Raw genomic sequence first — 72,089 nt, 5'->3', positions numbered from 1 at the left:
TTGTAGTGTGTTGAGACTGGGTAGCCTGAAGCAAGAGCATCTTTGACAGAATTGTGCTATCATTTGTATCGATTGGATGTTTGTTCTATCCTCATGATTATTATCTGTGATTGATTTTGGTGATCTTTCTTGTTCCACGAGTTTATGAATAACCCAGTACATGTTATTGGTTATTGCAAGTATTATAGTTAAGACTGAATTAAATCTGGGTTGTGCGAGGCAAAGGCATCTAGATTAGTATGATTGTTCTATCATTTCTTTCTGGCTTGCTCCAAGGGTAATACCTGACATCTGATGGAGACATCATGCCTTTCCTTTCTGGCTTGCTCTGAGTGTCTTTGTGGTTAACCCCTTCATGTTGGGACCTAATAAAGCTGTTTTTCTGCATTGCAGGAGCAAATTGTTGATATGGCAAGGCTTACTACATCTAAAGTAGATTAGAGGGAAGGCCTTCAGAGACCTGCAAATTGCAGTTGTAAATTCTTAGGAGCTTCATTTCAGTATGGACTGTTCTGAGTTCCAGTTCAAGTTTACTATAGTGGGTGAGAGTGGTTTCTTTTGTGGTGTTTTCCAGTTTCGATCGGTTTGCTACATTGATAAGTCCCGTACCCTCTCCTTTTTTTCTTGTTACTTATGTCTTCTTGCTGTGGAGAGCTCTTGGATGTTTGATAGGTTCAGTTTTCACTAGAACTGGGTGATCCGTATTTTGTTGAATACCAGCAGGATTGTCCGCAGAAATGATCAGTCTGAGTGATTTTAAGTTCTCCCCAAAAGAGTGCAATGTGGTGTTTGAATAGTTTGGCCGACCAGGAAGTTGACTCTTGAAAGTGTTTCGAGAGTTTTTCCTTTTTCTTTTGTAGAAAAGATGCAGCAAGCATCAGTAATGATATTTCTTAAGTTCGGCTGGTTCTGTCCTCATCCAGGCCTAATGATTTCTACAGATCAGCGGTCTCTGAGGCACACCATCCATGAAACCCCGATTTTGATTTTCGATTTGAGTCTCATCTCCGGTCATAACAAACATACATCTATTATGTTTCTCGGTTAGGTGAAGTAATATGGAAACCAAACCCAACCAAATCCAACCTGAAGCATCAACGTAGGGCCGGTTGAGAACCAGATTAAAACGTGGGCATCTTACCCTTGCAAACTGGAGATTCGTGAATTCAAGGATTTGATTTCGCTAGATAAATCTAAATATTTTTTCAATATCTTTTTTCTTTTATGAAAATGACTCGCATGTCATCTGTTGAATTCCACTCCTAAGTCCTCTAGACATGTAAAATAGATATGCATGAGTGCTCGAGCATTTAAAAATTAAATCAAGCACTAATAAAGATCAAACAACTAAAGTAAATATATAATGAGGAAGATAAAAGACCCGAGTTGTTTCGAGTAATAATTAAACAAGGCCTCATTATTAAGTCTTGAGACACGACTCCCCATGAACTATAAATCAAAAGTAATCGTGCGCTAATCTTAAAAGAAGATTGTTTATGAATTATCTAGCCATATATGCAAACTAGATGTAATCCTAATATGTTTTTTCTTTTGGTCTTTTCTTTTATTCACTCTTACAAAACTGAAATAAAGCCTGGAAATCTTTCTAAATGTACTAACCCTAGGCGGCTGAAATTAACTAATCAATCTAAATCAACACTATCAATAAATGACCTCATAATCTAAGATACAAAATTAACTATCGTGCCTTTAAGATATTCCATACACTACATGCTTATTAACCTGTATGAATTACCAAACTATAGCCTATGTGAATGCATGAAAAGCGGTAAAGGTTTGATCTTTTTGACATGAGCGCAAGCAAGGATCAATGACAGAGACTTCGGCCTATTTTCCATGAATATCTGCAAAAGAGATTATCAAAATTCTTCCAAACCAAGCAAATCCTAATCGACATGCATAGAAATCAAAGCAAGGGTAATCTAACACTAAGGAACACGTAAGATAACAACAAATTCAATGCAAGTTGACAAAGGGGCCGTGACTAAGGACACCTGGAGGAACCGGACATGAAAAGCATGCAGGGGGAATCATCAGTCCAATCCGTTTCAACGCTAACGTGTAAAGAGATCATCAATATATTTCAACCAACGCAAATCCGCGCAACATAGGACAAACCCAAGCAGTAAAGTCGGTGAGATCTTTCTCCGATTAAGCTCATGCAGAGGAGAATCAAAACATGGCAATCTCTAAGTCCTAGTAACTTGAGGAATCTAGAGATGGACATGAAATCATTAATTCATACGCGTAAATCTCAACCCATACATGCTTTTGGCCCTAGGGTTGCAGTTAAATCAAGGAAACAAATCGATGGGCATGCACTCGAGACTAGATGGGATTCGATCTCTGGGTATAAGGATAAATTCTTTTTTACCTTCAAAGGACACGAAACAGCAAGGACACCAAGGCCTTGGAGGCGTGGCCGCGAGGGAAGACACGGCTGCTCTCCAGACGGCGGGCTTGTCCCTTTAAGGCCTCACCTCTATCAAACTCTTCAAGAAACAAGAGTAATTGTGAGATTAATCCCTGTGAAGAGAGATTGACGAGTGATCCCTTCTCTTTATTTCTCTTTTCTTTAACTTCACCGCTTCCTCATCTCGTCTTTTACTCCAAGTTGACCGTACTCCTCTCTTCTTTTAGAACCCAAACTTCAAAGCTCTTTCCATGTGAATGAGTGGTCGTGAACTCTATTCCCCTTTTAGATGGATGGCCGTGTGAGATAAAGATCCTAAGGTAGATTAGATGGCTTTTAAGAGATAAGAGCCCCGGAGATAACTCCCATGAGTCCTTGTCCTGCGAGAGTGGGAGATTAGATTAAGAATGGAGAGATAATCCTTATCCAACTAGATCTACGCGTTTGATCCTTATCTTGATCCTACTCCTCCTATTCAATTCAATTTCCCTACCTAATTAAAAATTGCAGCCCCCCCCACCCCCACCCCAACCTCGCCCCCACAAAAAAATAAAAAATAAAAAATAAAAAAAGCCAAAACAAAAAGGGATGATCTCCTATCTTAGTCGGCCACATCTTTATCTCTAATCCTGGTCAACCTCGGTCAACCTCGGTCAGCCTCGTTGTCGGAGTTGGTTTCTGAAAGGGATGGTTTGCATTTGGGACATATCTATATTTAATAGTGTTGTGCATGCGCTAAACATGTGCAAAGTTGAATAAATCCGTAAGAAAAAGAAAAATACTAGAGTGAAAGTTACCTCAAAAAGGAAAAAAAAAATTATTTTTATTGGATAAAAAGGATGATGACAATATTGGAGTGACGCAAGGGGGTGCTTGGGTCGTTTGATGGAATTTAATTGTCAAGTTTTTTTTTTTAAAGTATTTTATCGAGGTTAGCTTTGCAAGGGAAAAAAGAGCAAAAAAGAAAAAAATAGTATTCTGGACTTACATATATACTATATTTCGAGCACACGCTATGCACATTCGTGGTTGCTTTCATGCTCTTTAAGGCGTGCAATAAATATCGATATCCGAAAAACTATGTATGTGAATTTAAATAATCAAATTAAGCACTATGAAATCATGAAAGCTTTTCACACAATAAACTGAATTTAAATTTCAAGTAAGGATATCATGAAATAAGAAGTTGGCGACAAAATGTCCTCGCCTGAAATAGCATCGTCTTTGGATAGAAATGGCATTAATTAGTGGATAATTGAAATAAAGGATTGAGAGTGGTCATCGTGTTATGATTTAGTGGCATTGATTTCTCTAACTGCTTCGATATTTTTCACGAATGATTAGAGTTTGAGATTAAGAGATAGGAAAATTAGAAAAATTATTGTTATTTTTTTAAATATGGACGTGACCATTAAACTCAAAAAGTTTCCTTTATTATTAGTACTAGACCTCGAGCCATGCAACGCGCGTGGGTGGTTGCTGTCATGGTTTTTTAACTTGCAATCAGCATAGACGTCTGAAAAGATGTGGCTGTGAATACGAATAATCGAGTTGAGCAACCCACAAATCACGAAACTTTTTCACTGTAATTAAAGTTTATAAAAAGATAATATAAAGTTGGCAGCAATGTGTGCTTGCCGGAAATTTCGGATAGCTCTCATGTTGTGGATAAGTGGTGCGAATATTGGATAAGTGAAGAAAAAAAAATAATGGATTGTGATTATATTTTGAATTAAAGAATTAGTGGAATGCATTTCTCTATCATTTAATTTTTTTTTTTTTTGCCGGGTGATAAGAGTTTGATTATAATAATATTTTTCAAAAAACTAATAAAGCATAGGAAAACCAACGAATTTTTCTAAATATGGGGATGGATACCCAAATCAAAAGCTTCCTTTTTTTTTTAATAATGGGGGTGTGGATATATAATTTCAATTCCAAACCTATTATGCTTGTGTCACTTTAATCCAACCTTTCAATTTGGTTAATTGAGTCCTAAACTTTTTATGACAGTTGATTATCTTATGTGACATAGTTAATATTGACATGGATAATTTTTTATAATTTTTCTATATTTTCTTCTTTGTTATTCCTTTTTTTCTTTTTGCCAATGGCTGATTGATGGCCATTGGCCATAGGCGATGACCAACAAGAGTTGATCTTACCCGCCACAAGTAAGGGTGGCCTTGTCGGGTGTCGCGTAGGTGAGGGTGACCCTTGTCAACCCTTGCTCTTGCCTAGGTGAGGCCAATGAGAACCCTCGCTAGGCCAAGGTGGCCTCGGTGGGTCTCACCCTTGACAAATCTAGTGAGGGGGCTCTCACCGGCATTTGCCCTTGCCTATGGCTTGTGGCTAGCGAGGACACAAGAAAAAGAAAGTGAAAAAAAAAAAAAAAGGAAAAAGAAAAATCTGAATTTTTTAAATTTACAAAAATTATCCATTGTTGGCCCTCTCACATCGACGCGATTTCTAATGAAAATTGACCAAATGCGTTACATTTGCAAATTGTCAAAATACCTAAAATTAAATTGGCCAAATTAAAAAAAAAAAAAAAATTATGAGTGAATTGGAACAAATACAACATTCATAGGACCTTTTTTCGGTAATTCTCCCTATGAAAGTTAGAAACCTTAACCAAGTGAGCCCTTGGATGGTTCTTTCTTCTCTTTTCATTTCGATAGAGAAGAGAATCACATAACAAGTTAAAACAGATATAACAAAGGAAGTCCCGGGTGCGATGACCCCTATGGTCCACTGCTACAGAAACTGGTGGTTAGAAAATTATGCCTGGGAAACAACACTGAAATTTTAGATAGTCACAATTAAAGGTGGCAAAAGGGATTTTAAACCTAATTTTTAACTCATATTGTTATAGGCTATGTTTAGTTGGACTTTGGGTAGTTAGACAATCTCCAAAGTATCCTCTTCCAATCTACCCATTGAACAAATCTGTATCAAGAAAATTTAATGACCGTTCAATGATAAAAGCTGAATCTCCACTTAATTATAATTGTCCATGCAACGAGAGTCTTTGTTTCCATAAGAAGAGTTTCTCCGTTTAAAAAGAACTTTTATCGAGATTGATTTGCCAATCGAATAAAATTGGGTCAATCAAATCTTTCTAGGTGTGAAATCTAAGACCAAGTCACTAGCTGTTATACATTCTTAACAAGTCACATTTTGAGCTTGCTTCGTTATAAACTTGCCACGTTTTGAACTTTTTCGTTATGAACTTGCTTCAGGATAGAAATAAGAGTCTAGAGGAAGAAGGGGTCGCTATTGAGAATATCTCCAAACTGTTCGAAGATAATTTTGTTGGCGTTATCCTAACGCTTGATAAAGTTGAATCTTCAGGAAGCCAATACCATCCTTTATTTTTTTATGACTTGCCAACTCTTTTCTTGATTTAGCAGCATGATAATAAAAGTTGGTAAGGTCGGAAAAAATAAACAATGATAACTAATTCAACGGGAGTTGATAAATTAGAATTAATTGATAACTTAATTGGAGAAAAGTATTAATTGGAGAAAAGTTGATAAGTCACTTCAATTAGAGTTTGTAGGTTCATGTAATAATTGATTACTCTAACACATACCTTAAGAAAGATAGCAAAGTTTGATAAAATATAAGAAAAGTCAATCATTAAAAGAAAAATAAAATTGCTAAATAACTTCAATGAGTATTGGCAACCCAAATCTTAGTAATTTAACCAGAGAAAAATTGGCAAGTCACTCTAATTAATTTTGGTAATTTGTAAATAGAGTTGGTAAATTTTAGGTGTTGCTAAGAAAGACATATAAAAGTTTGTACACAGCAAGAAAAATTTAGCATTGAAAACTAAATAAACTAGTGATAGTGAATAGCCCAATTTTAGGGGAGAAAACTAAAAAATCCCAAACTTATTACATTGTTACCAATTTAATCCTAAACATTTTAATTCGACTGATTTAATCCTAAACTTTTTCATACTAATATCAATTTAGTCCATCAAATCAATTTAAGTCGGAAATTACTAACGTTGATGCTGGCATTGATATAAACATTTTAAAATAACTTTTTAATAAATTTTCAATTTTTTTAACTATTTTTTTTAACTATTTTTCTTCTTTTCCCTTTTCTTTTTCTTTGAACTGATTGACTATGGCCAGCAACCCGCCACAAACAAGGGCCGACGAGGGTAAAAACCTATGGCCTGGCAAGGATCAAGCGAGGGTCGTGAGGGTCATGCCCTCACCAGATTCGGTGAGGGCCGCAACACCGTCGTTGGCCATGGTCAATATGGGCCATAATCCAAAGGGTTATGGCCTTGCCTCGATGAGACAAGGGTCACGATGCCCTCACCAGCCATGGCCGATACCGCAATCCAAGGGAAAAGAAAAGGAAGAAAAAGGAAAAAAATTAAAAAAATAAAAAAGTAAAAAAATGAAATTATTTTGAAATGTTCACATCAGCATTCGCCATGTCACTTGGATAGCCAGCATCCATCTCAGCAATTTCCGGCCTATATTAGCTAGATAGATTGAATTTCTACCAATGTAAAAAGGTTTAAAATTGAATTAGTGTAATTGAAAGTATGATTAAATTAGTACCAATATAATAGATTCAATACTTTTTTTGTACTTTTCCCAATAATTGGAGGTAGTGGAATGCCAAAAATGGTGAATTACACTAATTAATGTTGGTAATATCTAAAAGAATGAATGAATTTAAGATGTTGATCTATCCAAAGCAAACAAAAGTTGATAATTTACTCGAAAAGATAGTGTATTTAAAACAAATTAGTTGTTAGTAAGTAATTCATACATCAATTAAGAATTCAATTTGACAAAAGTTGGTAAGTCAATTTAATTTAGGTTGGTAATTGCATATAGGAATTAGTAAATGTGAAGCTTTAGTTTATGAAAATAAGATGTGCAAAGTTAGTATGAAAATTGATGATTTATAAATTGTGAAATTTTTTTAGTGATTTCATAAAAGTAATGATGCCAACGAGGTACTTGGAAAAATGTCATCGGTTATGTTTTCACCAACAATTTACCATGAACGTTCCACATTCTCCATGAAATCTTCAATTCGAGACATAACTACTCTACATAACCTATAACTTGAAGGTGTGAGATTCGGGTTGAGATATATGTGAAAATTGAAATTAACTTGTGAAACTCCTTTTAACATAACATCAATGCTTAGCTTTGGAATTCCAATATTAGGCATGCTCAAGTGGAGCACTACCAGAATGGGTGACCTCTTAGGAAAGTGGTCATATGTGACATCCTGAAATTCAAGTCCTCTAAGGAATGAATGAATTTGAATTTCGCCAATACATTGTTAGTTGATCTCACTTGAAATTGATCACTCCTAAGATACTAACCTAAAGAGGAAATGTTAATAAGGACAGAATTCGTACGATTAAAGAAGTTGACCTGGAAAAACGACTTGATTGTGAGACTTGTGTGAGGACGATCCTGTAAATAGGCAGACCAATTTCAAGGACGACTAGAAGTTGATTCACAGACAAAAAAACATAATGGAACGACAGGTGATTCCGTTTATTGTTATCAAGCTCACGAACGACCCTAGGTCAATCCTTAGTAATCGTGTACTTTGAAAGAATAATCTATCTTCCGAATCATGTAGTTAAGGACGTCCATGAGTTGAGATGTCTTGAACGTGATTTGGCACGAGTCGGTTACGCGTGAATCCTCAAAGTCACCTATCAGTTTGAGTTATAGCATTAAGGCGAGATTGACATAGCATGAGAACTAAGGATTAGACTTTGAAGTAACGGGAACGTCTGGTAGGGATATCCTCTTTGGTAGAGGAATTTATTTATTTATTTATTTATTTGGTGATGCTTGAATTTTTGGTCGAGAAGATTCACCAACTAGTGCAGCGGCAATGCCCATGTTTGAGTTTCAGTAGTCCCAGACTCAAGACCCTGGAGCATTGCTTGTGACATCCATAAATTCCCCTATTCAAAAATATTATTTAGGATTAATTTTCACAATTGGATTGCTTGAAGTTTGAGGTGATAGAATTTAGGGAATACATTTTGATAGGTAAGTTAGTGGTGTAGAACGGTGATATTTGGTGTAGAACGGTGATATTTAATTTGCCTCTAAATTATTGGTAGAACTTGGTTGGTATGTTCTAAATTCCATATTTGAGGATATTCAAGTTTTAAATTTATTATTTTGAGATTTTCCAAATTTTTGATACCTTTCATTAATTATTTTAACGAATTAAAAATGTCTTTGGATTTACAAATGTTCAAAATCAAATGTTTAGAACTAAAATATTTTTGGACGCACAAACATTCAAAACGAGATGTCTAAACAAGGCATTGGTAAGGCACAACCATACATGAACGAGGCATCAAGGTGCCATTCAAATTTTCCTATCAAAGAACTAGATAAAACACCTAAAGAAATATCATGATAAGCCATATATTCCCGAGATCTAACAATATAGTTTGCAATCCAATCAGCACAAGTATTCCCCTCTCTCTAGGTAACTTGCAACTCGACTTCCCATTGACTCTATGAAATTAAGCGAATTTGGTTAACCAAAGAAACCATGGATGACCCCAGACGAGTCGGTTGTCAGTCATATTAAGGATATGATCGAAGTGGAATCCTTCTTGAAAAAGACTATGGTGGTTTGGGTTGCAAGCTAACTGAAACCCTTGAACAACAGCTAAGAATTAAGATTTGTTCAGAAAAATGCTGAGGCAATTAGCAAAGCCTTCAAAGTACTTGCCCTCCTCCATTAGTAATCTTTATTAAAAGATTGAATGGAGAGTAAAATAATTACATATATTTGTGTGAAGGACTTCAGATGTAGCAAATTTCTACCTACTGATTTCAACAATATCAGGATTGAGGCAAGCATCAAGTAAATTATAATTTTGTATATAGACACAAGAAGGTGTACTTGAATTGATGTATCAAGCTGAGCAAAGTGAAAATTGATTTCTATTCCGTTATCTGCCCAATGTGCTAACATATATTTACTATGGATTTGATTTCATTTGAATAAAACCAATATGTCTTATGTATTCATTATCGAGTTAATATTTTTATTTTCATCTATTTAATGCCATCATCACTGCTATGATTCGACAACATTCAAAGTATTGATGATAATTCTTGACATGATATGAGAACATGGCTCACTTTTTGTTTCATTGGGATGCTTGCAATCCCTAGTTGCACGGTGTGCAATCAAAATCGGGAAATTGTAAACTTCCTAACAGTCCACACTCCACATGCTCTTGAGGAGCTCATCAAGCGTGAGGCTGTAGAGAGAGCCTTGCCCTGACAATGGGGTGCGACCCCATTTCGCCAACAACGCCGCCAATACCACCCCTCGAGATCTCGTCTTTATGGAACCAGATTGTGGGACCTAATTCGTATGATTTGTGAACACCTTTTTGAGAATCTGGAGCGGTGTCGATGTTAGGGTCCGAACAGAAAAGGAGCAATCTTGAGATCCAGTTCGGCTCTGGCAAACACAAAGCTAAAAATTTGGGGCGGCATCCCTAGATGGTGGCGATATAAATTCGAGAAATTATCGCTGTACAACATGAGTCTTCCATATCAAACCATCGTTTCATTCACAAATAAGCCTCAGATCTCTCATACAAAACGCTTGCAAGCCCTCCCCATGTCCCCATGTCGCGCAGCCACCAATGTGTGATGCAGACAAGGGCCTGCAAGGCCTTGCTTTCGAGCAACAAACGTCGGCAGCGCTCACCAACCCTTGCGGACACCCAACAGGGGTTTCCGGCTCTCACTGACAACCCAAGGAGGCCGGGTCTTCTATTCTCTCCCTCTCTTTTTTTTTTTTTTTTTTCTTTTTAAATAAAGCTAGTTTTTATGCTTTTTAATTGCTACACTTTTTTCTCTCATACTCTTTTTCTTTTTCTTTTTTATAATTTTTTTCTTTTATGTTTTGAATATATCAAAAATAATTTCTAATTTGGCACCATGTGTCTTCACAAATAAAAATAACACGTCAACATTTTATGTTAGCAAATTTGAATGGAGTTAATGGAGGGACTTGATTGTACCAATTTAACAAATTTTGAAACTTGATTGCACTTTTTAAAAGTTTTATGATTAATTGCATTTTTATAACAAGTTTTAAGGCCTCTGATATGCTTAAGACTTTTCTTAAGACTATGTCATTTTGGGTGGTATCGTACGTGTCTAATCGTAGGATGTGTTACATAGGATGACTAGGGCTGGTTAAACTACTATGTTAGTGATTTCCGACCTAAGTCAGCCAAACATATTATATTGGAAAATCAAAAGGTTAGAACTACATTTAGGATTAAATCAATATTCGTATAATAAATTTAAGACTTTTTGAGTTATTCCCCATCATTACTATCAAATTAGCAAAATATTGAAATGAGAAAAATGTTATATTAAGTTAAAAAGAGTGTGCGATTTTTTATTTAACAATCAAGATTCAATAAAATATATCTTAAAGCGTGATGCTAACAATATTTGGAACTTGTTACCATTGTAAAAGTATATTTTGGTTTATTAATATCAACTAAACAAAAATATTGAAAATATGTAAAGATCACCTGAATGTCAATAAATAATCAAAATGATGTGGTGTGTTAATGCATTTTGTTGGATTCACCGACTGTGTTGAGTGGTATTATCTCAAACAAAATTCATTGAAATTGCTTTATATTTCTCTCCATGAGTCCAAACGCAACCATTTAGCTGATTTTTGGGTAAGCAAACTTGTGACCAAAATTAACAATGTGAAGTCTTAACTTTGATTGCGGAATGTAGCTAGGTTGATTTCATGTAGCTAATTTCATGTAGCTAGGTTGATCAGATGCTAATTCCACATGTATTTTGGCTCACTTTTCTTGGTGAATTAACACACGTGTAGATATTTTTCATTTAAAAAGTTTTTGATATCATAGGTATATTTTCTTTACCTCACTCTACATATAAGGAACAAGTGCTTATGACTATTTAAGTTGTCCCCATCCATAACACAACATAAATGCAACCAGTGAGTTTACTTAAAATGCGAGTCATGTCATAAGTTAGGGTCTTCCACATGGAGACGACGAAATGGTTAATCATTGACAAAAGAACAATGCAAGTATCAAAACTTAACACAAGAGGACACTTAAGTGTCAAAAGTTACGAAAGATATACCTAAGTACCACTTTTCTTTTCTCTTTTTAAATTGGGACATATGAATGCCAAGTCCAACAACCATAACAAAAAATCCTACGTGGCAATGTTTTATTAATATAATTTGCCTACATGGCTAACCAAAAAGCTAAATTAACAAAGAAAAGTCAAAATGATGTCGTTTTGTCCCCAATTTGAATTTTAACTTGAATACTAATTAAATTAAATTTAAAATTAAAGTATTTAAAGAGAAAAAGAAAAAGTTGCAGGTGTGCAAGTCCTCACCGCCCCCTCACCAGTGTCGCCAGGAAAGGCCGACAACGATGGGAGGAGGGTCGATCGGCAATGCCGAGCCCTAGCCAAAAGCCAACAAACCTTCTTCTCCTCCTTCTCCTTCTCCTTCTCCTTCTTCTCCTTCTCCTCCTGCTCCTCCTGCTCCCGCTCCTCCTTCTCCTCCTGCTCCTCCTCCTCCTTTTGCTGCTTCTTCTTCTTCTCCTCCTCCTCCTTCTCCTCCTTCTTCTTCTCCTCCTCCTTCTCCTTCTTCTTCTACTTCTTCTTCTTCTTCTTCTTCTTCTTCTCATTCTCCTCCTCCTCCTTCTTCTTCTTCTTCTTCTTCACTGTATATTTCCAAACTTTTGCACTCAAGTATCCCCCTTCTCCTCCTCCTTCTCCTTCTTCTTCTACTTCTTCTTCTTCTTCTTCTTCTTCTTCTTCTCATTCTCCTCCTCCTCCTTCTTCTTCTCCTTCTTCTTCACTGTATATTTCCAAACTTTTTGCACTCAAGTATCCCCGTGTCAAGTTTTGACACTCTAAGTGTCCAGCTTTTGTTAATCCTCTCACCAAGCGTTGAGAAAACCATTGGCTCGACCTCCCAGAATGCTGTTTGGTTTTATCAAGTGCAAGAAGATTATGGAGTGTGCACAACCAGTAAAACTCTAATTAGTTCATGATAAGAGGATGACCTAATCAACTCTTGTTTGGATGTCTGTTATTGTCATTGTTGAAGGGACGGCAAAAAGAATTGTCCACCTAGCTGACAAACACAAATACCTATCTTACTCAATAGTAAACATGTCGAATCTACATAAACTCCATCATTTGAAGGCCAGTTGTCCTGGAAAATCCGCACTTAGGGTATCTTAGATTAGATAGCCTCTCAACTTCTTCATTTACAAAATTGTAGAGTGACCGAGCATCAAATTTTCGACAGAGAGCTTGAATTTTTTTTGTTCCCTGAGACAGTAAAACAAAAAAGCTTAAGTATATTATATTGAACAAATATAATTGTTTTTCAGAACACGAAGATAAATCTAAACACTAGTATAAACAAAAAACGAGTTACAACAATATGATGAGAAAAAAAAAAAACTTCCCTTACATAGAATTGAGCAAACACTAAAGGCCCGAAATTCATCTGCTTGATGATGATAAAGTAATTGAAATGCAAATTTACCTTCGTTTCCATCAACACGTCCAAACCTTCCAGATGGTTCCCCAACTGAGTCTTTTTTTTCCGTTCCTTATCACATTCTCGACGAACAATGTCTGTACCAAGGCCTCTTAACTGATCATGCATCCATAACTTATTGTCTTCACTGATTTTTATCAAAGAAATTTGCTGGAGGACTTCAAGACCTTCCTCTGGGAAAAGATAGGAATCTTTCCACGAGTGGAGCACAATCCTGTAATCAAATCCAGTGAAAAGACAAGCTATTTCAAGGAAGATATGCTTTTGACAATCATCCAAGGTATCATAACTTATTTTTAACTTTCGTTTTACTTCACTGAGAGGAACTTGTTTCAATTTCTTCAATATCACATCCCAAACATCTTTGCTTCTGCGCCAAAGTAGTTTACCTATAGCCTCAAGAGCAAGTGGAAGACCTCCTGTACTTTTGACCACTTCAGTGGAGAAAGCAACATACTCATCCAAAGGATAGTCTCTCCCAAAAGCATGTTTGCAAAAAAGTTGAAGAGATTGATTGAAGTCCAAACTCAAAGCTCATATGGATAACAAACCTCGGGAACATCAATAATATCCTTGTTCCTACTAGTTATGATAATTCTACTTCCTAAACTGAACCAAGCAGGTTTTCCAATCAGTGCATCCCAATGAGTCATTTGATCAACATCATCAAGTAGCAACAAAACCTTTTTACCACATAACCTTTCTTTTATTATCTTGATTCCTTCCTCAACATTGCTAATGTTTGCCCATTTCTTCTTGAGAACGTCAGAGATTAGTTGATTCTGCAAACCTTCGATGCCCTTTAGCTCTGAAGTCTCCCTGATGTTGGAAAGGAAGCAACAAGCTTCAAAATGATGTAATAGCCGGTTGTAGATAATTTTGGCAAGAGTAGTCTTTCCTACACCCCCCATACCATGGATTCCAAGAATTCTTATATCCTCCGACTCACCACACATCATTGTATCGATTTCCTTCACATGATTTTCAACTCCGACTAAGCAGTCTGTCACCAGTAGATAAGCCGTTTTCAACTCATCGATAACCTTCTCAACAATCTCCTCTACTAGTTCTCCTTCACCTCTAATATTATGGAAGGAAAATGGAAAACATAATTAGAAGAACAAGGTAATATTTTGGAAAAACTGCGCCAAAATGATAACCCAGAAAATGACATACCTATTCTCCTTCGAATTGACCCATCCATTTAGATTGGCAACATGGTTGAGAGCAGCTTTCCACTTACTGACGTTCGCACCAAATTTCTCCTTATGCGAAAGAAAGGCTTCTTCATAAGACCCAATTTGATGTCGGACCTCTGCCGGAGTAACATCATAAAAAATGGGCATAATCTTCTGTCTCCTTGTTTTACTACACTCCACCATTTGGACCAACTCATTTAGACACCATTTACTAGAGGTGTAGCCCTTGGAAAAGATGGGAATTGCAATTTTTGATTGGCTGATAGCTGTGAGCAACTCAGGACCAAACTCCTCTCCAACTCGGAGTTCTTCATCATCCTTAAATGTGTGGATTCTAGCACCTAGCAATCTGGTATAGAGGAAATTTGTAATGCCTGAGTGAGTATCTGGCCCCCTAAAACTCAGGAAGACATCATAGTCATATCCGGATGACATGGAGGTTGATGATCGTGAGCTGTCCTGCTGGTATATTTTTTCCTGTTTTGGCAGTGTCAAATCAGGGATTTGCACCAAGTTGGAGACAACTGCAGCAGTTGCTTCTACACTGCCATTGTTGATAGCCGATGAGGATGCTGAGTCACTGACAGAAGTGACCGCTTTCCCTTCAGCTGGCAGTTTCTCAGGTTCAATCTTCCTCATGCTTTTCTCTTTCCGGTTTTCCTTTTCCTCACTGGACAAATCAACCATTACAAGCGAAGTAGCAGCATCCACTTGCGAGAAAACAATCTGCTCGTACGCAGATGAGAAACATGAATTGCTTTCCAGAATTAAAAAATGAAGTCAAATAACAGATGATTAGTTTGACATCTAACCAGTACCTCTGCCATAAATTCCTTTGGATATTGATCCTTGCGATCCCATGGGACATCCATACCATCAAACTCAAGCTTCAGAACATTATCCGATTAAACATTGCACGAAACATTGATTTTCCATGTTCAAGATTAGCATCCAAACTCATACACTCGAGCACAACATCGCCTTGAACATTACAATGGATGTCCAATTTATCTGTTTCACCATCTGCCTGCACTTAAATATACAAACAATTAAAATAGAGAACTAGCTTGATATCTATAATATTGGTTAAGCATTCATGGTGTATGGATGAACTCACACATCAAAATAGATTGATGGATGAGGCATGTAGCATACAATCGGTGCTTGAGAGGGGATTTTTTTCTCTTATATACTTGTATTTCTCAGAGAGTTGTAGTCATTTTATATATAAAGCAAAACACTGTTACCAGGAAAGCAAAATAAAAGAACGATAGCCTATGAAAGGAAAAAATTAAAGAACGATAGCTCATCTTTCTGACTAGACTGGACATAAGCATACTGATGTTTATAGGCTCAAAATGAGACACTCAAGAAATCACACTAGTCATACACTAGAGTTACATTATACGTACCAGGGATTACGACAAATGCATCATTTTTGCCAAGAGGAAATTAGGCAAGTTCTCAATATGCAGCATACTTGCCTTACAACATAATGTGATATACAGTGATCTTTTGCAGCTTAATTTCACAGTTTAACACTCTCTTACTAAGACATTCAAAACACTAAGATAACCATCACTGCTTGCAGCTCTTATCTACAAATCCATCAAGGTTTTACAAACATCTAAGGTGAAAAATTTTGGTACTAGAAGCCAACCAGTACATGGGAGAGAAAGTGGAATCATACCTGACAAACACATACAATCAAATCCCATGAATAATTTCAGGTTATATGGATTGCCAACAAAATCAAAGTTACCTGTTTGTAATGCCTAACGTGTTCACTCCTTCTGGGTGTTGAGAACAGAACTTTGGCAGTTTGATCAGCAACCATAAATGGGTCCCGTCCCAGTATCTTAACAATAGGACGACATCCCCCTTCAGCATCCAAATGAGGAATGGACCTCAGCACAACACTTTTTATCACAAGCACCTTATCCTGTGGAGGCCAATCTAAACCAGCATTCTGTGTGGAAACATAGTGAAGGTATCTCAGCTGGGAAGGCAACGGATTCAGTGTTGATGTCAGCTGCAACAGTTCATGGGGCGCTTTCTTGTAAATCATGTCAAGTGTTTTCTGCTCCCCATCCTGCTTCTTCCTATATAACAAGAGAGAAGCCAACATGAATGCCAAAACTGGCCATGCACCTCTTTCACAATGCATCAACAGCACGTTCTGTTGCGTATCAGATGACAACCATTCATCGGCAGACCTCAAGAAGTTGTGGATAATCTCCACTCTCGGTATAGGGCAACCTCCATAATTTTGAGGGAGTTCCATGACAGTTATATCATATTCAGACAACACTTCAGCCATTGGGCTTTGGTTATATTGCTCTCCGAAATTGAGCACCATGAAAGAGGCCGCAGAAAATTGGTGTTGGAGTTTTGCAACTATGTCTCTCATGTAAAACTTATATCTGTCATCCTTCAACCAGTCCGTGGTAATTTGGCCAGAAAAAGACCAATCGCAAGTAAGACAGTAATCAAACACTGCATCCACATCCACATACGTATATCATTATGTGCATAAGATTGGTGTACAAAAATAGATAAAGCTAACAGAAGACATCTATCATCAAGCGTGTAATTTGGCTCAGTATAAACTTGATAGACCATGAAATGATTGAGGTCAAATGAAGTACTCGTGCAAGGAAGCTTCCAAATTATGGATGATGACTTGCTATGCTGTCAAGAGTTGTTTAGAAACTAAACCACAAAAATGCATTCATAAACTTCCGGGAAATAGTGACTAGAAAAGGTTAGGAAACCCATCTACTGCACATCATTTCCACAGAGGTGTAGGGTGAATGATATATCAAGAGACCTGCCAATTAAACTAATGAAATGATCCCCTGAACTCGAAGGATAAGCACCTCATGCGGATCTTCTGCAGATGAACATCTTGAATGCTTATGAACTTTTCACCAGCAAGTACAATTGGGAATTGCGAAATATGCATTTATGACTAGTCAGTAGCACCCACAGGAGCCTCTGGGATTAATAAGGAAGCAATTACAGAAAGTGCTTGTAGCTGATTAGCTCCATGGAAGGATACTTCTTTCGACTTCTAGGCTTTCCAGCCTTTCAAACAAAATAGCATTTTTTGTGTTTTCTTAAGTCTTTCAATGCTATGGACTTGCGGATTGGGCACTGGAATGACCTACTCTGGTTTTGGGTTAGTCTTAATATTCTGATAGCCTAGCAATCATTGATAATTTACGGGTCTTCTTCTCTTCAATCCGGCCTGGCTGGTCAATACAACATTGATGCACCCTCAAAAGCTACTGAGGCTACACAGTTGCTGGAAGTTGGTTAACATGAGCATAAAGATGCTCCCAGGTTGAAGCAGGGCTGTGGGTTGTGCCAATGGTAGCATTTAAATGTGGATTTGAACAAGCATTTCCTTTTAGCTGAGACAAGAAATGAACTTGCAATTGCAGTGATATGAAATGTGACGACATTCTCCTGTGGAAAGATAATGCTTGTGCCGAGCAGCTATCTAATCATAGTTGGTGGACTAGCAACTAACTCCTCTACAGAAACTTTATGCCTCTTCTGCAAAGTAACAAAGTCATTGATCCTGGAATTTTTAGTCTGTATTCGTTTCATGTGCCTAGAGCCCGTGTTACAACCAAAATGGGAAAAGAACCATAAACTACAGTACACAAGCTTGTACGTTCTTTTGACATATTATAACCTTCATTCATTCCTTGTTGATACATAGGTTTTCCACTATTTCCCCCAGAGGAGGAAAATCTTAGAAAATAAGTCTACAGGCTGTTATTGCATCCGACCGCTAAAATAAAGAAGCATACATAGAATCCTGGAATCTGACAATACTGCGCATATAAACTATCGTAGTATATTGATACTGAATATGTGAAAGCTCACCATAGACTCTGTGGGAGACTTCCAACACCCCTCCATCGGGCAGATTCCTGTAAGAGAATATCCAGAGTAAGGCCATAGTGCAACAGCATTAATCCATATGCTTCACATTAAGCATCTTGAGACACTAGCATTACACTCATGTAAAACCAAAAGTCCATGTTACTTCATCATAATGCAGGACATAACAGGCAATTTCCGATCGAGAAACATTATCTATGCAGACTAGGAGACAGTGTAATAATTTATGTCGGGGGAACAGGAGCTACTTAATAGGTGCAATGGATTGTATGTCGGTAATGTTGTCATAAAGAACCTAGCCCATGCAGTTGTAAACTTTGACAGTTTCTGAAAAATCACCGTGTCCTTTCAGATAAATCATCATTCGCTTTGATGATCTGGTCAGGCGGCGGCTGGGACTGCCAGTCTTCGATTGTCGTCCGTGCTCCAGACAGCGAAGGAAGGATTTGCAGAATAGTCTCAACCCCGAGTTCATTCACAATCGCCTGTACTCGCCCCTGATCATTGGCCAAGTAGCGGAGCGCAGTCAGGGCGGCATTTCGAGCATCGGGAGCCGAACTCTCCTTCAGGAGCTTGAGCAGCGGAGGTAGGCCGCCTTCCTCCACGATAATCATCTTGTTCCTGTCATTGTCACGCGCGAGCGAAGCCAACTCATTTACAGCCTCAATTCGATCAGGCAGGGGCCCCATGTGAAGCGAGGCGATGAAGGACCAAACCCAAGCCAGAATCGGCTCATCACTCGCAACCGGGGGCAGCGAGAGCGCAATACCAACACCCTCACCTTCGGTATCGAAGACACTGAGCAGCCACTTCAGGTCCCCGAGAGAAGCGTCGAGGAGGGCCGGGATCTTCTTAAATTCGGCGGCACTGATAACGGTGAGGACGCGGCTGAGGATGTTGTGGGGCTTGCACTTGCGAGCTAGGGCTAGGGCTTGCTCCAGGTTCCTGGAGGCCTCAGGGGCCACGCGGCGGATGGGGCGCTCGTAGAGGGATGGAGCGGAGGCAGTGAAGCGGGCGAGGGAGCGGAGCACGTCGGAGAGGCGGTCGGCCTGCGTGCCCAGCACGGAGCACTCGGACCTGAACGCCTCGGCCTCGTCCACGGCCGAGCGGACTTGCTCCGACAGCACGATCAGGTGCGACAGCACCTCGTCTATTCGCTTCTCCTCCGGCGCAGCAGCTCCGATGGCGATTCGGTGACTGCCATTGGGACCGATGAGGAGTCGAAGGCCTTGGTCAGCAAAAAGGCTCCATTCGTGTCGAAAATATCACGAGCGCGGTAAACAGCATGGATATCATGGTACAAAAAGTTCACCACCGGAGCACGACAGCTTTCTTCAGTCTTCGTCCCCTCGTTTTTAGGTTCAGTTCTTCTTGTCGTCTGCTCATCCCATTTTCTTCGTTTATCACGAGGAGGTCAACGGCAAGGTGCTACAAGTCCACGTCCATTATTTAGGCACGAGGATAGAAGAGGAATGTGAAAACAAAATTTAGGATGTTTCGGTGCAAACTACACAATAAATAAAAATGTTTACAATGGAAATCCGTTTTTAGAAAGATAATTAGTTTTCATTTATTTCGCTGTTTAAGAAAAATGATTTCATCCTTAGCAAATGGGGAAGTCATTTCCCCTTTATTTAAGTTTGTTGTTTTGTGTAGATTGATTAATTTTCATTATCTAAACACCGAAAAATTGAAAAAAAATTCTCGAAAATAATTTTCCTTCAAATAAATGGACTCTTAGAATTCTTTGCACATTTATATGATCCAATGCCACTTAGAATTCTTATTTGAATGATCAGAAAAATTACTTCATTCACAATAAATCTATTGACATAGATATATATACCAAGTTACTTAAATATACACAAGATTTATTAATCACTTATGAATGTTATTTGTAATTATAACATTACTAATCAAATTAATCTCTTTTTTTCTGTATTAAAATTTATTAAGCATGCCATAGTAAGGAAATTGTACAGAACATCCATTCTACTATATTTTGGCATTCCAGTAATATTGTATATAAGCCAATTGATATAAATCTAATGACCTATTCAATTGCTAGAAACATATGAAAATTCAACCCAGCCTGGAAGCCTAGGGAATTTGCGCATTGGATTCTCCTTGGAACTAAAATCATACCCAATAAGGGATTGAATCAACTTGTAATAGCTCTCTCTCCAGCTCTGTCTTCATATTTTTGGCCAAATGTCGTGATACTTCAATTGGTATGGATACACACAAATGTAGGATGCATTTATTTTATTTAAAAAAATTGGAAAAATTTAATGATAGAAAAAAAATTGGAAAAAATTATTTCAATATCTTTTATAGGCCAAAAAAATACAATTAATCTTTTTTTTTTTTATTAGAAAATTAATTAAAATTAATTATATATATATATATATATATATATATAGTCTTTTATATTTGGGTCTTATTAACAAATTATTTCAATCTCATGCACTTGGAATCATGTGACTAGCCAATAACATCGTATTGGATAGATTCACATCGCACTATTAATTATTTGTGAATAAAAATAGCTTTCATCATATTATTGTTATTGTTATTGTTATTGTTATTGTAGTTGTTATTGTTACTTTCCCCAAAATAAACACACCCCTAGCTTAGAATGCAGCTAGTATCTTATGTCATATATAATGCAATAGCAGCAGAGTCAATCGGAATAATAGGAAAAAAAATGATTGTTTCATAATTGATTTTGCATGGAATATCAAAGAATCAGTATCAATGATATGCCAACCAAAGTTCTCAAACATGTCTTAACTTGAAATTTTATAAAATCGTCAAAAAGGAGAATCTAGTTCGCTACTCGTTATCTTCTTTCTAATTGTTTCTTTAATTAATTCAAGTTAATATGAAGATTGGCAGTGGGTGGTCATCATTGCAAAGAGAGGGCTCTCATGTGCAAATGCTACGTAAACTTGTAAGCTTTTCCCATAACGATCGACGCCAATGTTGTCGGTTGTTATCTATAGTATCATCTTACAGTTATAAAATGGAATATCTTTGAGCTGGGTTTTTTACTTCATAGTTTAGTTAGGTTTGTATGACTATATGAGTATTTATACTTCGATAGAATTGACATTGACGGAAAAAAGTGATTTAGCACATGCTATTATAGGAAATTTAGTCTAATAATTTGTGAAGAGAGGTGCTAGAGCAAGAGTTTACCTATAGAAATTTAGTGATTCTTGTTATTAATTTAATCTGTCATTAGATTGGTGATTAATGCATCACTCTAATTGATAACACAACTTCTAATGAGTCTAACAAGTTTGGATTTATGACTAATCAAAATTCCTGATGCTAAAAATAATAAGTTTCCTCTTTTCTCCTCTACCTTAAATATGACTTGCCATATATGACATTCAAAGCAATTGACCGTTCGAGCAGTGTTCTAGAAGTCCTAATGTGGTCATCCCAATTTTCCCATCCTGAAGACTACGTTAATGTTGGGAGTCATTTTCCTATTGTGAACATGTTATGCCTATCGTAGCCTCTATGCTAATATGTATGTTTTTGATGCTTTTACTCTTTATCATGTATTTTCTCGCTATTTTTATTAATGTTGGGAGTCATAATTTTGGCTAGTCACATGATTCCAAGTGCAAGTAAAAATAGAGAGTTTCATTCAAACATTAACGGTTGCACTGCACCATACAACTTCCTTGTATTCTTCTCGAATTTTATCCTTCTTGACCCCCCTTAGCGCCCTTTGTTCGCGACCTAATCTCGATAAGGCGGAAAGTAGGTTTAGAGGTATCATATAAAAGAGGGGCTTACAGCCAATGTTTTAGACGCGAGCTCTTCTCAACTTATACCTCACCACTAGCCTATTGAGGTTGGCTAGTAATCAAGTAAAGTATGGAAACGTACTTTACTTTCTACGCAACCAGAAAATTTACGATTGAAGACTTGATTACATTAATTAAACAATTAGCACCCTTTCAGTACTTAATCTTATTTATTTAAAAGATTTTTGTTAGGCAATTTGAATTGATTTTAGGCATATTTATTGACGTGTGAAGTGATCATGTGAATACATAATCATTAAAATAACAATCTACAACCAAATGGGGTATGAATTACATTGCAAGGGAAAACAAGCATCTAACACTAAGAAATAAATAAATGCCAATCCTAATTAGGCTAAAGGGAAGCCATAATCATCGTGTCAAAGTATACAAGTAAGGATATTTGTCTTTCAAACAATTGAAATCCTAAGGTAAGGCTCTGGGGGGCTTGTCCAAATTTTGAGCACAATTTCTAATCAAAGGTTTTCCCACGGTTTAAGAGAAAATTACCCAAAAAAAAATATTTTTTAAGCCATTTTCCTAATTCTTGAGAAATAATTCTTTTTCAGAATTTTTAAAATTTATCAAATGTAAATTATTTTTTTAATTTTATAATTTTTTTTTAAAATTGAAAAAGGGACCCGGGCCCAGCCCGTGTGTAAGGTCAGATGCGGGCTCATGGGTTTGGACTAGTGATATCAACTGGACTAATAAAAGAAGCGAGCCCAATGGTTCAAGGCCTATCGGTCCATGGCCTGAATCGAGTCCAAATTCAATTATCTTAAGCCCAACCAAGATTTATCAACACTAAGTTCAAGCCCACTTTCTATTTTTCTTTCTACGCCCCCCTATCCGAAACGTGAGGACCTCCCTTCTTCCTCGATTCTCTTCATCCACCCCAGAACGTGAACCCACCCACCTTCAACATTAAAACTCAAGACCAACAAAAGAAGACATCACTCATGGACCGTCATCTCAAACATTTAATGAAATTTCACCGTATCGCCAACCATAATTTATTCTCGCTCATGACTTAGTCCACATTCATCAGGCACACACCATAGATGCACCAAACAAGACTCGAAAAGAAAAAAAGCATGTCGAACCATGGTGATTAAAGCATATCGAACCATTACACATTCGAAGCAACTAAAGATCGAAAAAAAAAAAACAATGGGCACAACTTGGTTTAAACATTTTGTCACAGGGTGTGCAGTGGGCTAAGGTGAATCAAATGACCGAACTAAGGCTCGGACCCGGATCTAGACCTACGACACTAAAGAAATCAGTTCAGTTGGACACGGAACGCTCAAGAACCAGAACCGGATAAACCGAGTCCGGCTTGTCTTTTAAACGGAAGAAGGCGGAGCCGGAGGGGGGCTTTGCGTGATTGAGCGTTTAACGAGGAGCTCGGGGGCAGTCATGGGGCGAGCTCGAGATGAGCCGACCTATGGCCGACCGCTTCCCCCGATGTCCCCGAGCCGGAAAAAGGGCTGAAACCAAAAGAAACTCACCAGAAATTTGGTGCTGCGGGGGTAAACGGGAGCTGTGGGCTCGATGACGTCGGCCGGAGTTGTCAAACGGGGCTTGGGCCTGGACCGAGCTGCCGGAAAGCTCCCTCTCGCTCTCAGGTTTCACACCCTCAGTCGCTCTCTCTCCTTCCATCTCTGTCCCCGCTCCGAACGAACCCCCCCCCTCACTCAGCTTTTTCTGTCGCTCCTTTTTTCTCTGTTCCTCTCGCCCACGCCTTCAGTCGAGCTCCCCACGAAGCCTGCAGAACAGTATCCGTAACTTTGACACCTCGCCCACGCTGGGATCGTCAGAGATTGGAAGGAGACGACAGATCTGCGCTCAACGTTGTAATAATCTTTTCCGACTTCTGGGAAAAAGATGGGATTTTTACTGTGGATTGCTCGACGGAGTGAGTTGGGTGGGAACCAGGAATTGAGAGGATGGAATGAGGGGAAGGAGAAGCCTTTGCTTCACTGGCCAAAACCCAAGATGGTGGTCTCCGCCTCTGTGTGGAATTCCCCCCTCCTTTTGAACGTGAGAAGCCTTGAGGGCCTTTTCTTTTTTTCCTCCTTTTGAACCGGAAATTGAGAGAAGGAACGAGGGAAGGATAACAGTCGTTTCAAGTTTACACGAACCGGATTCATACTGATGAAACAGTTTCCAGTCAGGTGTTCAAGAGCAAAGAGAACAAGTTTGGGGCTTGGCTTGCACACTTGATCAATGATGTTTGAATTTTGAAGTTGTAAAAAATTATTCCTAAGATCACATGTTGGTCACAAGGGAATAATAAGTGAAATGTTCCGTTTTGGTTAATAAAGTTACCGGTAAACAACTTTTTTTTTTTTTGGACGAAACCGGTAAACAACTTTGGTGGAAGCTACTTAAGCCGAGTCTCAACGAAGTTCTAGAAACAAACTCAAGAGGGGATAGTTAATTGTTTGTCATGTATCAAGCTATGGGGGGATAGTGCACTAGATCTAAAGATTAAGTGAAATTAATATTAGAACTTGAGTAAGAATAACTACCGTGAGAAATGCGCATAAAAATATGAAGCAATTATTTATTTGATGAGCAAGTTGCACAAGTATCATTGATGAGTAAAAAAATAGTTGCTTACAAGTATCGTCGATGAGTAAAAAAACAATTGCTTATGAACAAGGATATTAAGAAAACTTGAAAAACCTAGAGAATATCAAGAGTGGCGAAACGGTACCATTTATAACTTTGAAACGCATTTGATAAGTTTACCCTTTATCTTATAAAGAACAAATAATGGTAAGTTGTTGCCTCCTGCTCCCTTGCTCTTGGACGGGGCTGACACATGGGGAAATGGTACCATTTATAGCTATTAATTTGAATTTGATAGGTGCACTTTCGTGTTCTGTCAGCATTGTTTCTTTATAGAGCTTGAACATCAATTGCATGACCGTGGACATGAGGTTATGATAAATTAAATGAAAATCCTCTACCACAAATCTTCTTCCGAAAAAAAAAAAAAAAGGCTACATCCACAATCAATGTTTTCTTGTTGTGTATATACATAAGATTGGCTATGTGAATTTATTTATTTATTATTTTTTTGTGTAACTCTCCAATAGTTAGAAATAGATGGGTGGTTTTTTGTGATTGAGCGGAATCACAAAGACCGCTTTTTAAAAACAATATGTTTCATATTTTCACGTCAATTAAGTTTTAAGTCACATAGTAGGCAAAATGGGTTCGTAACCCATTTTTTAACTCAAATTCAATAATTAATATCAATTATAAGTAACTTGAGATTTAAAAACAGATTAATGTGGGTTCACGATATTAAATCCAACTAGACGTGGGTCTAAAAACAAACTCATATAAGCCTAAAAAGATTATTAGCCAAAGAAAACAGGAAAAAAAAAAAGGGTAAAAGAGAATTCAATGTGGAAAAAAAGAAGGGAAAGTGCGAAGAGCACCGGCGCGGTCGACGATGTGGCCTACCGTGACTTGTCTCGCCGTTGGCATTGCCAGTGATAGCGATGGTTTCGCCGGCGATAGCCCTGCAAGCTTCCAATAAGTTTGCCTCCGATTTTCTCACATCCGCCAGGAGGCTTCGATTTGGAACCCTCTCCATGACTGTGTCCATCCCCTCTGCCTCGGCATCGCGGTTTTGGATGTCGTCAAGGAGAAAAAGCTCAAGCGTTTTCCCTCGTCTTCGGATTTGGAGCCCTTCCCTCATCGCCTTCTGCACGAAGCACATGTGGTGGCTTCTTCTTCCTCGTTCCAGTCTCGGTTTTGTGTTTGCGTCTTGCTCTTTCTGTTTACCTTGTTTCCGCTCTCTGTTCTCTGATTTCTCCTAATCCTCCTCTTCTTCATTCTACTTTTCGCTTGTCTTTTACTTTTGTCAAATCTTTTTCCCAGTAAATTGTCCAACGTAGATTCGAACACCTCAGGCGACCTCTCATTTTTCTGGTCACCTCCTACAGAACTGCGCGCGTTGTCGTTCTCCACGGTTTTGTCCCACTCGAATCCTTGAAAAATACCACTCATCGAATCTCACAGTTCGTTTCAATGTCACAATTCGGGATAAATTCGTCTCCCTGGTATTTTTCTTCAGGTTCGTGATTCTGCTATTTTTAGGATCAGGACGTGAAATACGACAATAGAGCAATCGGCACAATCAACCGTGATGAAGGAATACCGACGAAATCTCGTCTCATGAGGCGTGCCATTTATTACATGTTCTTGTGTAGGTCAATTTAGGGACAAGAAAAGATTTTCATTTAACTTTGCATATTTCTTTTATTTTTCGTTTGTCTATTATTGCCTTTTTTCTAAATTTATTTATTTATCTACTATTAGTCTAAATTTATTTTTGAGTTCTGTTGTGCCTTTTTTTTTTTCTTTTTCTTTGAATGGGCAGGTTTGGATTAGATATGGATTGGGTTGGATTGGATACGACTATTTAAATAGTTTAGCAAATAAAATGGTCAACGTGAGTCAAATGAGTGGATTAGTCAAACTCCATTATAACCCAACCCAACCTAACGATTTGCCACCCCTACCATTTTGTTTTCTCCTCAACGTTTCATTCAAAGAATTATGGAATACATACATACAAATATACTGTGATTATCTATGGAAAGACTTCACAAAAGTACCATAGGCGTGATAACAGAAATAGCATAAAACTTACAGATAAGATCGACAGGATATGTCAAATTCCTACATACAATATGAAGGCAATAAACATGAGACCTGTCACATGCATATTAGGTAACACACAATATGCTGAGATGGGTATATTAGTTAAAAAAAGGATGCGGCCTTAAGAGTGAAGACATTTTGTGGTTGGTTGGCGAAGGTACCATGAGAGCTAACAAGCTCTAGAGACGCTTATGGCCCTGACTTCCATGAGATGGAGATGACATATCACAACATGGAAAATTATGTGAATCTAGGCACGCATTGCAGCTATAAATTAAAAAGCTAGATCTACATGACAGTAGTGAGCGATCCACTCCTTGTCATGGAAGGAACTTACGAATTATTATCTAGCGAACATGGTTGTCTTATTTGTTAATCCGTGATGGCCTTCTCAAAGCATTTTCCTATATCTTTCGTGAGTCTAACTGGAATGAAATCTAGAAACCGGGATAGCAAGACAAAAGAAAATTCGGACATTACACATACACTAGCACAAGTGGGGCATAGAAGCAGTCGTTTCCTCTCTACTATCCAAACAGATCAAATAAGTTGCAACAGAGACGAAATTTTAGTACAAGAGGAAAAGGTTTATGCATTTGCTCAATTCTCGTTTTCTCGTGCAACCTCAGATCTAGAGGATGGAGTTCGCCAGAAATTACACCTCTAATAACTTAACCTTTCGAAATGGTTTGCACGCTCCATTCAATATATTATAGGACCAAAAGTCTTCAACATCGATTTCTCACTCTTTTCATTCATGGCTTTTCTTGCTTGTTATGCAGTAATTCAACTAACCTTTCATCATCTATGGTGTTCTACAGCTCCCGTCATCTCGTAAACCTTCGTCTGGGGGAGTTGTTGAGAAAAAAAAATACATATTACATCGTTCTCCAGCAGTTAAAGTAGTTGGAGCAATTGCCACTCAATTTAATAAATCCAAAGAACCGCTATTTGATTTTCACTTTTTGTAAGATTTGTGTCCGTACACTACAAAAGTATAACAAAACTGTCCAAAAAAGATGGATCCATCCCCTTGTTCGTATGAACAAGTTTGAATTAAAATGCGCATGCTCCCAAGGTTCCTCCCCACATACCAGAATTGGGCCAAAACAAGTTGAGAAAGGCTAAACATAGGCTGGGAAGCAGAAAAATTGGGCCGGGATGGACCAGATTGGCGTGTTCCAGCAAAATCGGGCCGCTTACTTGGTCTGGAAGTTATAATCAATTTAATAGAAAAACTGCTATAAAAATCTGGATACATATTTAAAGTCATATCTATTTTACTTTGTTTCTTATTTTTAAATTTGCTTGATATGAATACTCAGAAATTGTAAACATTAGATAAGATGGAACTCCTTAAAACATAAATGATTATATATTTTCTCTTAGGGATCACAGGCTTTCAGTTTTATGTAAACTTATGTATAGATAATCTATTGTTTTTCAATCTACCTACTAAGAGCTAGCACTCAACCTGCGATGTGCACCTGTCAAAATACTCCTATGGTCATGATATGCAAGTTTAAGGTGAAAACATTGTGTTACTTTTCTTGGGAAAAAAGAAGATAAAAAGATTAAAATAGATATCGATGGGGCCATCCACAGGCATATACAACAGTAGCTCTTTCAATTGGTCTGACACAAAAGATTCGGCATAGTCCGAAAACATCAATTGCCAGATAAATAAGGTTCACTGGTAGTTTCGCAAGATGGATTTTGGTCCTGCTAGTCATAAAACTTGATCTATAAAAACACATGCACAAAAAATAAAAAAAGAAAGACAACTCCGTCGATGAAAATACAGCTTCATTGAATTAGAGTTTCCCATCGAAAGCATCAATGACATTATCAATGACAACACGTGCCGTTGATGCTTATGTACCTGATATATATGTGACTGTGGATGCTACGTGGTTGTCCCTCTCACCTCCGTGGCGTCGTCTCATTTCATTACTATAATAGCAAAGAATGTCCTGTCCGAATTCTCTTTTCCAAACAAAAGTAGCAACGAAAAATTTAAATTAACAACAATTGCAATTCCCACTGAAGAAGATTCTAAGGATTCAAACCTGCGGAACATAATAAAATCTTCATTCTATTGTACCTTCGAATTTGCAGATAATTGTGTTGGAGAAATCCTCGTGAAGAGTTTTGAAGTTGACAAAACGTTTCCGTCAGTCTAGTCTGAAGGTCTGCAGACTCTGTTAGTTAAAGTCTGAAGACTTCCGGACAGCCGAGACTCAAGACTCAAAGTCTATCCTCATTGACCACGATCCGTTGAAGAAAGGTTATCCCGAACTGAATGTTTTGTTCGGGATTTAACCTTATCATCCTGGAGAAGATCTCATGGCTGGAGAAGACGTATCAGTAATCCTTTGATTGATCAAATTTGATTCAATGACTGAAGATTCGATGATTGTCTAAATATTATTGGAAGGTTCTACTTATGGAAACCGAGATCCCGATTGTATGGGCGAACATGATTGATGGGCTATCAACACGTTCCTTTAATAGCTCGAATGATCTTCCTAATTGATTCCGTCCAACGGGTAGATTGGAGGAATTCCTTTGGTAAGTGCCAACGGATATGATGGCATAAAGGAGTATATAAGGAAGACGTCCTTAGTTGTTCGAGGAAGTGCGCGATAGAAAAATTCCAAAGTCTCAAGCTCCTATTTGTTTAGATAAATCCTTTGAGCGAATACTTGTATACAAAAGAGAGTCTATATTTGTGAGAGACCTTGAGGAGGTGTGGCAAAGTACATCTACACCTTTGTGGAATCAAGGCAAAGTGTCTGTAACTACTCTTTTGATCATAGTGAAATCCAGCCGGTGGGCCGTCGGTGCGGAAGAGTGGACGTAGGCTTGGAAAAGCTGAACCACTATAAATCCGTGTTCCAATTTCTCTTTTCCTACCTTGATCGTATTTCAATTTGTTAAGAATTGCTTCCGTATATCGACAAATTGTTTGTGCGCCTATTCACCCCCTCTAGGTGTTTATACTAGCAATATCAATTGGTATCGAGCCCGTGTACTTACTTTATTTGAAGTGTTTTACTTCATAGTAAAAGATCCATGGCTAGTATGTTAGCACCGGGCTGATGGAAGGGCAAAGCAATACCGACCACCCTACTTTGATGGAAAGGATTACAACATCCGGAAGAACAAAATGAAAGCTTTCCTACGATCAAAGGATCCCTCGGAATGGGACGTTGTAGAAAAAGGAATTACTCCTACCACTGCATCAGTCTCTAAAAGAGGAAAAAAAACTGAAGAATCCAGCGGAATGTCTCAGGAAGAAATAACCAAGAGACAGACACTCGATGCAAAAGCAATTTACTCCTTATATTGTGCTTTATCACCAACTGAATATAATAGAATATCTTCTTGTGGTACAGCAAAAGAAGTTTGGGACAGATTGCATATCACCTATGAAGGAACAGATCGAGTGAAGGAAACAAGAATCAACATTCTTCTTGGTCAATACGAAGCCTTCAGAATGAAACCAGGAGAATCAATATCTGACATGTTTAGTCGTTTTACGAGATATTGTGAATGGTCTTGAAAATCAAGGTCAACCAACTTCGATCCCATGAAGGTAAACAAGCTACTGCGTGGACTCTCAAGGGATTGGAATCACATAAAGACTTCAATAAGAGAGACGCAGAGAATTATGCCACTATCGTCGACGAGCGATTGGAACTCTTCAGTCCTATGAAGTGGAAAGGATCAATGAAGATGAAGATCCAAAAGGTAAGAAATCCATTGCATTAAAATCAAATGATGATTCGATGATACAGATTTTGAAGATGATATGGACGATGAGGAGCTTGCTCTCATGATAAGAAGATTGAGAAAACTAAACAGAAAAGGAAGAAGGTTCAACTCAAAGAAACAAGGCTTTCAAAGACAGCAGACCAAGTACGTGATGATGAGGAACCAAATAAAGATGTAGTCTGCTTTGAATGCAAGAAAAGGGACACATCGACCCAACTGTCCTCTTTTGAAGAAGAAGAAAGGAAAAGCTGAAAAATTTTGAAAAGCTCTCAAAGCTGAAACACGGGAGTGATGCGAGTGTGAAGAAAGTGATAATGAATATGCCAATCTATGTCGATGGCACAATCAGGACTCGGACTGGATCGGACTCGGGATCGACTCGAGTGAATTTGAGGCAAGTAATTTTAAAATTCTGTCAAAGTTTCTAAATATATTGATGAACTATGCTTTAGTCTTAAGATTTCTCTCAAAAGAATTTCCAAACTGAAAAAAAGAAAACTCAGCTCTAAAATAAAAAGAAAATGTTTTAGAAGAAAGAGTTAAAAGTCTAGACATGTCTGTTTCCAATCTTTTAAAAGAAAATGCTTTTTAAAAACAGACTTATCTAATATATCAAAGAAATTTTCTATGGGGTCTGAAAAACTTGAGAAAATTCTTTCAGCGCAAAGACCTTACTTCAATAAGTCTGGTCTAGGTATGTGAAGAAACAATTCCCTTGATTGATTTTCCTAAAGTAAAAGAAAGAATCAAGAAAAGGTTTTCGAGTGAAGTTTACAAAAATCACTTCAAAAGAGTTTTTGTTAAACCCGTAGGAAGAAATGCTCTCAAATGTTCAAAGTGTAATAGTCCGGATCACTTTGAAAAAGAGTGTCCTATGGTATGGAAACCTGTTAAGAAAGTATGGGCTAATCGTTTATATTACTAACACCAAAGGACCCAAGAAAGTTTGGGTACCAAAGAAAGCTTGAGACTTTATTTTAAATGCGGGTCTGTCAAGAAACAGTAAAGTGGTATCTTGACGGCGGATGCTCAAGACACATGACGGGGAGACTCAAATTGTTTTATAAAGCTTGCTCAAGTAAATGGTGGAAAAGTTTCATTTGGAGGAAATAGCAAAGGAAGTATTGTGGGATTTGGAACCGTGAAAATTGGTACTCTCACAATAAGTAATGTCTCCCTAGTGGAAGGACTCAATTACAATCTTCTCAAAGCATTAGTCAATTGTGTGATATTTGGTTTCAAGATCTTCTTTCAAGAAGGAACATGTTCGGAATCGGTAAAGACACTACTCGTCTTTCATGGGTCGAAGACATGGAAATATCTATCTTCTGGATGTGAAACCAAATGAATCGCAGTGTCTTATCTCAATTCAAGACGAAGCATGCTTATGGCACAAAAAGCTTGGTCATGTCAACATGAAGCAATTAGCCAAAATCTCATCAAAGCAGCTTGTTCGAGGTCTACCAAAATTACCATACCAAAAGAATGATTCATGCACTCCATGTATTGGGAAAGCGAGGTAAGAAATTCTTTTAAGCCAATAAATTATGTCTCTACTAATTATATTCTACAGTTGCTGCATATGGATCTCTTCGGACCAACCAGAACTCAGAGTATTGGGGGTAAGAAGTATTGCCTAGTAATTGTTGATGATTACTCTCATTTTACTTGGGTATATTTCCTTTCAAGTAAGTTCGAAACCTTTTCGTATTTTGAAAAATTTGCTAAAAAGGTTCAAAATGAAAAAGGTTGTGTTATCTCTAGTATAAGAACAGATCATGGAGGTGAATTTGAAAATCAAGATTTTACAAAATCCTGTGATGAATCTGGGCCGTAAGCATATGTTTTCTCTCCGTATACTCCTCAGCAAAATGGAGTTGTGGAAAGAAAGAACAGAACTCTTCAAGAAATGGCTAGAACTCTTTTAATTGAAAGTAAAATTTCTTCTCGATTTTGGGCGAAAGTGTTTCAACAGCTTGCTATATCATCAATAGAGTCTTCTTAAGATCTATTCTTGAGAAAACCCCTTATGAGTTATTCAAAGAAAAGAAGCCTATTGTTTCATACTTTCATGTATTTGGTTGTAAATGTTTTATATTGAAAAATGCAAAAGATCGAGTTGGTAAGTTTGAAGAAAGATCGGATGAAGGTATCTTTCTTGGATATTCTACTTCAAGCAAAGCTTACGAGTCTATAACAAGAAGAGCCGGTCGTAGAGGAGTCAATGAATGTCAAATTTCAAGACTCAACGCAAGATGAGTCAAGTCGACTCATCAAGAAGAGTCGAACTCGCTCCGAGACCCTCCAAAGTCTACAACTCAAGAAGCATCTCGGACTACGGAAAACCAGCATCAAGTTGTTAGTGAAGATCCAAATAAAGAAAGAGATCATCTACCAGACAAATCAACGAGTAGCTGGAAGCATAAGTCCAGTCATCCCAAAGATCTTATAATTGGCGAAATTAATGAAGGAATTCGCACAAGATCCAAAAGGCGAGAAGAGTCTAGTCTTTGTGGCACTCGTTTACGAAATTGAACCAAAAGCATAGAAGAAGCTTTATCGATGAAAGCTGGATTGAAGCTATGCAAGAAGAGCTCGCTGATTCAGCATAAATGATGTTTGGGAATTGACATCCCAACCAAAAGGTAAAACTGTTATTGGAGCTAAATGGGTATTCGAAACAAAATGAACGAGAAAGGAAAAGTCGTACGAAATAAAGCAAGACTCGTGGCCAAGGGATATACGCAAGAAGAGGGAATAGACTATGATGAGACTTACGCTCCAGTGGCAAGGTTAGAAGCTATTCGACTTTTACTTGCGTTTGCCTGTTATAAGAATTTCAAGTTATTCCAAATGGACGTCAAAAGCGCCTTCCTAAATGGATTTATCCATGAGGAAGTATATGTGGAACAACCACCAGGGTTTGAAGACCCAAAGAAGCCAGACTCAGTCTTCAGACTGAAAAAGGCTTTGTATGGTTTAAAGCAAGCACCTCGGGCTTGGTACGACAGATTAAGTAAGTTCCTAATACAAAATGGTTTTGTCAAAGGTAAAGTGGATACGACTTTATTTATCAAGAAGGAAAACAAAAGTTTCTTACTTGTTCAAATATATGTGGATGATATTATTTTTGGATCCTCTAATGAAAGTCTCGTGCAAGAAATTTTCAAGGTCTATGCGGGATGAGTTTGAAATGAGTATGATGGGAGAATTAACATTCTTTCTTGGTCTTCAAATAAAACAATTGAAGGAAGGAACTTTTATTTATCAAGAAAAATATGTTAATGATCTTGTCAAAAGGTTTGACGGAGAATTGCAAAAAGACCGACATACCGATGTCAAGTTCTTTAAAGATAGATAAAGATGAAGAAGGGAAGAAAATTGATCAAAAGCTGTACATGAGCATTATTGGATCACTTCTTTATCTTACCGCCTCTAGACCGATATTTTGTTGAGTGTTTGCATCGTGCTAGGTTTCAATCAGATCCTAGAGAATCCCATCTCAGTGCTGCCAAACGCATCATAAAATACGTTGCTTCATCATCAAGCATCGGTCTTTGGTATCCTAAGAAGGGAGACTTTAAACTTCTGGGATATTCAGACGCAGATCTAGCCGGTTGCAGAGTTGATAGAAAGAGCACTTCAGGAACTTGCCAGTTGCTTGGAAGCAGAACAGTGTCTTGGTTTTCAAGGAAACAAAAACTTGTGTCTCTTTCAACAATAGAAGCGAGTATATAGCTCTTGGAAGCTGCTGTTCGCAAATTCTATGGATAAAACAACAGCTAAGAGATTTTGAAATCGAAGACTCATGCACTGAGAGATTAATTGCGACAACACCAGCGCTATCAACCTCACCAAAAATCCAATTCTCCACTCAAGAACGAAGCATATAGAGATTCGACATCACTTTATTAGAGATCATGTTCAAAATGAAGACGTTTCAATTCAATTTGTTGACTCAAAGAATCAACGGCGGATATACTCACAAAGCATTTGGAGAAAATCAATTTGAGTCTATACGGTCTAGACTCAACATTTTGAGGTATGAGGATATCAAAGTCTAAAGACTTTCGGACTCGAGCTTACAAGACTTTATCTCTTGTCTTGGCTCGACCTTGGTTGTAAGTCTTTCTCTCCAATCTTATCTTGAAAAGGTACGATCATCGACCTGTGTTTAAATTGTTGCTATATTTAATATTGCATCGATTCATTTTCAAAAGGGAAGTTATTTTTGAAATAACTATTTTTGCGGATAAAGACAGTTATTTTGAAAAGGCATATTTTTATTTCCTTTGTGACGGTTTGTTTACTCTTCTTTTTAACCAAACGAGCACTTTGTCGATTTCTCTTCACTTTTCTACTCTCTTTCCTCTCAAAAACCCTAGAAAGCATCGATCCTCCATTCCCGTTTGTCTTCTTCGCTAAATCTTCAAAAAGTTGTCATCTTTTCTGGGAAAGTCAAGCAAGGAAACTTCCAAACACTGTTAAAGATGTCTTCTTCACGAAAGTCATCAAGAATCGCAAGCAGGGGACCACAGAGAATGAGTGAGGGGCCTACGCACTTCGATCTTGCGAAGATGAAGTTACTCCGGATCAGCAACCGAGCCCACAACATTCTCAGGCGTCATTCTCCACCATCTAGTCCTCAAGGCGTTGTTGATCGCATCGGGAAGAAATCATCGAGGATGCACCCGTAAGAGTTCAAAAGCCCGCTTTTATTTACAAGCTATATCGTGCCTTAAAAGGAATTCGTACTCCTTTGAACTATGTTGATGAGTTTCTTAGAGACAAAGGATATAGGAACGAATATATCTTTCGCGAAAAATGGAAAGTTTGGGAATTGCTCGTAAAGGGGTGGTGAGGAAACCCTTGCGAATATCCCAAGTGATCCTCGTGGATCGGGGGCCGAATCGTAGATGGGAATGATGATGACAATCTGTTCAGTCTATTTCAACCGAAAATGGGTATTGCGGCTGAAATTCAAGGAAAAATGGGAGATTTGTTCAGATCAAAGGAATAAAAGGATCTGTACGCGAAATTGCTGAAGCGTGGGGTAATAAGCCCTAGAAGTGTGGACTTTGATTTTCGGATCTTTGTAAAAGTGAACTTGAGGGAAAAGTTCGAGTTATCTTCAACTTGAAAAGTTTTGCTCGACTCAACCGAGGCTTATCTTTTGAATTGACTGCATATTTCTATTCAAATCTTAGCTTTTTGGATGCGAATAGATTCTCCTTCGTGTTAAAGAACAAGACTATGTTGTGGATATGAATATCTTTGCCGAGATGTGTTAGAAGTTGAGAGAGGTAGATATCAACCAATCAAAGTTTCCATTCTTTGGGGCTACACTTGAACCGGTGAAGGACGGGGAGAACAGATGAGAAGATCACCTACTCACGGATGAATGCATTCAACATCTTGCTTCACAAAATTGTGATGCCTTCGGCCGAAATCAACTTCCAAAACTGATGTGTCAAGTTCTGAGGCAAAGTTGATGTATGCCATCCTCTCGTGGTAAGAAGTTTCTCTCCCTCATACCGTTATGTTTCACATGTATAGAGCGGTAATGAAGGACAGAGGTCAACTCCCTTACCCAAGCCTTGTTACGAAGTTATTCGGACATCGAATATTCAGCCTCCGCAAATCTTTTGTGTTCGATCATGCGATCATATGGTGGTAGGACTGAAAATGGTAACCAAAATGCGTCTGAAGGAACTGAGCAAGGAATTGGAGAAATTCAAGGAGAAGACTCCTACCAAATCTCATCAATTCTCTTCGCTGTTAAGAGAAAAGGGAAGGAGCCCATGGCTGCTTCATCAAAGAAAATAAGAGCTCTCCTCGTTGAGGATGAAGATGATGACGAAGACATCACAATCTCTCGCAATGGCTTTGAGGAATTTAGGTTGTCTGTTCCACGAAAGAATCGGAACAAAAGATGAAAGAAGCGAGAGGAGAATGAAGAAGGAGAAAGAGAAGCGAGCAAGAAGCGAGAGAAAGAAAGATCTGAAGAAGAAAGAAGAGAAGAAGGAGAACCTGAGGAAATCTCTTCTCCACCTGTAGGCATGGAAACAGGGGGAGATCAGGAGAAAGGAGTGACGTCTTCACATCCAAATGCAAGTGAAGGAGTCAGTCGCTCGCCTGTAGACCCAGAAGATGTTTATGCATCTCAATTTCCAGAGGAAGGTCATGAAGCTTCATCGCCAAACCTGCGAGATTATGCTGATCCACCATCGTCTGCTTATACTCCAGATCGAGTCGAAGCAAGTACTCAGACTGATAATGGAGCAGATTTTCGCAGAATCATGGATATTCTCTTGGAGATGAAAGGTCAGATTTATGCTTTGGGATGCGAAGTTCAAAGCTTGAAGAATGAAGGTCAAGCTTCTTCCTGTTCATTAAATGAAAAGATGCAAGCCCTCTCTATTCAGAATCAGGCCAATGCTAAGAGTGAGGAGGTTGTACAGCTGAAGGAAGACTTTAAAAGGCTGGAAGGCATTGTTCAGTCTATGGAAGATTTCCAGCTTGTCCGCGTTCCCAAGCAATCTTGATTTCATCTCATCCTTTTTAAATGATGACAAAAAGGGGGAGAGATGCATGATTTGATTTGAAAACTTTCAATCTTTTTTAACTGTTTGTTGGATTGTGTTTAACTGTCTGTTTGTTTTTGACAGACTTTGACTTTGTTTTGTGTCTGGATAAGAACTGCCTAGACTTGGACTTGACTTTACTGCTTTTATTAATCAATATTGATATCTTATGAATGGCTTAATCATATCTTGGACTAACCTATTTTCTGTGGTTTGCAGATTCTAGTGTTATTCTATTAGCCATTTATTTCTATAAGATATGCATATGTGGTTGAGAAATGTTTTGCAGGTCAAAGTTATCCAAATCTGCAGGAAGGTTTTGTCACCATCAAAAAGGGGGAGATTGTTGGAGAAATCCTCGTGAAGAGTTTTGAAGTTGACAAAATGTTTCCGTCGAGTCTAGTCGAAGGTCTGCAGACTCGTTAGTTAAAGTCGAAGACTTCCGGACAGCCGACTCAAGACTCAAAGTCTATCCTCATTGAGTCACGATCCGTTGAAAAAGGTTATTCCGAACTGAATGTTTTGTTCGGGATTTAACCTTATCATCCGGAGAAGATCTCATGGCTGGAGAAGACGTATCGAGAATCCTTTGATTGATCAAATTTGATTCAATGACTGAAGATTCGATGATTGTCTAAATATTATTGGAAGGTTCTACTTATGGAAACCGAGATCCCGATTGTATGGGCGAACAGATTGATGGGCTATCAACACGTTCCTTTAATAGCTCGAATGATCTTCCTAATTGATTCCGTCCAACGGGTAGATTGGAGGAATTCCTTTGGTAAGTGCCAACGGGTATGATGGCATAAAGGAGTATATAAGGAAGACGTCCTTAGTTGTTCGAGAAAGTGCGCGATAGAAAAATTCCAAAGTCTGAAGCTCCTATTTGTTTAGATAAATCCTTTGAGCGAATACTTGTATACAAAAAGAGAGTCTATATTTGTGAGAGACCTTGAGGAGGTGTGGCAGTACATCTACACTTTGTGGAATCAAGGCAAAGCTGTGCTGTAACTACTCTTTTGATCATAGTGAAATCCAGCCGGTGGGCTGTTAGTGCGGAAGAGTGGACGTAGGCTTGGAAAAGCTAAACCACTATAAATCCTGTGTTCCAATTTCTCTTTTCCTACCTTGATCGTATTTCAATTTGTTAAGAATTGCTTCCGTATATCGACAAATTGTTTGTGCGCCTATTCACCCCCCTAGGTGTTTATACTAGCAATATCAAATTGCAGAGACATTCAGGCGCAATCTTCAAATGTATCCTCGTGTTCCTCACTCGCGCAGAACTTTGTAGCCTAACAAAGGCGAATCTAGAGTTCCAGCACCTAAATAATTCTATAGCTGTGATCTCCCAAAACCATTCCGATAAACTCCTCCACTAACAAGCCAAATAGTCGCTCTTTTTTAATCTCCCACTCTAGCAGGTTGTTGTCCAGCAGTTCACGCCCGGAAAGATCCTCTACTGGTGCATCTAGAATGGAAAGGCGGGATAGGTTCTTCAAATTCGAAATATCAAGTGTGGTCAGTGACTAGCAACTCATGATACTAAGGGTCGAGATACTCGAGGAGATCTGCGGAATGCATTGGAGTCTTCCGCAACCCCAGAGTTTAAGATACTTCAAGTGAGAAAGGGCACCTAGCTCAGGAGATAGGTTAGTCATGTGCGGAATATGCAATGCCAAGGTTTGTAGTTTGGATAACCGCCCAACCCACCAAGGCAAGGGATCTAGCACCGACTCCAGGCTAGAGCTGTCACGCACCATCATGAACAGCATTAGCCGATTCAAGTTGATCAGATCCGAAAGATCGGGAACAGTTACCATGGACCACGACACGATTGCCAAAGAAGTCAAGCTTACTGGAAGTTTAGGCAAGACAAATATGCCTTTTAACTCACTCTGTGTATATACTATCAGTGTTTTTAGATTCCCCAAACTTTCCATAGAGTCGGGTAACTCTATGATTCCTGAATCAAACAAATCTAACTCAGTTAATGACCATAATTTTCCAATGAGGTATGGAAGTCTATTTATGTGCCGACATCTTCTCAAATTCAATCGCTCAAGACTTGTCAATGCTCCAATGAAGTCAGATCGGTGAACTATAGGTGTATCCATTAAAGCAAGATTTAACGAAGAAGTTGGATAGATGATTGAACCCGATGTTTTAACCAACAAGGAATCCTGAGTGTTGGGATTCTCCAATTTTTCCAAAGTCCACCAATTGGGAATTTCTCGTATTGAGGTTCCTTCAAGGAGAAGTTCTTTTAGACTTGGCAAGCCACCTAGCTCTTCCGGCAGAGAGTGGAGCTCGTGGCAAGATATTAAGCTCAAGAAAATCAAGTTCTTCAATTTACCAATTGACGAGTCGATTCTAGCCAATCTATCACAGCCATCAAGAATCAATCTCTCTAGTTTGAGTAATCCAGATAGATCGGGTGTCTTGGTCAAGCAGGAGCAGTTGGTAAGATTAAGAACTTTCAAATTGCACGCTCCCTACAACACCAATATGGTGGTAACTTGTAGATAAATTTTACAGAAAGAGAATAGTAACAATAATAAGAAGATTGTTCTAGAACAAACTGTACCTTGATTATTTTCCATCCGTCCCAATCATGTGTAATTTCACTATTTGAAAAATCGAGGATGACTAATTTGTTCATTGAAAAGTAAGTCATTGCGAGTGCCCGCCAAGGAAAATGATGCCACATGAGCCATCTTAAATTTGGAAGGAACTGTACGTTCATCGATCAAATTTCCCCAAAAAAAAAATCATCGGTGAAAAAATCCAAGATACGTTATACCAAAGTAGGGCAGCTTTTGAAAGGAAACCTACCGAGCCGGAATTGAGGGATTGGCTGTCTATTAGAAGGGATTGGGGTAATTGGCCTTCCACTCGAAGGAACCGTAGGTTTGGAAGCACTGCAAATTCTCCAAGAGGAAGACTGTCCTCCCAAAATTGGTCAAAATTCAGACGGAGGGCTTCGAGCCTTTTATTTGTCTGAATATTGAAGCAAGACAAATTTAGGAAAAGGAAGAACACGGTTAGTTAATTAAGAGAAAATCTTGGGACAAAGTTGGAATTTCGCCAAAAAAGCCCTTAATTATATTTGAGTAGTCAGACCCGGTATTTACCTCACTCCTTTGTAGCACATCCAGTGCCTCCTCAAGGTTCCACAATCTACTCTTCTGGGCTAAATTCCCCCCACCTTCTCGAGAGACAATTTCTCTACCAAGATCTCTGAGATGATCATGCATCCAAAACTTATTGCCTTTTTCAATCTTAATTAGTGACATCATTTGAAGAACTTCAAGACCTTTTATTGGGCTTAAATGAATTTCTCCCCACATGTATATTGCATTAGTCTTATCACATCCGATTAAAAGACAAGCTATATCAAGAAATATTTGCTTCTCGCAAGAATCCAATGCTTCGTAACTTATCATCAACTTATTTTGAATTTCCTCAATAGGACCCATTTTCCGCTTCTCCAAGAACTCATCCCAGATTTCTTTTCTTTGTCCATACAATGATAAAGTTGAACCCATTACCTCAATAGCCAATGGAAGACCTTTGGCTATCTTCACAATTTCTCTAGACAGCTCTAATTTTTCTGGTGGAGGGTGATCTTTTCTAAAAGCATGCTTGCTGAAAAGCTGAAGGATGCATTCGAATCCAATTCACGAACTTGATAAGTCTTTACATCAAATCCACGAAGGACAATTGCATTTCTTGTGGTTATAAGTATCCGGCTTCCTGGACCAAAGTGACATCGCCTCCCCAATAGTGCAATTAATTGACTCTTTTCACCGACATCATCAAGAAGAATAAGAGCTTTCTTAAGGGAAAATCTCTCCCCTATCATCATTATCCCATCGTCCTCGCTATTAGCAAATGGAATTGCCCCCTTGAAAGGACTGAAATTAGACGGTTCTGCAAACATAAAATTCCTTTCGAGTTTGCAGTTTCTCTAACATCGTCAAAGGAACAACAATAAGCAAAGTCCTTGGTAAGCATGTTGTAGACTTTAGCAAGAGTCGTTTTTCCTATGCCACCCATACCGTAGATTCCCACGATTTTTATATCATCTGTGTTGGTGCCTATCATCCCCAGTATTTCCTTCACATTGTTGTCAACTCAAACCAAGAAGTCAGTAACCAACAAATATGCTTTTTTCAGCTCGATTAAAACCTTCGTAACGATACGTTCAACAAGTTTTCCTTCGTGCCTAATGATATAAACGATGAGAGAGACCAAGGTGAACAGAAAATAAGTTAGAATCGGCAAGCTGAAATATATGACATCAGGAATTGATAACACTAGGCTGCGGAAGCCACAGGAGGCAACAAGAAGTACAACTGCAAGTGGAACTTACGTATTGCATTGGTAAGGAAGAATAAATTCATGGACATGCTAGGCAGATGCTCAAACCTTGTGCAGATTTAGGGCAGCTATACAACCGTCAAATACAATAGATGATCATGATAAATAGTTTTAGTGTATTTCGGATGTGTACAAAAGCTTATTTTTCGCAAAATAGTTTTACGGTCAGCACATCATGCAAAATAGTTTTACGATCAGCAAATTATAATTTCTGTATATAAATACAAGAAGGTGTATTTGAATTGATGTATCGAACTAAGCGAAGTGAAAATTGGTATCTATTCTGTTATCTGCCCAATGTGCTGTCAGACAATTAGCATGGATTTGATTTCATTTGAATGAAACCAATATGTCTTATATATTCGTTGTTGAGTTAATATTTTTATTTTCATATGTTCGATGCCACTATCACCATTATGATTTGAGAACATTCAAAGTATGGATGATAATTCTTGACATGATATGAAAACATGGCCCAATTTTTGTTTCATTGGGATGCTTGCAATCCCTAGCTGCAGGGTGTGCAATCAAAATCTCGAAATTGCAAACTTCCTAACAATGTGAAGAATTGTTCCCTCTACTATACTCCACATGCTCTTGAGAAGCTCATCAAGATTCATGCTTCTCAGTAGTTTTCCAAACATTTCAGCTGGCTTTGGACCTCATCGAGCGTGAGGCTGTAGAGAGAGCCTTGCCTTGACAATGGGTGCGAACCCGTTTCACCAACAACGCCACCAATACCACCCCTTGAGATCTCATCTTCATGGAACCAGATTGTGCGACCAAACTCGAATGATTTGTGGACATTGCTTCAAATGCTTTAAATCGAACAACAATTTAATGAACACCGTTTTGAGAATCTGGGAGGGTGTTGGTGTCGGAACAGAAAAGAAGCGATAAAAATTAGGGGTGGCAGCCTCAGATGGTGCCGATATACAGCACGAGTCTTCCATACCAAACCATTGTTATAATTACAGATAAGCATCAGATCTCTTCTACAAAACTCTTGCAAGGCCTCCCCATGTGTGGCGGCCACCACCGTGTGATGCAGACAAGGGCCCGCAAGGCCTTGCTTCTGAGCAGCGAAGGTTGGCGGCGCTCACCGACCCTCCGAACACCCAACAGGGGTTGCGGGGCCTCACTGACAACCCGAGGAGGCCGGGTCTTCCATTCTTTAAAATAAATAAATGAATAAGCTAGCTTTCTTATTTTTATTTTATTTTTTAGACTTTTTTCTTTTATGTTCCTTTTCTTTTTTTTTTTAAATTTTTATCTTTTATTTTTGAACATATCAAAATTATTTTCTGATTTGGTGCCGCGTGTCTTAATAAAGTAATAAAAATGACACATTACCATTTTTTGTTAGTCAAATTGGACGGAGTTGACTGAGAGAATTTTTTGCACCAATTTGACAAGTTTTAAAACTTGATTGCACTTTTTGAAAATTTCAAGATTCAATTATACTTTTGGGACAAGTTTTAGGACTTTTGGTAGAAAAGTCCTAAACTTTTTTTTTTTTTTTTTTTGGCTAATTTAGTCCTAAATATTTTACAACCTGTGCCAATTCAATCCATTCAGCCAAAATTGGCCAGCCGGAGCGTAGACGCCGACCGTCTAGTGAACGCTGACTTGGCATTTTTAATTATTTTTTTTATATTTGTTGGAAATGTTAAATATTTTTTGAATTTTTGAATTTTTTTTTCTTTTTTTTCCCCATCTTCTCTTTCCCCTGGCCGGCCGGGGCCGACTGGAGGCAAGGGCCGGTGAGGTCAGCTATGGCACCCCGAACCCCTTAGGTCGCCACAGGCACCAATGTTACACCTTATTACATTTCTTAGAAGAAGCGTCGTAAATCATGGACATTTTTTTCTTTTTTGAAAACGGTCCCAGCGCGACTCATTAGCAGAAGCAAAATAAAACATCACCATCTTCCCCTCCATCAACCATGATACAATTGCAAACCACTAATCATCATAATAAAAGACAAGCCATGACACTTTATTTACATATTTTCAAGATGGGTTTCCTTAGGTCGGTACATCAAAAGAAAGGCCAGGACATGAAGCCACACTCGGCCTAAACCCCAAAAAGAAATGCTTGACCCACTACGACTAACGTGCAAGATCCCCCATCACTCATGTCGGCTAACCATCCCAAAAGTTTCAGCTCCTACTTGTCACGCACGGGCCCTCACACCCATCCCGGTGCATCAGGCGGTGGCGGCGACAACATCCCACGCATCACTCCGTCGCGAAGAATGTGGACAGATATGAACTCCCGGACAACAGGGCCCCCAGCCAGGCCTACATCGTAGATAACTAAATAGCGCACTCGAATATACGTCAATCTAGGAACAGAGGGACAACCAAACTCCTCGCACTCAACCTCTACATCGGAAGGTAGGCCGTAAAACACACCCCGCGTGACAGCAGGGAGCGGCATGCTGCTAATCTGAAATGTTGGTCTCCGAAGGGGTGAGTACAACCACTCAGCAGGTAAAGGAATCCAATAACCACTCAATGCATCATACAATACAATCACAATATCATACATGCCATTCATGCATCCAAGCATACTTACCTTGAAGCCATGCATATACCATCATACATCCTCATCACAATCATATCACATACATGTCGTCATGCCATAGGTGATCATCATCACATCATATCATATATGCATATCATCATGCCATAGGTGATCATCATCATATCATATCATGTATGCATATCATCATGCCATAGGTGATCATCATCATATCATATCATATATGCATGCCATTATGCCATAGGTGGTCATCATCATATCATATAATGTATGCATGTCATCATGCCATAGGTGATCATCATCATATCATATCATGTCATCATGTCATCATGCCATAGGTGATCATCATCATATCATATCATATATGCATGATTCAATTTCCACTTTTTAGCTTTCAATTCGATCACCACACCACTCTTTCTCAGGCTCATCAATTTCATCTCATACTTTACACTCGCACCCCATCCTGGCATCGCAAGAAAAACCTCCGGCATTCAACCATTTAAGGCCACCGGGCATCCGGCACCCCCACATTCCGGGCAACTCGCATCCCAACTGGCATCACGAGGCATCCCCTCGGGCAAAGACCTCCGAGGCTTTCGGCACCCAACCATTCCGGGCATCCTGATACTCCCAGGGCCATCCGGCCATGTATCCCTATACATTTCGGGCATCCGGCACCCCTCATTCCGGGCATCCTAATACTCCCAGGGCATTATCATCCGCCACAACCAGTTTCCTCATTTATCATTATTCATGCTTACCAATTTAGGTCTCAACTTAGCATGGCACATGGCAACAAAATCACTTTCATCCTTCGATCATACATGCATCATCAGTCATCATCATACATGCAGCAATATGCAATCAATCATAAGCATAAAATTTATGGCATTCGTATAATTTAGCATAGTCCAGTTATCATGCCTTTTTGAAATTTATTTAAATTCCAGCTTGTACCATTTTTGAAAATATTTAAATTAAATATCCATATGATTCTAAAAAATCATGAAATTAATACATGTAATAGACAAGACAATAAGGCATTGATTTCATGAAAAACACATGGCCAATAAAGTTCCACACAAAAGATATCATTCACACAAGTACAGCATGCAATTTCGGATAAAAACAGAATGTGCAGTTTTTGAAATAATTCGATTAAAATACTCGAACGACCTCCGAAAATTATGAAAATTTACCAGGTTCTAGTTAAGACACTAAAGTAGATTTTTCATGAAGACTTCTAGGCCAGATTAGATTTATATGAGTTTCTATAGTCATACGAAGCTTCTGGTCCTCATACCGAAACGTCCAGTGTAGTCATCTCCGAAATACCGAGTTTTTACCCACTTTTTATTCTTCTTTGCCTCTGAAATTTGGATATGTTTTACTTCAAGAGGTCCCCTACAACTTTCATTAAGGGTTATAAGTCAAATTTCCAAAGAACAGTCACCATATGGGTTCATGAAGTCTCGGGTGTCCAGTACCGCGTCTCCAGATTTACCGTCTTCAAGAGTAAGTCGATTCACTAGGTTATACTTGTTCATTTTACTTCAAATTTGAGTATGTTAGTATTTAATATTTTCTATAAAATTTTCATGAATAAGTCAAAAAGAGATTCTTAGTAAAAATCAACATGCAACCACAAATCTACCGAAAGGTCAGTGAAATCGTTCCAGATCTGGTGTCTCCGTAGGATGAGAGTTTGACCCCTTAAATATCAATAATTTTGTACCAAATTTTAGTATCTTGTATTTTAAGATGTTGGCTACAACTTTCATGAAGGAATAAAGGTCAAAATCGAACTCAAAACATGCATTCAAGCTCTCACAAAGTTCTGGCTCAGGCGGTTCATGCGAAAACAGCATGCAAACTCAAGAACAAACCACATTAGCTTCACTCCCGTGCCTTCAAACATCCTAGATTCCGACCACACATGCAAGACATTTGTGCAAGAGTAGAAAGCGGATTCCCAACTTGCCTCTAGACCGAGCTAGCAACGCGCACACGGCGGCGAACGAGCGGCACACGGGCGGCGACGGGCGGATGGACGGCGAGCTCCTTCCTCTCCCTCTCGGCTTCTCCTCTCTCGGCCTCACTCTCCCTCTCTCGCAACTCACTCTCTCTCTTTCTCACTTGGCCGAACAACCGGCCACCTCTCTCTCTCCTCTTCCTTTTATTTCCCCAATTCCTCATCATTTGCAATCATTAGCTTGCCTCTCCACAAGCCAATGCATGAAGACCTCTTTGCCACTTGGCAAAGCCCATGCAATGGGCCGGCCACTCTCCTTCTTGGCCTCCCTTGGGCCGGTGACAGCCCCATCCGTGGGCTTCTATTGAGCCGGCCAGCTTGGCCCATCTTAGGCCCATCCCTCTTGGGCCTAAGTCCCAAGCTTAATTAGCCCAAATTCAATCCTTTTTAAAATTACTTAAATCCCTATTAAATTAAAGTACTAAATTACAAATTAAGATGAATATACACTTGAAATTATAATTCCATAAGTTCCAATTTATCACATACACATGGCCAAGGATAAAACTTCCTTTCCCAAAATTCATCCATTTAAAGACTTGGCCACACATCTCATTGCAACTCATGGACTAGAAGGCTACAAAATACAAATAGCGATACTTCTATCACCTATCCATAGCTCATGGCATATTTAGGGACTTTTATGAAATTTCGGGATGCCACATCAGCCTCGTCGGCCAATGGTGAGGCTCGCCCCCGCCGGCCAAAGGCGAGGGCTGGTGAGGTCAACCTCCCCAACCACCAGCGAGGGTGAGGCCCCACCAAATCTAGCGAGGTTAGCCTCGCCGGCCACTGGTGAGGGTGAGGCCCCGCTAGATCCAGCAAGCTCGGCCCTCGCCAGATCCGGTAGGGCCTCACCTAGCCAAGGCGAGGGTCGACCTCGCCAGTGGTCGACAAGGCTGCCGTCGCCAGATCTGGCGAGGAGCCTCACCGGCCACCAGTGAGGTCAACCCTCGCTAGTGGCCAACGAGGCTCCTCGCCAGATGTGGCGACGGTGGCCTCACCATTACTGAACGAGGCTCGCCTTCGCCAATGGCCGGCGGGGGTGAGCCTCGCTAGCCCTCGCCTCTAGCTGGCGCCAGCAGGCTAGAGGAAGGAGAAGGTGGGGAAAAAAAAGAAAAAAAGAATTCAAAAATCCAAAAAAAATATTTAAAAATTCAAAAAAATAAAAAATTGCCACATCAGCATTCGTCAGCCGGCGTCCACGTCAGTGCCAGCCGGCCAATTTTGGCCGGATGGGCTAAATTGGCACAATTGCAACAGGTTTAAGACTTTTTTGGCAATTCTCCCACTTTTGGTACAATTATCCCAAAAGAATAAAAAAAAATTATAATATTTCTCGAAATGTCATTTTAGGTGGTGTTGGATTGAGGACGGTTAGTGCCGATTAGACTACTATGTCGGTGATTTCCGACCTACATTAGCCAACCCTAATATCATCAAAAGGTTTAGACCTACATTAGTCAAATTAAAAAATTTAGGACTAAATTGATATCGGTACAATATATTTAGGACTTTTTGAGTTATATCCCGATCATTAATATCAAGGTAGTGAAATACCGATGGTTTTTAACATCTTAATGAGAAAATTTTACATTGAATTGAAAGAAGCGCAAGGTGTTTGGATGTTACAAAAAGATTCAATAAGATATATCTTAAAATGTGATGTAGATAATACTTTGAACTTGTTGCTATCGTAAAAATATGTTTTGGAATAGTAATATCTACTTAACAAAAAATATTAAAAATTACCAAAATGCCAATAAATAATCAAAATAATGTGGCATGTTGATGCATTTTGTTGGATACACTGAGTGTGCCGATTGGTATTGTCTAGAAAAAAATTCATCAAAATTGCCTTATTTTTCTCTCAATGTGTCCAAACATGTAACCATATCAAGTTGTAGATAATACTTTGAACTTGTTGCTATCGTAAAAATATGTTTTGGAATAGTAATATCTACTGAACAAAAAATATTAAAATTACCAAAATGCCAATAAATAATCAAAATAATGTGGTGTGTTGATGCATTTCGCCGGATACACTGAGCGTGTCAATTGATATCGTCTAGAGCAAAATTCATCGAAATTGCCTTATATTTCTATCAATGTGTCCAAACACGTAACCATCCATCTGATTTTTTAGGTAAGCAAACGTGTGATGATAATTAAAATATGAAGTCTTAAATTTGATTACGAAATGTAGCTAGGTTGATTAGATGCTAATTCAATATATAAGGAACAAATGCTTATGACTGTTCAAATTGCCTCCACCTATAAATAGCAAAAATGCAACCAGAGAGTGTACTCATAATATGAGTCATGTCATAAACTCGAGAAGATCAATGAGTCTTCCACATGGAGACATCGAAATGGTCAACCAACTTGCTAAGCTCTGGGACAACCATTGGCTTGACCTCTCAAGTTGCTGTTCGGTTTTATCAAGTGTACTAGCTTTTCAGAAGATACAATACGAGTGTGCACAATGAGTATTGACATTTTGATAAGACGATGTGGATCTATGGAATCAGTAAAACTCCAATTAAATCATGATGAGAGGATGACCTAATCAACTCTTGTATTGGACAAAATTAGTAGTTGTATTTGAAGAAAATCATATCCCCCTCAGATTGTAATGACAAGAGGATGACCTGATCAGCTCTTCTTTAAACACAATTTGTGCATTACATGTCTATTTGTTTTCACTATGGAAGCGATGGCAAAAAGAACTGTCTACCCAGCTGACAAACGCAAATGCCCACTTTACTCAGTATCAAACATCTGGAATTTCCATATACCCTATCAGATCTTTCAAATTTCGAGACCCATATCCTGTCAAGATGTAACTTCTCGCAATCATGTATTCGCAAAGATTTTAGTTTCTTGAAACTCGAACCTGGATCAAACATCTCATCTAAAGATCTGCATCCTTTTATGCTCAAGTCTTCCAATGACTCCAGTCTTCCTTGAATCTTCACAAGATTTTGACATTGTCGTAGGTCAAGATGCGTAAGCTTCCTCAAGTTCGATAAATTGGGCAATCTCTCAAGTAGAGGAAGTTCACCTAGCTTCAAGATCATCAAATTCTCCAAACCATCAAAGCTTTTTATTTCAGTTAGACCATGGCAGTATCGCAAGTGAAGTTCAGTGAGTTTCTTCAAGTTTGATAGATCACTTAATCTCTTCAGTAGCGGAATTTGTATGAGCTTCAAAGTTCTGAGATTCCCCAAGCCTTCTATGCTTTGCAAGTCGATCAGATTATGGCAGTGCCCTAATTGCAGTTCATTGAACTTCTTTAATTTTGATAGCTCAGGTAATCTCTCCAATAGCGGAATTTCTATGAGCTTCAAAATCCTGAGACTTGCCAAGCCTTCAATGCTTTGAACGTCAATGAGACTAGGGCAGTGCCCCAAATGCAGAATGACTATGTTCATCATGAAAAAATTGGTAAAATGATGCCACGAAAGCCATCTCAACTTGGAAAGCATAAGCGTCTTGTTTTGTAGATTGGCTGGGAAATCATTTGAAAGCCAATTCTTCTGGAAAACCCTCACAACAGTGTATCTTTGATTAGACGGCCTTTCGACTTCTTCGTTGGCAAAATAATATAGCAACTGAGGGTCAAACATTTGGCAAAGAGCTTCAATTTTTTTTGTTCCCTGCGACGGCAAAACAAGAGAGCAAGGATACTATATTCAACAAGTATATATGGTCGTTCCGAACATAAAAAATAAATCTAAGCATTAGTATAACCAAAAAACAAGTCATAATACTAATCATGAGATAAGAAATACCTTCCTTAAATATTATTGAGCATACAATCACAGTGAAAAGGCCTAAACTTGTCAAGTTGATGAGGATAAAGTAATTGAAATGCAAATTTACCTTCGTTTCCATCACCCCATCCAAACCTTCCTCATGGCTCCGCGACCGAGTCTGTTTTTCTCGTTCTTTATCAATTTTTTATGAGCAATGTCTCTACCAAGGCCTTTGAGCTGATCATGCATCCATATCTTCTTGTCTTCACTGATTTTAATCAAAGACATTTTCTGAAGGACCTCAAGATCTACTTCTGGGAAGAGCTTGGAATTTTTCCACGAGCAGAGTGCTATCCTTTGATCAAATCCAGCGAAAAGGCAAGCTATATCAAGAAAGATATGCTTTTCCCTATCATCCAGGGCATCATAACTTATTTTCAACTTCTGTTTTACTTCTTTGAGAGGAACTTCTTTCAACTTCTTTAATATCGTACCCCACAAATGTTTGCTTCTGCACGGAAGTAGTTTACCTATAGCCTCAAGAGCAAGAGGAAGACCTCCTGTACTTCTGACCACTTCTCTGGAGATAGCAACATAATCATTTGTAGGGTAATCTCTTCCGAAAGCATGTTTGCAAAAAAGTTGAAGAGATTGATTGAAGTTCATGCTCATAAGCTCATATGGATAACAAGACTTAAGAACATCGACAATATCCCTATTTCTACTAGTTATGATTATTCTACTTCCTAAACCAACCAATGCAGGTTTTCCTATCAGTGCATCCCAATGAGCCATTTGATCGACATCATCAAGTAGTACCAGAACCTTTCTATCGCGTAAACTATTTTGTATTATCTTGATTCCTTCCTCAACATTGCTAATGTTTGACCCCTTTCTTTTGAGAACATCGGAGATTAGTTGATTTTGCAAAACTTCGATGCCCTTAAGCTCTGAAGTTCCCCTGATGTCAGAAAGGAAGCAACAAGCTTCAAAATGATGTGACAGCCGGTTGTAGATGATTTTGGCAAGAGTAGTCTTTCCAACGCCCCCCATACCATGGATTCCAAGAATTCTTATGTCTTTCGAATCAACACACATCATTGTATCGATCTTCTGCACATGACTTTCAACTCCGACCAAGCATCTGTTATCGGCGAGACAAGCCATTTTCAACTGATTTATAACCTCCTGGACAATCTCTTCTACCAGTTCTCCTTCACCTCTAATATCATGGAAGGGAAAGGGAAAACATAATAAGAAGAAAAGGTAATATTATGGAATATCGCGCCAAAATGATAACTCAGAAAATGACGTACCTATCCTTCTTCGAATCGTCCCATCCTTTTAGATAGGCTACGTAGTTGAGAGCAGCTTCCCACTTACGAACGTTGGCACCAAATTTCTCCTTATGCGAAATAAAGGCTTCTTTATAAGACCCACTTTGATGACGGACCTCCTTTGGAGTAACGCCATAAAAAAGGGGCATAACCTTCTGTCTCCCTATTTTACTACACTCCACCATTTGGACCAACTCATTAAGACACCATTTACTAGAGGCGTAGCTCTTGGAAAAGATGGGAATTGCAATTTTTGATTGGCTGATAGCTTTTAGCAACTCAGGAGCAACCTCCTCTCCAACTCGGAGCTCTTCATCATCCTTAAATGTGTGGATTCTAGCACCTAGCAACCTGGTATAGAGGAAATTTGTAATGCCTGAGCGAGTATCTGGCCCCCTAAAACTCAGGAAGACATCATAGTCATATCCAGATGACATGGAGGTTGATGATGGTGAGCCGTCCTGCTGGTACACTTTTTCCTGTTTTGGCAGTGTCAAATCAGGGATTTGCACCAAGTTGGAGACACCTGCCGCAGTAGCTTCTACACTGCCATTGTTGATAGCTGATGAGGATGCTGAGTCACTGACAGAAGTTACCTCCATGTTTGTTTCTGTCACAGCTGCTATTTCTTCCCACTTCACAGATTCCGTGTTCTCACCTATTTTACATGAAAATGTTAAGCAATAATGGCCATAAAGAGAATTCAGGCAATTGCAGAACGCGAGGCAACTTTAAGGAAATTTATTTCATTCAATGGAAATTTCCTTGAAGTATAAACCGTGGTGATAAGCACCCTATCCCAGCAGACAATGGCTACAACTTGTGAAATTTTGAGTCCAAAGTGACCTTTTATGAGTGATAGTTATTTCATAGATTTTGAGTCCAAAGAAATTTATTTCATAGATTTACATCTAATTAGAATGAAATTATGTGATAGTTATTATAGGAGCATTGCATGGTCCTACTAGCCAAAACAATCCCTTCATCTGAGAGATGACTGACTATTCCACGTCTGTGTTGTATGTGTCTCGCCAATTGGTCAAACTGTTTTTCAGTAACTCTATGGCTGGACTGGACCAAGCGGAACTGAACTTAAATGAATCAAGCTGTGACCGAGTAAAGGTAGTTCAATTCAATTCAGGTACATGCCCCATCCTACGTTTAAAATCGAAAAAGTTCATAATACTCTGTGGTGGACAATGAAAAATGAGTGCGAATCATTCCTCCGTGACTAGAAGCATGCATAAAAAATTCCGTTGTGAACGTATTACCTGAGATGACAACTTGAGGCATTTCTGAAGACAAAAATAGCTGATGATTGAGGGCCTGCGATTTTGGGTGTTCAACAATATTTCGCATCATAATTGCATCTTGAGACGGTTCAAAAGAAGGCATCATTTGCTCCACATGACCCACAGAAGGAAGAGGAGGAGGGGGAGGAACACAAGAAACCTGAGGTGAATTATTCACAATGGACGATGGAGGAGTTCCTGAAACAAGCAAGTTAGGAGAAGGGGCATGAGGAAGGGGATCCAATTGGACTTTTCAATATTGCTCGATGATAATGCCCCTAAGCCAATAAGGATGTCTGGGATCGTACAGAGGAAGAAGAAAATGAACCTGTGAGATCGGACAGTGAGAATGACTGACCATTCTCTTCCACGGTTGTGTCATATTGTTGATCCAACTCAAGCGAAGTGCAAGGTGATTTCGTGGCTAATTCAAAACTTCCAAAAGATCCCTTAAGAGCTGAATGAACCAAACTTTCTGACAGCGAAGGTGACATTTGTGGAGTTCCTGAAACAAGCAAGTTAGAAGAAGGGGCATGAGGAAGGGGATCAAATGGGACTTTGTTGATATTACTCATTGATCATTATGTGCATAAGATTTCCGTGTTAAGACAGTATTCAAACACTGCATGCACATCCAAATATGTAAATCATTTTATGCATTAGATTTCTGTACAAATATAGACGAAGCTAACAGGAGACGTCTATAATAAAGTGTGTCCTTCCATTGGGCTCAATATAAACTTGACAGACTATGAAATGAATTTACTTCTTGAGGAAAAATGAAGTACTTATGCAAGATAGCTTCCAAATCGTGTGTGTTGACTTGCTATGCCGTCAAAAGTTGTTTAGAAACTAAACCAAATAATTAAGTTCATAAACTTCCAAAAAAGAGTTGTTAAGTAGGAAACACCTGTACTGCAAATCATTTCCATAGAGGTGCAGTGTGAATGATATTTCTAGAGAAGTGATGAATCAACTAATTATATGATCCCCTGAGCTTGAAGGACAAGCACCTCATGAGAATCTTCTATAGATAAACCTATTGAATGCTTATTGTTGGAAAAGCAAGCGAGCGAATAATAAAATAAGGACACCAGATTTACGTGGTTTGGTCATAGTGACCTACGTCCACGGGGAGAGCAGCAATTAGTTTCACTATTGATCAAGCAATACAACATAGATTACAATCATACTCGAATCACTCAAACACTCAATATTTCCTAACCCCCAATTACATCCAAAAACTCATGCAGTATTTAACCCCACAATTCCTCGCAAAAGAATCTTTCAATCTCATGAAGGAATTCACAAATCTTACTACAAGATTACTGGCTTCAACACAATTTGATATCTTCAAGGTGTAATTTACACGCAGAAACTCCTCTTTGGTAATCTTCATAAAGAACATCCACTTCTTACATATAGGCAAGAATTGGATTTTTTTTTCAACTAGGAAATCTATTCAAAAATAAATTTGCTTACAACTCCACCAAGAAAGTATGACTTTATTTTCTAAAAAAAAAAAAAAAAATTGTTTTGTCTGTTGTTCTTAAGACGTGAAAAGCTGAAGCGGCGAATGAGACCAGATTAAGGTTAAATGTCTAGGTGACAATGGCAGTGAGGATGATTATAGTGAGTTCAAGAAGTTTTTTGCATAGAATGAAATCAGGATGACTAGACCGGTTCCCACAGACCGTTGCAAAACCGAGCTGAGAGGATGAACTAAACTCTGCATGAGCATGCGAGAAGTATGAGGATGCATGTAGGATTGTCCAAAACATTTTGAGCAGATGTAGGTAACGAAGCAACTTCCTAATCAACATAGGACCTTCAGGTCCACTTGATTTCAAGCTACCAAAAAAAAAAAAAAAAAGGACTGGAAAGAAAGTAAATTTCTAAACATTTCGGTTGTGTTTTAATAAGTGCACATTGATTTTTAAAATATAAACAAGATTGATGCAGAGATTTGGAAATGTTTTATCATTGGATATGGTTCTGATTATTTTGACTATCGATGTGTGGATGAACAAAATAGGAAAACAATAAGAACTGATGGTATTATATTCAATGAAAACATAATGTACAATCACAAATCTGCGGTAGAATCTAGTGTGAGGAAACAAATAGAAGAAACTAGAGAGATTCAATTGGAGGGGGTTTCTAAGAACATTCTGGTTAAGGATTATGAAATTGTTTGTTGTAGACTCTAATCAAGAATTAGGACCAGAACTGCCTATAGCTGAACCAATTTTAAGAAGATTTAGTAGAACTTTTAAACTTGTACAGAGGTATTTCTCCATTATTGCATATTGCTTTTGACTGCAAATCAAAATATTATTCACAAACAGTGTAGGTTAAAGAATTTGTCAAGTGGGAGTTGACAACACAGGTTCGAATATTTTTCACCAGCTACAGAGTGTTAAGTAATGTGTGTGTTGACTTTTTGAATGAGCTTTCCTTTTCAATAGGTAACTTTCAGCAGTCACAGAAGCCATGGACTGTGGTATGAATTAACCATGGCCCGGCACATGAGTTTCCGTTGAGTGATACTAGAAGTGGACTCATAATTGGCAAACAAAGTTAGTCAAAAGCGACCGCAAGGGCACACGAAACAATTTGTTAGGTAGGTAATGCTTATGCATGGTGGCATGCTAATCACCATTTGTTGGTAGGAGACAATGAGTTCAGCTCACTAGACCTCCGGTCAGATATTACTCCGCTTTTGCAGGAAACGGGTTGTTTCTTATCTTAGACAGCTCAGTAGACCTCCAAAGAGGCTACCCGTTGACTCTCCTATTGTTGAAGTACCTTTGTCCCAAGAGAAGGTAAATCGTAGAATACAAAAGTAGAGGCCATGAATACCCGCTCAATTAATCCAGAACTCTAAAGCAAAGAAAGTAGTTAGAACACGGAACCCTGCTATGTTGCACTTCCAAATAATCAAGAGACCAAAATTGAACATCTAAAAAAACTTACCATAAACTCTTTCAGAAACTTCCAGAATCCCATCTGGTTGTTTCCTGCGAAAAGTAAAAGCTGGGTAAGGCCATCGTTCACCAAGATTGAATCAAATTTCTTTAAGTCAAGCATCTTGAAAGAGCTAGACTAGCACCCACGTCTTGAAGGGATACCAGAAGTCATCCTAATTCGATATATCCAAGACGATTGACACATTGTTCCACGTAACTTTGGGCTGGGGGAAACTTTGTGTCATTGATTCATTTATTTTGGGTGGAGCCTTCTTTTATTGCAGGAAAGATTGTTAGTAGATAGTTACCCTTACTAGTTCTTCCTACTATACAAGTAATCAATACCCTGAAACTCCTTACTGTTCATAATTGCATCAAAGATGCGAAACTCACGTGTTTCTTTCCCACCTTCCCCACTCCTCTTCAGTTTGACATCGACTTCCACGGTAATTAACTTTTCTATGGTGAACATTGTAAAATATTAAAGTGAATTCAAGTTGCCAAATGCGGTCATGATGAAGTTAGGTGACGAAGCATTTTTGACTTTTTTATATGAACTTACCGAGCATACGTATCGTTCAACTCCTCGATCTTCCTCCGTACTTCAGACATCGAAAGGGGCTCATGTGATTGTAGAAATACACAACTGATCGCCACCTCCAACAGCTTAACCATTCCCTCCTTGAATTCGTGGCACGTCATGAGCTCCCACTTAAAAATATTAGCAATCATCTTGTGAAGAGCGAACTCGACCAACTGAGGAAGATCTGTACCTTGACCTTGCTCCTTGAGGAGAAGCTGCGGGTGTGGCTCCCCCGTCAGGAGCTCCAGAAGCAGCTGCCCGAAGTCATACACATCTACCGCTTTTTTGTTGGCGCCGAGCGGCAGGGTCGGGCCGTTTCGGCCGTTTAGAGCGGCCATAAACAGAGACCGGGATCCACCATGCGAGGAGGCCGAGGCTGTAATCAGAGATCCGGGCCTCGCAGGATGACGTGAGGAAGATGTTGGATGACTTGATGTTCCCGGAGTGAATATCGTGGGCATGCAGGTACTCGATGGCCCGGGCAGCTCCAAGGGCAATCAAAAGCCTGACTTCGCAGCTCAGGGGATGCCCTCCCCATCGTCTGTATGTATGTAATCGGCCGAACAAGCTTTTCCCGGGCATGTAATCGTACAAGAGGAACTTCATGTACTTGCTGTAGAAGTAGCCTCTCAAAGGGAGCAGGTTCTCGTGGTCCATCGCACCGATGGCTTCCACCTTGTCCCGGAAATCCTCGGCCGACAAGTCCTCAATCTCGAGCATCTTCAAGATCACCGTGGTTGTTCCATCGTCCAGGTCAACCTTGTAAGTCATCCCGAACTTCCCTTTCCTTAATTCCTGCTTACTGGCCCTCATAACATCCTCAAAATCGAACCTCTTTGCGGGGTTCCCCAACAACACCAGCTCGCTCCTTTTAGCTGAGACAAGAAATGAACTTGCAATTGCAGTGATATGAAATGTGACGACATTCTTCTGTGGAAGATAATGCTTGTGCCGAGCGGCTATCTAATCACAGTTGGTGGACTAGCAACTAACTTCTCTACAGAAACTTTATGCCTCTTCTGCAAAGTAACAAAGTCATCGATCCTGGAATTTTTAGTCTGTATTCGTTTCATGTGCCTAGAGCCCGAGTTACAACCAAAATGGGAAAAGAACCAAATACTACAGTACACAAGCTTGTGCGTTCTTTTGACATATTATGACCTTCGTTCATTCCTTGTTGATACTTAGGTTTTCCACTAATTCCCCTAGAGGAGGAAAATAATAGAAAATAAGACTACGGGCTGTTATCGCATCCGACCACTAAAATAAAGAAGTATACATAGAATCCTGGAATCTGACAACACTGCGCTATAAACTATTGTAGCATATTGATACAGAATATGTGAAAGCTCACCATAGACTCTGTCGGAAACTTCCAACACCCCTCCATCGGGCAGATTCCTGTAAGAGAATATCCAGAGTAAGGCCATAGTGCAACAGCATTAATCCATACGCTTCACATCAAGCATCTTGACACACTAGAATTACACTCATGTAAACCAAAAGTCCGTGTTACTTCATCATAATGCAGGACATAACAGGCACTTTCCGATCAAGAAAGATTATCTATGCAGACTAGGAGACTGTAATAATTTATGTCAGAGGAACAGGAGCTACTTGCTTTGCTGTTCATTGAATGAAATGTGCATAGTAAAAGGTGCAATGGATTGTATGTTGGTAATGTTGTCATAAAGAACCTAGCCCATGCAGTTGTAAACTTTGACAGTTTCTAAAAAATCACCGTGACCTTCTAGACAAATCATCATTCGCTTTGATGATCTGGTCAGGCGGTGGCTGGGACTGCCGGTCTTCAATACCTCGCCCCTGATCATAGGCCAAGTAGCGGACCGCAGTCATGGCGGCATTTCGAGCATCGGGAGCCGAACTCTCCTGCAGGAGCTTGACCAGCGGAGGCATGCCGCCTTCATCCACGATAATCGTCTTGATCCTGTCATTGGCTTGCGCGAGCAAAGCCAAATTATTTGCAGCCTTAATTCGAACAGGCAGGGGCCCCATGTGAAGCGAGGCGATGCAGGACCAAACCCAAGCCAGAATCGGCTCATCACTCGCAACCGGGGGCAGCGCGATAAAACCACCACCCTTACCTTCGGGATCGAAGACAATGAGCAGCCACTTCAGGTCCCCGAGAGAAGCGTCGAGGAGGAACGTGATCTTCTTAAATTCGGCGGCACTATTAACGGTGAGGACGCGGCTGAGGATGTTGTGGGGCTTGCACTTGCGAGCTAGGGCTAGGGCTTGCTCCAGGTTCCTGGAGGCCTCGGTGGCGACGCGGCGGATGGGGCGCTCGTAGAGGGACGGAGCGGAGGCTGTGAAGCGGACGAGGGAGTGGAGCATGTCGGAGAGGCGGTCGGCCTGCTTGCCTAGCTCGGAGCACTCGGACCTGAACGACTCGGCCTCATCCACCGCCCAGCGGACGCGCTGCGACAGCAGGATCAGGTGCGACAGCACCTCGTCTATTCGCTTCTCCTCCGGCTCAGCCATTCCCGGAGCTCGCGACGGCGATTCAGTGACTGCGATTGGGACCGATGACGAGTCGAAGGCCTTGGTCAGCAAAAAGGCTCGTCTCGAAAATATCACGAGCGCCGTAAACAGCATGAAGATCATGGTACTAAAGTTCCCCACCCGAGCACAACAGCTTTCTTCAGTCTTCGTCCCCTCTCTTTTGGTTTAGTTCTTCTTGTCATCTGCTCATCCCATTTTCTTCGTTCATCCCGAGGAGGTCAACGGCACGGTGCTACAATTCCACGTCCATTATTTAAGCCTACTTGCGACAACACGGCACAACGACACGCCAACGTCTCGCTTTTCAAAAATAAAAATTTTCGACAAACACGTTGTATATTAAATAAATATTTTTATTTTTAATTAATTTGATTTTAATTTATAAATAAATAAAACCTAAAATGAATTTATGCTAATCATTTAACATTTGATATTTTTATTTTTCGAAATTAAATTTTAATTTTATTTCCACCCACTCAAATCGAAAATTAAAAGTCCTCGAGTGATCCCAAAAAAAAAAAGTCCTCCCTCGTATCTTTTCGAAATTACTTTTTAATTTTATTTCCCACCCCCACCAACTCCCCAACCCCCTCCCACCAAATCGAAAATTAAAAGTCCTCGAGTGGTCAAAAAAAAAAAAGGGTTAATACCTTAAAAACCCCAAACCCAGACACAACTTTGACAAATTTACCCCAAACTATTTTTTTGACCATGAAAAACCTCAAACCGGTAAACTTGTAATAAATTTACCCCAACTAACTATAAAAAAACCCTAAACTGATACATTTATGACAAATTTACCCCAAACTAATTTATTCGACTGCAAAAAACCCTAAACTGGTAAATTTGTAATAAATATATCCTATGCTAAATTGGATTAATACCACAAAAAAATCATAAAAATTGTAAAATGTGACAAACGGAACGTAAAATCTTAAATTGGTATACTTGGTTAACTGTCATATGTTATTTAACTTAATAATTTGAGAATAAAATTTAACGAAAACTAAGATAAGGTAAATTTGTCACAAGTGTACTGGAGTTTGGGGTAAATTTGTCAAAAGTATACCAGGTTTGGGATTTTTGGTGGTCAAAATATAGTTTTGGGTAAATTTGTCACAAGTGTACCTAGGCGTTTGGGGTTTTTTAGGATATTATCCATAAAAAAACTCCTCTCTTGTGTAATTTCGAAATTACTTTTTAATTTTATTTTCCACCCCACCAACCCTCCCCCCCCCACCAAATCTAAAATAAAAAGTCCCCGAGTGGTCCCCTCAAAAAACTCCTCCCTCGTATCTTTTCGAAATTACTTTTTAATTTTTTTTTTTATTCTTTTAGTTCTCTTCTCAAAACCCTAGCGCGCCCTCCTTCTTCTCCTCCTGCTCGCCGCATAACCCTCCTTCCTCTCAATCTCTTCTTGCTCTCAACCCTCATCAGTCATCATAATCGTTCACCGCCTCGTCTCCAACCCTTCCTCCCTTGCAGCTGCAGCCACGTCGCCGATCCATCACAGCATCATAGAGTGGCAGCCCTCGCCTCTGCTCTTTCTCTCGCCATCTCTCGCCATCGCTCGCAACCTCATCTCTGCTCCCTCGCCCTTGCCTCAACCCTCCATCGTCTTTTGGACACGCGTGTTGAAACGTGTCGACAAATCCGACACACGGTCAACATGTGTCCGACACACTCTGACACATGTCGGACACAACACGGAAACACATGTAACGTATCTATGCAACATAGATTTAGGCCTGAGGATAGAAGAGGAACGTGAAAACAAAATTTAGGATGTTTCGGTGCAAACTTCACGACAAATAAAAATGTTTACCATGAAAATCCGTTTTTAGAAAGATAATTAGTTTTCATTATTTCGCTGTTTAAGAAAAATGATTTCATCCTTGCTGAATGGGGAAGTCATTTCCTCCTTATCTAATCTTGTTGTTTTGTGTAGATTGATTAATTTTTCATCATCTAAACACCAAAAAAAAATTAAAAAATAATTGAAAATAATTATTCTCAAATAAATGGAACCTTGGAATTCTTTGCACATTTATATGATCCCGTGCCCCTTAGAATTCTTATTTGAATGATTAGAAAATTAATTCATCCACAATAAATCTATTGACATATATATATCAAGTTACCTAAATATACACGAGATTTATTAATCACTTGTGAATGTTATTTGTAATTATAACATTACTAATCAAATTAATCTTTTTTTCTGTATTCAAATTTATTAAACATGCCGTAGTAAGGAAATTGTACAGAACATCCGTTCTACTATATTTGGCATTCCACTAATATTGTATATAAGCCAATTGACATAAATCTAATGACCTATTCAATTGCTAGAAACATATGAAAACTCAACCCAGCCGGAAGCCTAGGGAATTTGGCGCATTGGATTCTCCTGGAACTAAAATAATACCCAATTAGGGATTAAATCAACTTGTAACAGCTCTCTCTCTCTCTCTCTAGCTCCGTCTTCATATTTTTGGCCGAATGTCGTGATACTTCAATTGGTACGTATATGCACAAATGTAGGGTGCATTTATTTCATGAAAAATTTAACGATAAAAGTAAATATTTTTTGGAAAAGCCTTTCACAGAATACAATTAATTTTCCTTTATTTAGTAATGTAAAATGAATATATATATATATATATATATATATATATTTGGGTCTTATTAACAAATGATTTCAATCTCATGACTTTATCTTAGCCAAAAAATATCAAACTTTTAAATAATTTTTTTTATATTTTTTAAAATTAATTAATTTTATTTCTTTTATTTTCTTGTCTTTTCTTTTCTTTTATTTTTCCTCCTTTCTCTACTACAATTGGCTAGTGACACCACAAGCGAGCTCAAGCACAAAGCTTGCCAAAATCTGGTGAGACTCAAGCTTGCCGGCCTCAAGCTCGAAGCACGAGGCACGAACCAACTAGGCTCGACCTTGCGCAAGGTTGGTGATTTTGAGCTAAAGCTTGCCAAATCTTGTCAAGCGTCAACCTCTTGCGAGGCCCACAACCTCAACCTCGTGCTCGCAAGCATGAGCCTCGCCAGCCCATGCTTGTGGTCGGCCGCTAAGGCCCGACAACCAACTAAGTAAGAAATAAAAGAAAATGAAGGAAAAAAAGAAAGAAAACGACAAATTTGAGATTAGCAACTTCGAAAAATGTTTTCACCTCTTTAAATTTAAGAATTCACTTTCCTTAATTTATACATGAATATTTTCATTGACCAGAAAAGTGTTTTTGGTTGACTAGTTATTTTCTATTAACAAAGCTCATAAAATCAAATCCCGAATAACACTTTCCCCAAAAAAAAAAAACACACCCCTAGCTTAGATTGCAGCTAGTAATCTTATGCCATAGATAATGCATATAACAGCAGAGTCAATGGGAATGATGGGAAAAAAAATGATTGTTTCATAATTGATTTTGCATGGAATATCAAAGAATCGGTATCAATGATATGCCAACCAAAGTTCTCAAACATGTCTTAACTTGAAATTTTATAAAATCGTCAAAAAGGAGAATTTAGTTCGCCACTCTTTATTTTCTTTCTAATTATTTCTTTAATTAATTCAAGTTAATACGAAGATTGGCAGTGGGTGGTCATCATTGCAAAGAGAGGGCCCTCATGTGCAAAGGCTACGTAAACTTGTAAGCTTTTCTTATATTGATCTATGCCAGTGTTGTCGGTTGTTATCTATAGTATCATCTTACAGTTATAAAATGGAATATCTTTGAGCTGGGTTTTTTTACTTCATAGTTTAGTTAGGTTTGTATGACTATATATGAGTATTTATACTTCGATAGAATTGACATTGACGGAAAAAAGTGATTTAGTACATGCTATTATAGGAAATTTAGTCTAATTGGTTGTGAAGAGAGGTGCTAGAGCAAGAGTTTACCTACAGAAATTTAATGATTCTTGTTATTAATTTAATTTGTCATTAGATTGGTGATAAATGCATCACTCTAATTGATAACACAACTTCTAATGAGTCTAACAAGTTTGGATTTATGACTAATCAAAATTCCTGATGCTAAAAATAATAAGTTTCCTCTTTTCTCCTCTACCTTAAATATGACTTGTCATATATGACATTCAAAGCAATTGACGAGCAATGTTCTAGAGTCCTATGCGATTTTGCCATCCTGAAGACTACTTAATGTGGTCATCCTATTCAGGTAGTCTATCTTGAAGCTTAGTTATCATGTATTCTCGTTAATGTAGGGAGTCATAATTTTGCTTTAGAGAATGTGAACATCTTATGCCTGTCGCTCTCAGTTGGCCTACTATGGTACTATGTATGTTTTTGGTGCTTTCTACTCTTTTTCCCCGCTTTTACCGTAAGTAATGTAGCTCATGAAATTTTCACAAGCAATTTAATGCATGTCCAACCAAAATGACAATCGACTCAAAAATTCATCCGATGCTTAATCCAATTTTATAAGATGAGATGCCACAAAATAATATAAGTTTTCATTAGTCCTCAAAATACATGCCATACCATAAAATACCAACTTTTCCTTTGGATTAAACCTTGCAATGCAACTTCACGAAATACTTAGTTAGAAATTCACCGAAGCAGCACCAGTGAAGACAAAACAAAGGGTTAGTAATAAACTTGAAAGAACTAGAAAATGTGGAAACTTTTGGTTAAAGTAAGCTACGAACCACCAAATTCAGGAATTTCAAACGTTGGGCGTTTTCTTTCTACGGGGTTAGGGCGTCCCGAAGCTATCTTCTTGTGCTTCTTTGGATCTATATCGAATAGTTGAGGCTTGTGATATTATTCATAAGTAAGATCTACCAAAATGGTCATCACATTATGTAGAAACTCATAGTGTTCCTTTAATTAGCTTGGCCCAATTGAAACTAAGGGCGCGTTTGGTTTAACTTTAGGGAAATGACTTTGCATTTTCCAAAGTATCTTTAGAAGAATAGGCATTTGATAAAGGCAAAAGTGTTTGGGTACTCTCATTTTGGTGTATTTTGCAAAGTAGTTTTGAGGTGAAAAGAAAAAGGCAAAAGAGAAAAGGAAAAAGGAGGAGATGCTGAAGCAGAGGGGAATGATTGGGAGGCAGCCGGAGCTGGTGGTTGTGGTGGGGAGGTAGCCCAGGCGGAGTCGCCTAAGTTTGCGACCCGAGCGACGCCGCCTGAGGCTGTGACCCATGTGACTGTGGTGCGTGGGCGACCAAATTTGGCTGGCTGAGCTCCGCTCAACCCGTTGCATGGGTTGCGCGACCCAAGCGACGCCGCCTAAGGTCGTAATCCACGTGACGGCGGTGCATGAGCGACCAGATCCTGGGTGGCGGAGCTCGAGTCGTCACCGAGCTCCGCCAACTAAGCTTCACTCTTGAAGAAACAAGTCCAACGAGAAAGACAATGAACAATAATGTTTTAGGGTAAAATAGGAAAACACAATTATCAGTGAAGGCAATATTGGAAGAAAAAAAAATCATTAAACCTCTCTTTAGCATTCTGAAAATGCTGAAAGCCCAAAGTAGATTCGAATCTGCTTTGAGCTTTTAGCATTTCAAAGGTAAGCATTTAGTCAAGAAGACCTCCAAATGATGCATCAAACACCTAAAAAAATTTTCAATGAGTTTTGGGGGCTCAAAGCCCCTTGGGAATGCTAAACCAAACAAAGATTAACTAGGTTGTTATGTATGGTATGAGCAGTATCCTTCTAATGAACATGGGGTTCGTGAGAAGACTATGCCAGTAGTTGATCCGACAAGGGTAAGGAGCAATCACTAGGTGAGAAAACGCGAACAAGGTGCGATTTTGAGAAAATCTTAAGATGGTATAAAAGGAATGAGTTAATCGAAATATATATCAAGTAAGAGGAGCATCGCTGGTCGTACGGTCCAACAGTGACACAGACGTCATTGATTTTTGTGGGAGAGTGTATGACAGTTGTCGACCAGCCAGGCATATATTTTGTAAAATTGTAAAAGGACAAAATAAAAAATAGTAATAGATAAAAAGGGAGGAGAACCCGTACTCATTTGCCTTAGCCTATATATTAAGTCTAATTCGCTCACTTCAGCCCAGTCTATTAACACCATCGCAGGCCCATAGGTTCATTACCCCAAGCCCAATACTGCAACAATTTAATTGGTCAATTCGTCCGGGCCCAATTCTCTCGATGAGCCGATCACGTTTAGTGGGACAGACTATTTTGGGTGCGTTTGGTAACATTTCGTTTAAAAATTGTTTCGTGAATAGAAATTAAAAAAAAAAGTATTTTTGCTTCAGAAACAATTTTGAATAAAAAATGCGTTTGGTAGATCTGTTCAAGAATAAAAAGAATAGAAACACGTTGGGTAAATTTGTATAATTTTTTATTTCTTTTAATTTTTAAATATTTTTATTTTTTTTTTCTATTTTCTTTCTTATTTTCTTATTTATTTTCCTTTTTTTTTTCCTTCTTTTGGCCGGTCGCACCGGCCGACGAGGGGGCCAACGGTCTCGCCCGGCCACGGCGAGGCCGAGCCTCGCCGTAGCTAGGTGAGGCTTGGCCTCACCTTGGCTAGGCGAGGCTCGGCCTCGCCTTGGCTAGCGCGAGGTCGCCAGCCAAAGAAAAAGAAAGAAAAAGAAGAAGAAAAAGAGAGAAGAAAATGGAAAGAGAGAAAAGTGTTCCTAAATTTTGTTCCATAAATAAGAAACAACTTTTTTTGTTTCTTGTTTCCATTCCAAATGTGTTTCTAGGAATAAAAAAATAATTTTGGAACAAAACGCAAATAAACTCGTTTATGTTCCTTTTTTGTTTCCAGGAACAAAAAAAACAAAAATTTGTGTTCGTGGTAATAGAAACACATTTTAACAAACAGGCCCTTTTGCCTCTCCAAAAGAAACTCACCCTCTCTTCATCACTGCTTCAGCAACCCCTACGATACAAAGCACGCACGCAGAGGCCGGACAAAGCCGAGGAAGGTTTCTGTCACTTCTAAATTTCTCTCGACTGAAACGCCACCACGAACTGCGCTCTTCTCCTTCATTATATTTCACTTTTGTTTTAGGTTTCTAATCATTAGCATACTCTTATAATACTGTCTTATATAGCTATGAATATTAAATTTTATTCGAGAGAAGTTGCAAAGTGGAGTGATTCTTCCTAGTCATATTCGAACTAGCAAACAATTTGCAGACATCTTCACTAAATCCTTGGGTAATGGGAGGATAGAACATATTTGTAACAAGCTAGGCATGATTAATATTTATGCTTCAGCTTAAGGGGGAGTGTTAGAAGTAAGAAGGATAAATGGGTCTTTACCACTTTTAGGGTTTATTTTGATATACACACACATATATATATATATATATTAAACTTTATTGAATAATACAATGTACATTTCCCTCACATGTTTTAAGTCGGAAAAATTCACAAGCCTCTCTGGTCAACAATATAAAATGAGTGTCGAACATTTCCCTGTGACTGAAAGCATGCAATAAACAATTCTGCTCTCAACGTATTACCTGAGATGAGAACTTGAGGCAGTTCATTTCAATTGAGGTACCTGCACCAGACTATGTTTTAAGTCGGAAAAATTCATAAGCCTCACCGATCAACAATATAAAATGAGTGTCGAACATTTCCCTGTGACTGGAAGCATGCAATAAACAATTCCGCTCTCAACGTATTACCTGAGATGACAACTTAAGGCATCGCCAAAGATGAAGATGGTTGCTGTTTGAGGGCCAGCATTTTTGGGGGGTTCAACAATATTTTGTGTCGTGATTGCATCTTGAGACGGTTCAAAAGAAGGTATCATTGTCAAGCTTATCTTTATTCGGTTCTCCTTTGGTTCCTCATCACTGGACAAATCAACCATTGTGAGTGAAGTAGCAGCATCTGCTTGTGAGAAAATAATCTGCCCATACACAGATAGTGAACATGAATTACTTTCCAGGAAAAATAAATGAAGTCAAATAACAGATGGTTGGTTTGACGTCTAACCAGTACCTCTGCCATAAATTCCTTAGGAAATTGATTCTGGCGACCCCACCTGACATCCATTCCATCAAACTCAAGCTTCATAACATTATCCGATATAAATGCAGTATTAAACAATGCATGGAACATTGTTTCTCCATGTTCAAGACCAGCATCCATACTCATACACTCGAGCACAACATCACCTTAAACATTACAATGGATGTCCAATTTAACTGTTTCACTGAGTGCCTGCAGTAAAATATATGAACAATTAAAATAGTCAACTACCATTATATCCGTCAATTTCCTTAAGCATCCATGATTCATTGGTGAACTCACACATCAAAATGGACTGGTGGATGAGGCAATGGCCCTGCAATTGGTGCTCAAGAGGGAATATCTATTTTCTTACATTCTTGTATTCCTCGGAGAGTTGTAGTTAGTACTAACTAGGGGTGAGCATGGTCCCTGTTGGGCTGGTCTATCTCGTAATCCTAGGACTAACCCGCACAGCGTTGGTCCTCAATTTTTTGAACTGAAGACTGACCCTATTGAGCTTGGGACCAAGGACCGGTCGGTCCGATTCGATTCCAAGGTCAACTCGGGACCAACTAATAAATTTTTTTTTTAATTTTTTTGTACTCCTTAATAAAAGGATTGAGAACTGAACCGACCTAATGGGTTCGGTCCAGTTTCATGATCAATCTAGGACTAACCAATAATTTTTTATTTTATTTTTTATACTTCTTGAAAGGGCAACAGAAGATCGTACCGACTCAATGGATTCGATGATGAGCAAGGTTAGCTAAGAAATGTAAGCGGTGAGGGTCAAGTGGGGTAAACGTCGAACAGAATGAGCATTGAATGTCGAGCGAAGAGCAACAAGCCAAGCAAGCATCGAGCAGCGAGTGGTATGACTAACCCAAAGGGAGCGAGGCGAGTGTTGAGTGACGAGCGAAAAAGTTATTTTTTTCAATTTTAGCAAATTGAAAACTAAGAGGACAAATAAGACAGAAAATAATGAATATTAAAAGAGGATGCCATAAGCTACCTTTTTGGACGCCATGAGGACTCATCTCAAAAACATTTTTCTCCTTCATAAATTATGACTATTGATATCGTAAAAGACATTAAAAACCTAAGTTATTAAAGAATAATGTAAAATTACTTGAACTTCTAAAGAGTTGTTTAGTGTTGTTGACGCCGTTTATTTTAAGGTTTTCTCTATATAAAAAATTATAAATAATATATTAGATAAATAATATATTAGATATTTTAGGTCTTCTGTCAAGGTTGGTGCAGGTTGGACCGACCCGAAACTCTCGGGACCAAGGACGACCCGCAGTGATCTTTGGTCTAGGAATTCTAAGACCAAAGACCAACCCAGTCTCCTTAGGAACCGGACCGGGACCGACAAGGTTGGGCAAGTCCGTCGGTCAGGTCGGTCCAGGGTTTAACCCTGGACCGATGCTCACCCCTAGTACTAACTACGAAGCAAAACACTATTGCTAGGAAAGCAAAATAAAAGAATGATAGCCTCTAAAAAAAGAAAAATAAAAGAACAATAACTCATCCTTCTGACTAGACTGCACATAAGTATGTATTCTGTTTTATATACTCAAAAGGAGACTGAACCTAGCCAGGTTCTCAAAATGCGGCATACTTGCCTTTTTTACAGAATGCGATTGTAAACCTGCGAAACAATGATCTTTTGCAGCTTGATTTAACAGGTTTGACAGATTAACAAAGGGAGAACTCTATGACTAAGACATTCAAAACATTTAGATAACCGTGACTGCCTAAAGCTCCAATCCAAGGATTTACAAATATATAAGGAGAAAAAGTCTGGTACTAGAAACTAATGAATACATGGGAGAGCAAGTGGAGTCATACCTAACAAACATATACAAACAAGATCTCTTGAATAATTTTAGGTTTTTTCGATTGCCAACAAAATTAGAATTACCTGTTTGTAATGCCTCACATGTTCACTCCTTCTGGGTGTGGAGAACAGATCTTTGGGAGATTGATCAGCAACCATAAAGGGGTCCTGTCCTGTTATCTTAACAGTGGGACGACATGCCCCTTCAACACTTTTGATTACAAGCGCCTTGTCTGGTGGAGGCCAATCTGAACCAGCATTCTGTATGGAAACATAGTGGAGGTATCTCAGCTGGGAAGGCAACAAATTTAGAGTCGATGTCAGCTGCAAGAGTTCACGGGGCACTTTCTTGTAAATCATGTCAAGTGTTTTCTGCTCCCCATCCTGCTTCTTCCTATATAACAAAAGAGAAGCCGACATGAATGCCAAAACTAGCCACACACCCCTTTCACAATGCATCGACAGCACATTCTGTTGCATATCAGATGACAACCATTCATCGGCAGATCTCAAAAGTTGTGGATAATCTCCACTGTCGGTATAGGGCAACCTCCATAATTTGAGGGAGTTCTATGACAGTTATATCATATCCAGACAACAAATTAGCCATTTGGCTTTGGTTATCTTGTTCTCTGAAATTGAGCACCATGAAAGAGGCTGCAGGAAATTGGTCTTGGAGTTTTGCAACTATGCCTCTCATGTAAAACTTATATTCGTCATCCTACAACCAGTCTGTGGTAACTTGGCCGAAAAAAGACCAATCCCAGGTGAGACAGTAATCGAACACTGCATCAACATCCAAATAAGTAAATCATTATGTGCATGAGATTAGTGTACCAAAATAGAGAGAGCTAACAGGAGACATCTATCACCAAGTGCAATCTTCCTTTGGGCTCAGTATGAACTTGATAGACTATGAAACGAAGTACTCATGCAAGAAAGCTTCCAAATCGTGAATGATGACTTGCTACGCAGTCAAAAGTTGTTTAGAAACTAAACCACAAAAACAGCTTCTTAAAATTCCAAGAAATAGCGACTAGAAAAGGTTAGAAAACCCATCTACTGCGGATCATTTCCATTGAGGTGTAGGGTGAGTGATATTTCAAGAGAACTGATGAATAAACTAATGAAATAATCCTCATGGAAATCTTCTGCAGATGAACATCTTGAATGCTTATGACCTTTCACTGGCAAGTTCATTTGGGAGTGGTGAAATATGCATTTATGACTAGTCAGGAGCACCCAGAGGAGCCTTACAGAGAACTTGCAGCTAATTAGCTCTCTATCGGAATATACTTCTTTCTACTTCTAGGCTTTCCAGCTTTTCAAAGAAAATAACTTCTATTTGTATTTTCTTAAGTCTTGGTGAATGACTCATGCACCTACTTTCAGTGCTATGGTCTTTTGGATTGGACACTGGACGACCTACTCTGGTTTTGGGTTTGATCTCAAATTTTTTTTGATACCCTAGCGATCTTTGATGATTAATGGGTTTTCTTCTCTTCAATCCGGCCTGAGCTGAACCCATCTCATCAGAGTTAAGCCCCAAGGCCATTTGGCTTGTCAGTAAGACATTGATGCACCCTCAAAAGCTGTCAAGGTTATGCAGTTGCTGGAAGTTGGTTAAGATGAGTGTGGATATGATCCCAGGTTAAAGCAGGGCTATGGGTTGTGTAAATTGATTGGGACAAGCATTTCCTTTTAGCTGAGACAAGAAATGTACTTGCAATCAGCGGTGATAAAAAATGCAATGACATGCTTCTATAAAAGTTAGCGCTTGTGATGTGCAGCTATTTAATCAGGGTAGGTTGGCTACTCACAACAGCCCAACTAATGACATGTCAGAAAGTATATGCTTCATCTGCAAAGTAACAAAGTCATCAATCCTAGAGTTTTTAGTCTGTAGTTGTTTCATGAGCCTAGAGCCCTGTTTTATGACCAAAATGGGAAAAAGACCAAAAACTACGGTACCCAAGCTTCTCTGTTCTTTTGACATTATTACCCTCATTAATTACTTGTCACATAAGATCTCCACTAGTTCCCCTATTGTTGAAGTACTCTAGTGCTCCTAGAGGAGGAAAATCTTAGAAAATTAGACTAGAGGCTGTCATTGCATCCAACCACAAAAATAAAGGAGCATACATAGAATCCTGGAATCTGTCAATATGGCACATATAGATTATTACAGCGTACTGATACTGAATAAGTGAAAGCTTACCATAGACTCTGTCTGAGACTTCCAACACCCCTCCGTCAGACAGATTTTTGTTAAATAATATCCATTGTAAGGCCATAGTGCACCAGGATTAGTCCACATGCTTCACATCAAGAATCTTGACACACTAGAATTGCACCCCTGTAAAACCAATAGTCCATGTTACTTCATTTTAATGCAGGAGATAACACGCACTTTCTGGTGGAGATTATCTCTGTAGACCAGGAGAGAATGTAAGTCTGTAAACCAATAATTTGGTCAGGTGAAAGGGAGCTACTTGCTGTTGTTGTTCATTGCATCAAAATTGTGCACAGCGAAAGGTCAAATAGATCGTTTGTTGGCAATGTTTTTATACAGAATCTAGAAAATTCAGGGATGAACTTTGTCAGTTTCTGGGAAAAGAAAAAAATAACCTTGTCCTTTTAGACAAGTCATCGTTCGCTTCGATGATCTTGTTGTGCTGTGGCTGTGACAGCCGGTCTTCAATCATCCTCTGTACTACAGACATTGCAGGTCGCCTCTGAGAGGGGTTGGATGCGCAAGCCATCGCCACCTGCAATAGTCCCATTAACTCATCCAGGAAATTCTGGTAATTACCCAGCTCAGGATCGAAATCATCAACATCCCAGCGCCTTTCGGTTGTGGAATTAAACAAATATGCAAAATCAGCCTCACAAGACATTTTCCCAGTTAGAAGCTCCATAAGCAATACCCCAAAGCTATAGACATCGTCCTTTTGAGGGTCAGCGGCCTTCAATGCATCTTTCGGAGGCGCCTGGATGCGGTTCGGGCCATAATCGGAAACTAACGGATCATAAGACGCTGTAAGGAGGATACTGGTTGACTTGAATTTTCCATGGAAGACATTGGGACGTTGAGAGTGCAAGTACCCTATGCCTCCGTGTAAAAGTCCATTGACGCTTCTCAGGACCATGTAATCGAACAACGGGAGCTTCTCGTCTCTAATGTAATAGTAGTCCTTCAGGAAAAGTAGATTCCCGCGTCGCATCGCTCCCAATACAAAAAACTTGAGATCTTGGAGAGGGAAACTGAGAGTGAGCGTGAGGATTAGCCGCGAGTGAGAGCGGCCTGCGAGGGAGAGTCGCCGGTCGCTGGTCGCCGGTCGCCGGTCGCGCCCTGTTCAAATATAAATTGCGAGCTAACTAAAGCCCCTGAACACCAACTCGGAGTTGAGTTTTGGTAGCAGAGGAAATGCTATTGCAATTAGCAAAGCCTCCAAAGCACTTGCCCTCCTCCATTAGTAATCTTTATTGGACATATTGAATGGAGAGTCAAATATGTATATGTGTGGAGGACTTCACATGTAGCAAATTTTCTAGATTTCAACATTAGTAGGATTGAGGTGAGGATTGGGTAAATTGTAATTTTGTATATAAACACGAGATGTATTTGAATTGATGTATTGAACTAGGCGAAGTGAAACTTGTACCTATTTAATTATCCCCCTAATGTACTGACACAACTAGTATCAATTTAATTTCATTTGAATAAAACCAATATGTTTTATGTGTTCATTATCGAGTC

At 39.0% G+C, this 72,089-nt stretch overlaps 3 protein-coding genes and 2 long non-coding RNA genes across 7 annotated transcripts in view; 1 reads left to right on the top strand and 4 right to left on the bottom strand.

The window, feature by feature from the left end:
- The window catches only part of LOC120292185, a 4,300-nt gene extending 3,562 nt beyond the window's left edge, over positions 1-738 (top strand). The window contains exon 5 of the long non-coding RNA XR_005549940.1: positions 394-738. This is a non-coding gene — a long non-coding RNA (uncharacterized LOC120292185). The remainder of the gene's footprint in view (positions 1-393) is intronic.
- Positions 739-12,755: 12,017 nt separating this feature from the next.
- Positions 12,756-15,169, bottom strand: LOC104437118 (disease resistance protein RPV1-like). 2 transcript variants are annotated; one of them, XR_005550044.1, is made up of 4 exons: positions 15,090-15,169; positions 14,249-14,997; positions 13,058-14,152; positions 12,756-12,837 (listed from the first exon to the last, which is right to left on the bottom strand). XR_005550044.1 is itself a non-coding variant. In XM_039310498.1 (3 exons), exons 1-3 carry the CDS (start codon positions 15,141-15,143, stop codon positions 13,600-13,602), a joined length of 1,356 nt encoding a protein of 451 aa, XP_039166432.1. In that variant the 5' UTR covers positions 15,144-15,169; the 3' UTR covers positions 13,054-13,599. The 2 variants fall into 2 exon arrangements, 1 of the variants encoding a protein (XP_039166432.1); XM_039310498.1 differs by lacking the exon at positions 12,756-12,837 and having other exon boundaries at positions 13,054-14,152.
- LOC120291796 lies at positions 15,161-58,697 on the bottom strand. Its single transcript, XM_039309534.1, has 4 exons — positions 57,709-58,697; positions 57,322-57,368; positions 16,034-16,767; positions 15,161-15,298 (listed from the first exon to the last, which is right to left on the bottom strand). Exons 1-4 carry the CDS (start codon positions 58,590-58,592, stop codon positions 15,161-15,163), a joined length of 1,803 nt encoding a protein of 600 aa, XP_039165468.1. The 5' UTR covers positions 58,593-58,697.
- Positions 58,698-65,846: 7,149 nt separating this feature from the next.
- Positions 65,847-68,477, bottom strand: LOC104437119 (formin-like protein 18). Of its 2 annotated transcripts, XR_005549000.1 has the most exons (3): positions 68,414-68,477; positions 66,475-66,696; positions 65,847-66,382 (listed from the first exon to the last, which is right to left on the bottom strand). XR_005549000.1 is itself a non-coding variant. In XM_039308127.1 (2 exons), exons 1-2 carry the CDS (start codon positions 66,628-66,630, stop codon positions 66,152-66,154), a joined length of 387 nt encoding a protein of 128 aa, XP_039164061.1. In that variant the 5' UTR covers positions 66,631-66,893; the 3' UTR covers positions 65,847-66,151. The 2 variants fall into 2 exon arrangements, 1 of the variants encoding a protein (XP_039164061.1); XM_039308127.1 differs by lacking the exon at positions 68,414-68,477 and having other exon boundaries at positions 66,475-66,893.
- Positions 68,478-68,534: 57 nt separating this feature from the next.
- Positions 68,535-71,105, bottom strand: LOC108958517. Its single transcript, XR_001985732.2, has 3 exons — positions 70,958-71,105; positions 70,548-70,685; positions 68,535-69,115 (listed from the first exon to the last, which is right to left on the bottom strand). It is a non-coding gene; the product is annotated as an uncharacterized LOC108958517 (long non-coding RNA).
- Positions 71,106-72,089: the final 984 nt, after the last annotated feature.

Source organism: Eucalyptus grandis, chromosome 3 (assembly GCF_016545825.1).
Source record: "Eucalyptus grandis isolate ANBG69807.140 chromosome 3, ASM1654582v1, whole genome shotgun sequence".
In the NCBI taxonomy this organism is placed as follows: Eukaryota; Viridiplantae; Streptophyta; class Magnoliopsida; order Myrtales; family Myrtaceae; genus Eucalyptus; species Eucalyptus grandis.
The sequence above is the reverse complement of the archived record's forward strand: the minus strand, read 5'-3'. Positions and strand labels throughout refer to the sequence as shown.

Excerpts from the sequence above, each read along its gene's own strand:
- LOC120291796 (XM_039309534.1), bottom strand. The coding sequence starts at position 58,592 with ATGATCTTCATGCTGTTTACGGCGCTCGTGATATTTTCGAGACGAGCC. Across the intron at positions 57,369-57,708 it reads GATTTGTCTAGAAGGTCACG|GAATCTGCCCGATGGAGGGG; the intron begins GTGATTTTTTAG and ends ATTCTCTTACAG. Across the intron at positions 16,768-57,321 it reads AGTTTCCGACAGAGTCTATG|TGTTTGATTACTGTCTTACT; the intron begins GTGAGCTTTCAC and ends ATGTGGATGCAG.
- LOC104437119 (XM_039308127.1), bottom strand. The coding sequence starts at position 66,630 with ATGAGTATGGATGCTGGTCTTGAACATGGAGAAACAATGTTCCATGCA. Across the intron at positions 66,383-66,474 it reads CTAAGGAATTTATGGCAGAG|ATTATTTTCTCACAAGCAGA; the intron begins GTACTGGTTAGA and ends GTGTATGGGCAG.
- LOC104437118 (XM_039310498.1), bottom strand. The coding sequence starts at position 15,143 with ATGGATGTCCCATGGGATCGCAAGGATCAATATCCAAAGGAATTTATG. Across the intron at positions 14,998-15,089 it reads CAAAGGAATTTATGGCAGAG|ATTGTTTTCTCGCAAGTGGA; the intron begins GTACTGGTTAGA and ends GCGTACGAGCAG. Across the intron at positions 14,153-14,248 it reads GTCAATTCGAAGGAGAATAG|AGGTGAAGGAGAACTAGTAG; the intron begins GTATGTCATTTT and ends CCATAATATTAG.